Source organism: Rutidosis leptorrhynchoides, chromosome 4 (assembly GCF_046630445.1).
Source record: "Rutidosis leptorrhynchoides isolate AG116_Rl617_1_P2 chromosome 4, CSIRO_AGI_Rlap_v1, whole genome shotgun sequence".
NCBI lineage: Eukaryota > Viridiplantae > Streptophyta > Magnoliopsida > Asterales > Asteraceae > Rutidosis > Rutidosis leptorrhynchoides.
The window spans coordinates 344670847-344742935 of record NC_092336.1 but is presented as its reverse complement, the minus strand read 5'-3'; positions in this window follow the sequence as shown (position 1 = coordinate 344742935).

The following is a 72089-nucleotide window of genomic DNA, read 5'->3' as shown; positions in this document are numbered from 1 at the left end:
GATATTCAGATTCCTCATGAAAAACTATTGATTTTAGGCTTTGGATTCGCTTGATTTCGTTTCTGGATGATCAAATTATGTCCATTTAAAATTAACGTTGTGTTTTTGTGATTGATCAAAAATCTGAGTTTGATAGACCACAAATTGGATTATGAATGTAATACCATTGGATAGATAATATATAATTTAAAAATACTCAATTTTCACTAGGATATCATGTCGTTTGCTTGAGTATAACTTGTGATATACTTGATTTAGTGAAAAAGTGGATTTATACAGCACTTGCATGAAAACAGCCTTGTATGCTAAAATGTATTAACATATGGGTTTAAAGCTTTGCATATTTGAAATGTACACAAAAATTACTTCACTTTTCATATAGATATCATGGTCTAATTGTATCTATATCTTCGGATAATCGCGTGCGAATGTGACTAGTTAAACTAGGATCGAAACAGCAACTTGTTCTGTGTTTTATACTCTGTGGATTGTGTTTATTGAATTAGCATGTAAGCTTCTGGAAAAGGAATTTTAACATGATATGTCACATATGGCTAGTTAATTGTAATCTCTGAAACTCTATGCATTGGGCAAATAGGGCCATAGATTCTGTAAATTCTGAATTGAGCTGAAAACTGATCATCCAACTTGCACGAATAAACTGTACAAATTAGCTAAACAAAAATTTCTCATATTTTGATATGTGTTAGTTTGACTTGTCCTTGAACCATGGCCACTGACCTTGTATCAATTGCATGTCCCTAGCTTCGGTTATAGCCAAAACGAAATCAGTGCACGGTCAGAAACTGATTTGGCAAACCATAGATGTACCCCTTCTGATTCCTGACTTTTAGTCATCGTATGAGACCCTGGCCGGACTTTTTGGAATCGATTTTGAGTATACTTATGATCTGGCGTTTGCCATGTTTGCATGAATTATGATCTATTGTGACGACCCGAAAAATTTCGACTAACTTTAAATCAAACTCTCGATACGATTTAATATTTTTGACAGGATAAGTAAAGTCCATTAAGTTGAATCTCAAAAATTTTGAACCATTTGCATATGCTCATCTTACCTTCGACCATTCCCGACGATTCACGAACAATTGTTGTAAATAAATATGCGTATATATATATATATATATATATATATATATATATATATATATATATATATATATATATATATATATAATTATAAATTTATATAATAAATGGATATAATAAAATACAATTAACTTATCTGAATAAAAAATGTAAAATAAGTTATCATGTAATGTATATTATATGATTATATTATATAATCAATAATATGTAATACTAATATATATTATATTTAATTATAAACATAGCTATTATAATAATATTGTTTTTTTCTTTCAATATTAATATCCATACTAGTGTTATTAATATTATTTTAAATATATTATCTATAGACACGAATTTGATATATATAAATTGTTATAGTATTATTATTACTAATATTATTATTATCATTCATAATATTAGTATTATTATAATTAGGATTATTATTATTAATAATATTCTTGTCATAAATTTTATAGTTATTATTATCATATTCATTAATAATAATATTATTATGATTACTAGTATATTATTATAAATTATTATTATTATTATTATTAAAAGTATTATTATTAGAGTTATATTTATTAATTAATAAGATTAATCATAATATGTAAATATATATATATATATATATATATATATATATATATACATACAGATATATACATACAGATATATAAACAGATATGTAAAATCATATATATATATATATATATATATATATATACACACACTGATATATACAGTTACAATATATAAATCAATATTATTGTATTAATAATATAAATATTAACTTAGATTAATTAAATATGGAATAATACAATTACAGAATAGAAATCAGTTTCTTGTCATTCTCAAACTGTAATTAAAATTTGTTCTTGTCTATAATTTGTTACACATCTTTATCAATTCGTACCAATCTATTAATTGACTTTTAAAGTTTTGTTTCTTCCTGATCAAAGATATTCCATCGACACCATCCACCAATCTGTTTCCCATCACTTTCAATTCTTTTATTTTTCTGTATTCTTCTTCCTATAATTGAGAATTTGTTGTCAACACCCAATTTTTCCATATAACAATGAAATCAGTTGAATGTAGATATCAGATTTATGGATATTTTTCTTCTTGTTCTTGTCGGTGAGAATCAAAGGATGACACTTGCATCTCCTCTACATAACAATCAAACACAGTTAACCCTCGTAATCAAACTTTATATTATTCTATTTCATGTCCTTCCATCTCTGAATCAATATCCTTTGTCGACCACCATTACTAGATAATAAAGAAGTATACTGCTTTAACTGTGTAATTGAGACTTACAGTTATTGATAAACTATATTTTGATTCCTATCTAACGGATTATATATATACATATATATCCTAACATAATTGCATACAAGACACACATACATAAATGAAACACTTGCAAACTATCATCCACCTCTATCGCCACCATTTCCATTAACACCCATAACCATCATCACAGACACCATTGATCTACCATTATTTCACGATGAGAACCACCACCATAACCCATCTGACACCTTCACCACCGGTCACCAATCATCACCATTTAACCACCACCGCCACCCTACAACACAACCATCACGAACCATCCTAATTTTTATTGTTCAGATTATGATCATCAACTCTTAAACTACCACGTTACAATTATATTTCTGTCCCTCTAATTTGATGCACCAGGTCAGCTACTGTTGCTATGTAGTTCGTGAACCCTCTTGTTGCTTCTAATTTTCAATCAAACTTTCGCCTTCAGTCACCCTAACCAACCAACGGCTATTATTTATTTTTGCTTCTTTTCTTTCTCTTCACTGTTGACGCAACACCATCTGTTACAGCTTGATTATTGCTACAACTAATATTACTCAGTCTCCTTTAAACAAACGTGATATTTAAACTCAAATATTGCTGTGTGTAATGATTGAAGAGACAATGGATAGTGGTAGGTTATTAAAGCCATTCTTTTTCTTTTCTGTTGGCCGACACCCTTTTAATCAACCATCAACTAACCCACTTAATTATAAAAGAATTAGGGATGACTTGTACAAGAAAGTGTGGCCCCTGAATTTTTTTAGGCTGTTTTATAATGGGTTTTTGGTCGAGCAGTCTGGAATCCAAATAGCCACGAATTGGACTACATTATTTAGTTAGGCCGTGAACATTTACTTGTCGGGCCGTGAACCTTGAGTCTAAGAAAACATGCAGATGAGCTGTTATTAAACGTACATATTATTGTTAATGATGGTATATTATCGGTTCCTGCAGCTGAATTCGCTACTACAGCAATTGTTGGTTCACGTTTGTACCTGTGTTGCTGCAATCAACAAAAAAACTGAAATGCTACTTATTTTAGGTTACAATCGAGCCACAAATCCATCACCAACAAAACCCTATCTCACGATTACCAAAACCCCACCGAAACCGCTGCATGTTTTCGATATTTCTACAGCTACTGCATGATCATTATTTTTTTCTTTCTTTCATGTTGCTGTACAAAACCCAACCGACAAAACCCTACGGTTAATATACAATTTATGATTTATTTTTCTGGATCAATGAACTAGTTAAGTGGATCACCTAACAAAGTTGAGAGGTCAGGGGTTCGAGTCCAGGCATAGGCATTTATTTTTGGAACTTTTCTTGAGAGGTATTTATTATTATTACTCTTATTATTATTATTATTATTAAATTATTATTATTATTATTATTATTATTATTATTATTATTATTATTATTATTATTATTATTATTATTATTATTATTATTATTATTATTATCATAAGTATTAGTATTATTATTATGATTATTAGCAAAATCATTATTTTTATAGTTATTATTAGTAGTAGTATCATTATTTTTACTATTATAAAGCATTATCATTTTTATTATTATTATTTTTATATTATCATAACAAATAAACATTTCTATGAATGTATATATTATAAGATAAAAATATAATCATATATGAAAACATTAACACCTTGTAGTATATAATATATAAAAATAAACATATTCAAATTAATAATTAATATAACTTAAAATTTAATTGTTCGCTTTACAAGTATATGTGTTAATATATATACTTGATATAGGTTCGTGAATCCGAGGCCAACCCTGCATTGTTCGGTGTAGTGACCCGGAAAATTTTGACTAATTTTAAATCAAACTCTAGATACGATATTGTATTTTCAACACGATAAGCAAAGTCTGTTAGGTTGGATCTCAAAAATTTTAAACTGTTTCATATATTCATTTGACCTTCGACCATTCCCGACGATTCACGAATAACTATTTGTAAATAGTTACAAATATATTTATATATATATATATATATATATATATATATATATATATATATATATATATATATATATATAAATATATATAAATATTACTTGTAAATATATAATATTATATTTAGTTGTTTAAAATAATATAGTTAATATATTTATTTACTTAAACTTGTTAATTAAGATTTGATATATATATATATATATATATATATATATATATATATATATATATATATATATATATATATATATATATATATATATATAATGTGTATATTGAAAATGAATGATTTCGAGCCTAATTAGTAAACGTCAGTAACACTCGGTTGACGTTTCGTTAGTTTTAATATAGATATATTACATGTTCATGAGGGACTAATGTAGTGACCCGAACTTTTCCATGTTTATATATATATTAAATGAAATTGTTATTTACATGATTAAGTGTTTCCAACATGTTAAGAAATCAAACTTGTTAAGACTTGATTAATTGAAATAGGTTTCATATAGACAATTGACCACCCAAGTTGACCGGTGATTCACGAACGTTAAAACTTGTAAAAACTATATGATGACATATATTGAAATGTCCCGTTCTTATTGATTAAAAACATTCCATATTAATTGATTTCGTTGCGAGGTTTTGACCTCTATATGAGACGTTTTTCAAAGACTGCATTCATTTTAAAACAAACCATAACCTTTATTTCATCAATAAAGGTTTAAAAAGCTTTACGTAGATTATCAAATAATGATAATCTAAAATATCCTGTTTACACACGACCATTACATAATGGTTTACAATACAAATATGTTACAACAAAATAAGTTTCTTGAATGCAGTTTTTACACAATATCATACAAGCATGGACTCCAAATCTCGTCCTTATTTAAGTATGCGACAGTGGAAGCTCTTAATAATCACCTGAGAATAAACATGCTTAAAACGTCAATAAAAATGTTGGTGAGTTATAGGTTTAACCTATATATATCAAATCATAATAATAGACCACAAGATTTCATATTTCAATAGACATCCCATACATAGAGATAAAAATCATTCATATGGTGAACACCTGGTAACCGACATTAACAAGATGCATATATAAGAATATCCCCATCATTCCGGGACACCCTTCGGATATGATATAAATTTCGAAGTACTAAAGCATCCGGTACTTTGGATGGGGTTTGTTAGGCCCAATAGATCTATCTTTAGGATTCGCGTCAATTAGGGTGTCTGTTCCCTAATTCTTAGATTACCAGACTTAATAAAAAGGGGCATATTCGATTTCGATAATTCAACCATAGAATGTAGTTTCACGTACTTGTGTCTATTTTGTAAATCATTTATAAAACCTGCATATATTCTCATCCCAAAAATATTAGATTTTAAAAGTGGGACTATAACTCACTTTCACAGATTTTTACTTCGTCGGGAAGTAAGACTTGGCCACTGGTTGATTCACGAACCTATAACAATATATACATATATATCAAAGTATGTTCAAAATATATTTACAACACTTTTAATATATTTTGATGTTTTAAGTTTATTAAGTCAGCTGTCCTCGTTAGTAACCTACAACTAGTTGTCCACAGTTAGATGTACAGAAATAAATCGATAAATATTATCTTGAATCAATCCACGACCCAGTGTATACGTATCTCAGTATTGATCACAACTCAAACTATATATATTTTGGAATCAACCTCAACCCTGTATAGCTAACTCCAACATTCACATATAGAGTGTCTATGGTTGTTCCGAAATATATATAGATGTGTCGACATGATAGGTCGAAACATTGTATACGTGTCTATGGTATCTCAAGATTACATAATATACAATACAAGTTGATTAAGTTATGGTTGGAATAGATTTGTTACCAATTTTCACGTAGCTAAAATGAGAAAAATTATCCAATCTTGTTTTACCCATAACTTCTTCATTTTAAATCCGTTTTGAGTGAATCAAATTGCTATGGTTTCATATTTAACTCTATTTTATGAATCTAAATAGAAAAAGTATAGGTTTATAGTCGGAAAAATAAGTTACAAGTCATTTTTGTAAAGGTAGTCATTTCAGTCGAAAGAACGGCGTCTAGATGACCATTTTAGAAAACATACTTCCACTTTGAGTTTAACCATAATTTTTGGATATAGTTTCATGTTCATAATAAAAATCATTTTCTCAGAATAACAACTTTTAAATCAAAGTTTATCATAGTTTTCAATTAACTAACCCAAAACAGCCCGCGGTGTTACTACGACGGCGTAAATCCGGTTTTACGGTGTTTTTCGTGTTTCCAGGTTTTAAATCATTAAGTTATCATATCATATATATATATAGAACATGTGTTTAGTTGATTTTAAAAGTCAAGTTAGAAGGATTAACTTTTTTTTGCGAACAAGTTTAGAATTAACTAAACTATGTTCTAGTGATTACAAGTTTAAACCTTCGAATAAGATAGCTTTATATGTATGAATCGAATGATATTATGAACATAATTACTACCTTAATTTCCTTGGATAAACCTATTGGAAAAGAGAAAAATGGATCTAGCTTCAACGGATCCTTGGATGGCTCGAAGTTCTTGAAGCAGAATCATGACACGAAAATAAGTTCAAGTGAGATCATCACTTGAAATAAGATTGTTATAGTTATAGAAATTGAACCAAAGTTTGAATATGATTATTACCTTGTATTAGAATGATAACCTACTGTAAGAAAAAAAGATTTCTTGAGGTTGGATGATCACCTTACAAGATTGGAAGTGAGCTAGCAAACTTGAAAGTATTCTTGATTTTATGTAACTAGAACTTGTAGAATATATGAAGAACACTTAGAACTTGAAGATAGAACTTGAGAGAGATCAATTAGATGAAGCAAATTGAAGAATGAAAGTGTTTGTAGGTGTTTTTGGTCGTTGGTGTATGGATTAGATATAAAGGACATGTAATTTTATTTTCATGTAAATAAGTCATGAATGATTACTCATATTTTTGTAATTTTATGAGACATTTTATGCTAGTTGCCAAATGATGGTTCCCACATGTGTTAGGTGACTCACATGGGCTGCTAAGAGCTGATCATTGGAGTGTATATACCAATAGTACATACATCTAAAAGCTGTGTATTGTATGAGTACGAATACGGGTGCATACGAGTAGAATTGTTGATGAAACTGAACGAGGATGTAATTGTAAGAATTTTTTTTAAGTAGAAGTACTTTGATAAGTGTATTGAAGTCTTTAAAAAGTCTATAAATACATATTAAAATACTACATGTATATACATTTTAACTGAGTCGTTAAGTCATCGTTAGTCGTTACATGTAAGTGTTGTTTTGAAACCTTTAGGTTAACGATCTTGTTAAATGTTGTTAACCCAATGTTTATAATATCAAATAAGATTTTAAATTATTATATTATCATGATATTATCATGTATGAATATCTCTTAATATGATATATATACATTAAACGTCTTTACAACGATAATCGTTACATATATGTCTCGTTTAAAAATCATTAAGTTAGTACTCTTGTTTTTATATATGTAGTTCATTGTTAATATACTTAATGATATGTTTACTTATCATAGTATCATGTTAACTATATATATATATATATCCATATATATGTCATCATATAGTTTTTATAAGTTTTAACGTTCGTAAATTACCGGTCAACTTGGGTGGTCAATTGTCTATATGAAACATATTTCAATTAATCAAGTCTTAACAAGTTTGATTGCTTAACATGTTGAAAACATTTAATCATGTAAATATAAATCTCAATTGATATATATAAACATGGAAAAGTTCGGGTCACTACAGTACCTACCCGTTAAATAAATTTCATCCCGAAATTTTAAGCTGTTGAAGGTGTTGACGAATCTTCTGGAAATAGATGCGGGTATTTCTTCTTCATCTGATCTTCACGCTCCCAGGTGAACTCGGGTCCTCTACGAGCATTCCATCGAACCTTAACAATTGGTATCTTGTTTTACTTAAGTCTTTTAACCTCACGATCCATTATTTTGACGGGTTCTTCGATGAATTGAAGTTTTTCGTTGATTTGGATTTCATCTAACAGAATAGTGAGATCTTCTTTAGCAAAACATTTCTTCAAATTCGAGACGTGGAAAGTGTTATGTACAATCGCAAGTTGTTGAGGTAACTCAAGTCGGTAAGCTACTGGTCCGACACGATCAATAATCTTGAATGGTCCAATATACCTTGGATTTAATTTCCCTCGTTTACCAAATCGAACAACGCCTTTCCAAGGTGCAACTTTAAGCATGACCATCTCTCCAATTTCAAATTCTATATCTTTTCTTTTAATGTCAGCGTAGCTCTTTTGTCTACTTTGGGCGGTTTTCAACCGTTGTTGAATATGGATGATCTTCTCGGTAGTTTCTTGTATAATCTCCAGACCCGTAATCTGTCTATCCCCCACTTCACTCCAACAAATCGGAGACCTGCACTTTCTACCATAAAGTGCTTCAAACGGCGCCATCTCAATGCTTGAATGGTAGCTGTTGTTGTAGGAAAATTCTGCTAACGGTAGATGTTGATCCCAACTGTTTCCGAAATCAATAACACATGCTCGTAGCATGTCTTCAAGTGTTTGTATCGTCCTTTCGCTCTGTCCATTAGTTTGTGGATGATAGGCAGTACTCATGTCTAGACGAGTTCCTAATGCTTGCTGTAATGTCTGCCAGAATCTTGAAATAAATCTGCCATCCCTATCAGAGATAATAGAGATTGGTATTCCATGTCTGGAGACGACTTCCTTCAAATACAGTCGTGCTAACTTCTCCATCTTGTCATCTTCTCTTATTGGCAGGAAGTGTGCTGATTTGGTGAGACGACCAACTATTACCTAAATAGTATCAAAACCACTTGCAGTCCTTGGCAATTTAGTGATGAAATCCATGGTAATGTTTTCCCATTTCCATTCCGGGATTTCGGGTTGTTGAAGTAGACCTGATGGTTTCTGATGCTCAGCTTGTAGTGACTCGAACTTTTCCATGTTTATATATATATTAAATGAAATTGTTATTTACATGATTAAATGTTTTCAACATGTTAAGCAATCAAACTTGTTAAGACTTGGTTAATTGAAACGGAAATTTTGTAAACGTCTGATTACCCAGTTTGACCAATGATTCACGAACGCTATAAGTTGTATATGACATGATGATACATAAATGAATAAATATATATGTTTAACATGATATAATGATCATCAAATATCTCATTAAAAATAGTAACAATAAGTTATATACTTAAAAAGGAGACTATTGACGTATGAAACTCGAAACGATACATATAACGATTATCGTTATAACCACGTCTTACTAAATATATATGAAGCATATTAATACATTGTTATATTATATATAACATGATAATATGATAATTAAATATATCATTAAGTGTATTAACAATGAACTACATAAGTAAAAACAAGACTACTAACTTAAGGATTTCGAAACGAGACATATATGTAACGATTATCGTTGTAACGACATTTAAATGTATATACCATATTAAGATATATTAATATATCATAATATCATGATAATATAATAATTTAAAACCTCATCTAATATTATAAACTTTGGGTTAACAACATTTAACAAGATCGTTAACCTAAAGGTCTCAAAACAACACTTACATGTAACGACTAACGATGACTTAACGACTCAGTAAAATGTATATACATGTAGTGTTTTAATATGTATTCATACACTTTTGAAAGACTTCAAGACACTTATCAAAATACTTCTGCTTAACAAAAATACTTACAATTACATCCTCGTTCAGTTTCATCAACAATTCTACTCGTATGCACCCGTATTCGTACTCGTACAATACACAGCTTTTAGATGTATGTACTATTGGTATATACACTCCAATGATCAGCTCTTAGCAGCCCATGTGAGTCACCTAACACATGTGGGAACCATCATTTGGCAACTAGCATGAAATATCTCATAAAATTACAAAAATATGAGTAATCATTCATGACTTATTTACATGAAAACAAAATTACATATCCTTTATATCTAATCCATACACCAATGACCAAAAACACCTACAAACACTTTAATTCTTCAATTTTCTTCATCTAATTGATCTCTTTCAAGTTCTAACTTCAAGTTCTAAGTGTTCTTCATAAATTCTACAAGTTCTAGTTACATAAAATCAAGAATACTTTCAAGTTTGCTAGCTCACTTCCAATCTTGTAAGGTGATCATCCAACCTCAAGAAATCTTTGTTTCTTACAGTAGGTTATCATTCTAATACAAGGTAATAATCATATTCAAACTTTGGTTCAATTTCTATAACTATAACAATCTTATTTCAAGTGATGATCTTACTTGAACTTGTTTTCGTGTCATGATTTTGCTTCAAGAACTTCGAGCCATCCAAGGATCCGTTGAAGCTAGATCCATTTTTCTCTTTTCCAGTAGGTTTATCCAAGGAACTTAATGTAGTAATGATGTTCATAACATCATTCGATTCATACATAAAAAGCTATCATATTCGAAGTGGTAAACTAGTAATCACTAGAACGTAGTTTAGTTAATTCTAAACTTGTTCGCAAATAAAGTTAATCCTTCTAACTAAACTTTTAAAATCAACTATACACATGATCTATATCTATATGATATGCTAACTTAATGATTTAAAACCCGGAAACACGATAAACACCATAAAACCGGATTTACGCCGTCGTAGTTACAACCGGGGGCTGTTTTGGTTTGGATAATTAAAAACTATGAAAAACTTTGATTTAAAAGCAATACTTGTGGGAAAATGATTTTTCTTATGAACATGAAACCATATCCAAAAATCATGGTTAAACTCAAAGTGAAAGTATGTTTTTCAAAACAGTCATCAAGATGTCGTTCTTTCGACGGAAATGACTACCTCTTTCAAAAATGACTTGTAACTTGTATTTCTGACTATAAACCTATACCTTTTCTGTTTTGTTTCATAAATTCAAGTTCAATACGAAACCGTGGCCACTTAAATCACTCAAAACGGATTAGAAACGAAGAAATGGCGAGCAAAACAAAATTGGTAAAAACTACTCATTTTAGCTACGTGAAAATTGGTAACAAATCTATTCCAATCATAACTTAATCAACTTGTATTGTATATCATGTAATCTTGAGATAACATAGACACGTATACAATGTTTCGACCTATCATGTCGACACATCTATATATATTTCGGAACAACCATAGACACTCTATATGTGAATGTTGGAGTTAGCTATATAGGGTTGAGGTTGATTCCAAAATATATATAGTTTGAGTTGTGATCAATACTGAGATATGTATACACTAGGTCGTGGATTGATTCAAGATAATATATGTCGATTTATTTCTGTACATCTAACTGTGGACAACTAGTTGTAGGTTACTAACGAGGACAGCTGACTTAATAAACTTAAAACATCAAAATGTATTAAAAGTGTTGTAAATATATTTTGAACATACTTTGATATATATGTACATATTTGTTATAGGTTCGTGAATCGACCAGTGACCAGGTCTTACTTCCCGACGAAGTAAAAAAAAAAATCTGTGAAAGTGAGTTTCATTTGTCTTTTTACCCTTTTATATTTTTGGGACTGAAAATACATTCTATGGTTGGATTATCTAATCGAATATGCCCTTTTTATTAAGTCTGGTAATCTAAGAATTAGGGAACAGACACCCTAATTGACGCGAACTCTAAAGATAGATCTATTGGGCCTAACAAACCCCATCCAAAGTACCGGATGCTTTAGTACTTCGAAATTTATATCATATCCGAAGGGTGTCCCGGAATGATGGGGATATTCTTAAATATGCATCTTGTTAATGTCGGTTACCAGGTGTTCACCATATGAATGATTTTTATCTCTATGTATGGGATGTGTATTGAAATATGAAATCTTGTGGTCTATTATTATGATTTGATAATATATAGGTTAAACCTATAACTCACCAACATTTTTTTGTTGACGTTTTAAGCATGTTTATTCTCAGGTGATTATTAAGAGCTTTCGCTGTCGCATACTTAAATAAGGACGAGATTTGGAGTCCATGCTTGTATGATATTGTGTAAAAACTGCATTCAAGAAACTTATTTCGTTGTAACATATTTGTATTGTAAACCATTATGTAATGGTCGCGTGTAAACAGGATATTTTAGATTATCATTATTTGATAATCTACGTAAAGCTTTTTAAACCTTTATTGATGAAATAAAGGTTATGGTTTGTTTTAAAATGAATGCAATCTTTGAAAAATGTCTCATATAGAGGTCAAAACCTCGCAACGAAATCAATTAATATGGAACGTTTTTAATCAATAAGAACGGGACATTTCAGTTCGTATCAGAGCGTTGGTCTTAGAGAACCAGAATTTTGCATTAGTGTGTCTTATCGAGTTTGTTAGGATACATTAGTGAGTCTGGACTTCGACCGTGTTTACTTGAAAAAAGATTGCTTAACAAATTTTGTTGGAAACTATATATTTTTAACATGTGAATATTATGTGATATATTAATCTCTTAACGTGTTTGATATTATGTGATAGATGTCTACCTCTAGAACAAGTCCCATTGACCCACCTAATAATAATGAAGAGTCAAATGTAAATTGGAATAATTCGTGGACTGATTCACAAGTTCCCGAAGAGGAACCGGAAGAAGAGTCAGAACCGGAAGAAGAGTCAGAACCGGAAGAAGAGTCGGAACCGGAAGAAGAATTGGAACCAGTGGGGGAAATAATAAAACAGTTAAGTAGAAGAAAATCTTCAACCAACTGACCAAAGTTAATTATGGTCAATGGTGTTTCCGCCAAGGAAGCAAAGTATTGGGAGGATTACCAATTCTCTGATGAATCGGATCCCGACAAGGAATCCGATGATGTTATAGAAATTACCCCAACACAATTTAATAAGGCAAAAGAGAACAATAAGGGAAAGGGCATAAAAATAGAGAAATTTGATTCCAAACCCGATGAACTTTATATGTATCGTCAACACCCGTTTTTCTTAAGTTATGACAATAACCCGGGAACCTCTAAACCACCAGGTTTTTCTAAACCAATGTGGAAAACTTGTCAAAACGAACCAAAACCGAAGAAGAAGAAAAACCGAAGAAGAAGAAACTTGTCATATATCCCTAGAAACTTGTCAAAACGAACCAAAACCGAAGAAGAAGAAACGAGCGAGTCGGAATAAGATAGTTGTATTCGTGTGGTGTAATATATGTAATATAGTGTGCTTATGCTTTATGATATATGTAAAAATTGCTTGTATTAATAAGTATTTTTTTTATGAATCTAACTCTTGTCTATTTTACAGTATAAAAACACAAATTGGATAGACAACCCAATATTTTAAGAGACCTACCCGGAGACATGATTGATGAAATCTTGTCTAGAGTCGGTCAGAATTCCTCGGCACAACTATTTAAGGCGAGATCAGTTTGTAAGACATTCGAAGAACGTTCCAAGAATGCCTTGGTTTATAAAAGGCTTTCGTTCGAAAGATGGGGGATATCACATTGGGAAATCCATAAGTTACGATGTGTTTACTTTGACGCATATATTGCGGGGAACCCAAATGCTATTTTACGCAACGGGTTAAGAAATTATTTTGACTCAATATATCCGAATATAGGACTTCGTGATTTAGAAAAAGCGGCTAACATGCAACATAAAGAAGCATGTTATGCTTACGGGTTAGTAATGTTCGCTTCTCACTAAAGTGAGAACAAGAACATCGGGCTACAACTATTAAACAAAACATTCCCACAAGTGACGGAGTCGGAAATTGGGGTAAGAAATGAGGTTTTTAGATGGTTACGGGACTGTTGGACATTACGTAACCCTCGTCCCTTTGACAACGTTACAACACGCTGTCTTATCAACGGCCATAACGGTTATGTTCCACAAGACCAAGGATGGGAAGTAGTCCTAGTAAAACCAGAATGCATGACTTGTTTCTGGACGTATGAATTACGTGTCTTTATTGCCTTTGCTGAACGACTTGTGTACTAGCTAGAATTATCTTCACAACCATCTTGTATCAAATTTATTGTGTGCTATATTTCATGCTATATGTAAAATAATCGGTATTGTAAGTTTGTAAAATATTGTGTAAAAGTTTGAACGCGAAATATTATTATAATCAGTTTTTCATATAGAATTGTAGTAGTTGAATTGTATATTCACTACTAAGTATGAACTTAACGGGTAGGTACTACCCGAATTTAAACTTATAAAATGCTAATATGAAGAAAAATCTTTTATAAATGAGTTCATATTATGCTACGAAATACTATTAACTACTATTAATATTCTGTATGATTAACTTGTTCCATTTGACTATTTTGAAGGAAATGGCACCGACTACTCGACACACCGTGAATATGAATGAAGAGGAATTCCGTACTCTTCTAGCTTCAAACATAGCCGCAGTACAGGCTGCGCTACATACCAACAATAACCTTGGATCTAGCAGTACAGGAAATCGTGTAGGATGCACCTACAAAGAATTCACTGCCTGCAAACCTTTGGAATTTGATGGAACCGAAGGACCGATCGGATTGAAACGGTGGACCGAGAAGGTCGAATCGGTGTTTGCCATAAGTAAGTGTACTGAAGAGGACAAAGTGAAGTACGCTACGCATACCTTCACAGGTTCTGCGTTAACATGGTGGAATACCTATCTAGAGCAAGTGGGACAAGATGATGCGTACGCACTACCGTGGTCAGCATTCAAACACTTGATGAACGAGAAGTACCGTCCAAGAACCGAGGTCAATAAGCTCAAGACAGAACTTAGAGGGTTATGAACCCAAGGATTTGATATTACCACGTACGAAAGACGATTCACAGAATTGTGCCTATTGTGTCCGGGAGCGTTCGAAGATGAGGAAGAGAAGATCGACGCGTTTGTTAAAGGATTACAAGAAAGAATCCAAGAAGATATAAGTTCACACGAGCCCACCTCCATACAACAGGCATGTAGAATGGCTCACAAACTAGTAAACCAGATTGAAGAAAGAATTAAAGAACAGACTGCTGAAGAGGCCAATGTGAAGCAAGTCAAAAGAAAGTGGGAGGAAAACGGTGATAAGAATCACCAATACAACAACAACAGCAATTACAACAATAATCGCAACAACTATCCCAACAATCGCAACATCAATCGCAACTACAACAAACGGCCCAACAACAACAACAACAACAACAACAACAACAACAACAACAACAGCAATCATCCCAACAACAATAATAACCGCAACAACAACAACAACAATCAGAAGCAGCTATGCCAAAGGTGTGAAAAGTATCACTCGGGGTTCTGCACCAAATTTTGCAACAAGTGTAAAAGAAATGGTCATAGCGCAGTGAAGTGTGAGGTCTATGGACCAGGGGTTAACAGAACGAAAGGAACAAATGGTGTCGGAATGAGTAATGGCGGAGCAAGTAGTGTCGGAGCAAGTTATGCCAATGTAGTTTATTATAAATGTGGAAAACCGGGCCACATTATTAGAAATTGCCCGAACCAGGAGAACACGAATGGACAAGGCCGTGGAAGAGTTTTCAATATTAATGCGGCAGAGGCACAGGAAGACCCGGAGCTTGTTACGGGTACGTTTCTTATTGACAATAAATCTGCTTACGTTTTATTTGATTCGGGTGCAGATAGAAGCTATATGAGTAGAGATTTTTGTGCTAAATTAAGTTGTCCATTGACGCCTTTGGATAGTAAATTTTTACTCGAATTAGCAAATGGTAAATTAATTTCAGCTGATAATATATGTCAGAATCGAGAAATTAAACTGGTTAGCGAAACATTTAAGATTGACTTGATACCAGTAGAGTTAGGGAGTTTTGATGTGATAATCGGTTTGGACTGGTTGAAAGAAGTGAAAGCAGAGATCGTTTGTTACAAAAATGCAAATCGCATTATACGAGAAAAAGGAAAACCCTTAATGGTGTACGGAGAAAAGGGCAACACGAAGCTACATCTTATTAGTAATTTGAAGGCACAAAAACTAATAAGAAAAAGGTTGCTATGCTGTTCTGGCACACATCGAGAAAGTACAAACTGAAGAAAATGAAATGTCCCGTTCTTATTGATTAAAAACGTTCCATATTAATTGATTTCGTTGCGAGGTTTTGACCTCTATATGAGACGTTTTTCAAAGACTGCATTCATTTTTAAAACAAACCATAACCTTTATTTCATCAATAAAGGTTTAAAAATCTTTACATAGATTATCAAATAATGATAATCTAAAATATCCTGTTTACACACGACCATTACATAATGGTTTACATTACAAATATGTTACAACAAAATAAGTTTCTTGAATGCAGTTTTTACACAATATCATACAAGCATGGACTCCAAATCTCGTCCTTATTTAAGTATGCGACAGCGGAAGCTCTTAATAATCACCTGAGAATAAACATGCTTAAAACGTCAACAAAAATGTTGGTGAGTTATAGGTTTAACCTATATATCAAATCATAATAATAGACCACAAGATTTCATATTTCAATACACATCTCATACATAGAGATAAAAATCATTCATATGGTGAACACCTGGTAACCGACATTAACAAGATGCATATATAAGAATATCCCCATCATTCCGGGACACCCTTCGGATATGATATAAATTTCGAAGTACTAAAGCATCCGGTACTTTGGATGGGGTTTGTTAGGCCCAATAGATCTATCTTTAGAATTCGCATCAATTAGGGTGTCTGTTCCCTAATTCTTAGATTACCAGACTTAATAAAAAGGGGCATATTCGATTTCGATAATTCAACCATAGAATGTAGTTTCACGTACTTGTGTCTATTTTGTAAATCATTTATAAAACCTGCATGTATTCTCATCCCAAAAATATTAAATTTTAAAAGTGGGACTATAACTCACTTTCACAGATTTTTACTTCGTCGAGAAGTAAGACTTGGCCACTGGTTGATTCATGAACCTATAACAATATATACATATATATTAAAGTATGTTCAAAATATATTTACAACACTTTTAATATATTTTGATGTTTTAAGTTTATTAAGTCAGCTGTCCTCGTTAGTAACCTACAACTAGTTGTCCACAGTTAGATGTACAGAAATAAATCGATAAATATTATCTTGAATCAATCCACGACCCAGTGTATACGTATCTCAGTATTGATCACAACTCAAACTATATATATTTTGGAATCAACCTCAACCCTGTATAGCTAACTCCAACATTCACATATAGAGTGTCTATGGTTATTCCGAAATATATATAGATGTGTCGACATGATAGGTCGAAACATTGTATACGTGTATATGGTATCTCAAGATTACATAATATACAATACAAGTTGATTAAGTTATGGTTGGAATAGATTTGTTACCAATTTTCACGTAGCTAAAATGAGAAAAATTATCCAATCTTGTTTTACCATAACTTCTTCATTTTAAATCCGTTTTGAGTGAATCAAATTGCTATGGTTTCATATTGAACTCTATTTTATGAATCTAAACAGAAAAATTATAGGTTTATAGTCGGAAAAATAAGTTACAAGTCGTTTTTGTAAAGGTAGTCATTTCAGTCGAAAGAACGACGTCTAGATGACCATTTTAGAAAACATACTTCCACTTTGAGTTTAACCATAATTTTTGGATATATTTTCATGTTCATAATAAAAATCATTTTCTCAGAATAACAACTTTTAAATCAAAGTTTATCATAGTTTTTAATTAACTAACCCAAAACAGCCCGCGGTGTTACTACGACGGCGTAAATCCGGTTTTACGGTATTTTTCGTGTTTCCAGGTTTTAAATCATTAAGTTAGCATATCATATAGATATAGAACATGTGTTTAGTTGATTTTAAAAGTCAAGTTAGAAGGATTAACTTTTGTTTGCGAACAAGTTTAGAATTAACTAAACTATGTTCTAGTGATTACAAGTTTAAACCTTCGATTAAGATAGCTTTATATATATGAATCGAATGATGTTATGAACATCATTACTACCTTAAGTTCCTTGGATAAACCTACTGGAAAAGAGAAAAATGGATCTAGCTTCAACGGATCCTTGGATGGCTCGAAGTTCTTGAAGCAGAATCATGACACGAAAACAAGTTCAAGTAAGATCATCACTTGAAATAAGATTGTTATAGTTATAGAAATTTAACCAAAGTTTGAATATCATTATTACCTTGTATTAGAATGATAACCTACTGTAAGAAACAAAGATTTCTTGAGGTTGGATGATCACCTTACAAGATTGGAAGTGAGCTAGCAAACTTGAAAGTATTCTTGATTTTATGTAACTAGAACTTGTAGAATTTATGAAGAACACTTAGAACTTGAAGATAGAACTTGAGAGAGATCAATTAGATGAAGAAAATTGAAGAATGAAAGTGTTTGTAGGTATTTTTGGTCGTTGGTGTATGGATTAGATATAAAGGATATGTAATTTTGTTTTCATGTAAGTAAGTCATGAATGATTACTCATATTTTTGTAATTTTATGAGATATTTCATGCTAGTTGCCAAATGATGGTTCCCACATGTGTTAGGTGACTCACATGGGCTGCTAAGAGCTGATCATTGGAGTGTATATACCAATAGTACATACATCTAAAAGCTGTGTATTGTACGAGTACGAATACGGGTGCATACGAGTAGAATTGTTGATGAAACTGAACGAGGATGTAATTGTAAGCATTTTTGTTAAGTAGAAGTATTTTGATAAGTGTATTGAAGTCTTTCAAAAGTGTATAAATACATATTAAAACACTACATGTATATACATTTTAACTGAGTCGTTAAGTCATCGTTAGTCGTTACATGTAACTGTTGTTTTGAAACCTTTAGGTTAACGATCTTGTTAAATGTTGTTAACCCAATGTTTATAATATCAAATGAGATGTTAAATTATTATATTATCATGATATTATGACATATTAATATATCTTAATATGATATATATACATTTAAATGTCGTTACAACGATAATCGTTACATATATGTCTCGTTTCGAAATCCTTAAGTTAGTAGTCTTGTTTATATGTATATAACTCATTGTTAATATACTTATGGAGATACTTACTTATCATAATCTCATGTTAACCATATGTATATCCATATATATATCTTCATGTCGTTTTTACAAGTTTTAACGTTCGTGAATCGCCGGTCAACTTGGGTGGTCAATTGTCTATATGAAACATATTTCAATTAATCAAGTCTTGACAAGTTTGATTGCTTAACATGTTGGAAACATTTAATCATGTAAATATCAATCTCAATTAATATATATAAACATGGAAAAGTTCGGGTCACTACAGAAAAGAGCATCAATGATGTTCCCATCGCAAAAGAATTTCCCGATGTATTTCCGAAAGAATTACTGGGATTACCCCCACATCGATCCATTAAATTTCAAATAGATCTTGTACCAGGAGCTGCACCAATAGCTCGTGCTCCTTACAGACTCACACCCAGCGAGATGAAAGAACTGCAAAGCCAATTACAAGAACTTTTAGAGCGTGGTTTCATTCGACCAAGCACATCACCGTGGGGAGCTCCTGTTTTGTTTGTCAAGAAGAAAGATGGTACATTTAGGTTGTGTATTTACTACAGAGAGTTGAACAAACTTACCATTAAAACCGTTATCCACTGCCAAGAATTGACGACTTATTTGATCAACTACAAGGCTCGTCTGTTTATTCAAAGATTGACTTACATTCCGGGTATCATCAAATGCGGGTGAAAGAAGATGATATTCCAAAGATTGCTTTCAGAACACGTTACGGTCATTACGAGTTTATGGTCATGCCGTTTTGTTTAACTAATGCACCAGCTGTGTTCATGGACCTTATGAACCGAGTGTGTGGACCATAACTTGACAAGTTTGTCATTGTTTTCATTGATGACATACTTATTTACTCAAAGAATGACCAAGAACACGGTGAACATTTGAGAAAGGTGTTAGAAGTATTGAGGAAGGAAGAATTGTACGCTATGTTTTCAAAGTGTGCATTTTGGTTGGAAGAAGTTCAATTCCTCGGTCACATAGTGAACAAAGAAGGTATTAAGGTGGATTCGGCAAAGATAGAAACTGTTGAAAAGTGGGAAACCCCGAAAACTCCGAAACACATACGCCAGTTTTTAGGACTAGCTGGTTACTACAGAAGGTTCATCCAAGACTCTTCCAAAATAGCAAAACCCTTGACTGCATTAACGCATAAAGGGAAGAAATTTGAATGGAAGGATGAACAAGAGAAAGCGTTCCAGTTATTGAAGAAAAAGCTAACTACGGCACCTATATTGTCATTACCTGAAGGGAATGATGATTTTGTGATTTATTGTGACGCATCAAAGCAAGGTCTCAGTTGTGTATTAATGCAACGAACGAAGGTGATTGCTTATGCGTCTAGACAATTGAAGATTCACGAACAAAATTATACGACACATGATTTGGAATTAGGCGCGGTTGTTTTTGAATTAAAGACTTGGAGGCACTACTTATATGGGGTCAAAAGTATTATATATACCGACCACAAAAGTCTTCAACACATATTTAATCAGAAACAACTGAATATGAGGCAGCGTAGGTGGATTGAATTGTTGAATGATTACGATTTTGAGATTCGTTACCACCCGGGGAAGGAAAATGTGGTAGCCGACGCCTTGAGCAGGAATGACAGAGAACCCATTCGAGTAAAATCTATGAATATAATGATTCACAATAACCTTACTACTCAAATAAAGGAGGCGCAACAAGGAGTTTTAAAAGAGGGAAATTTAAAGGATGAAATACCCAAAGGATCGGAGAAGCATCTTAATATTCGGGAAGACGGAACCCGGTATAGGGCTGAAAGGATTTGGGTACCAAAATTTGGAGATATGAGAGAAATGGTACTTAGAGAAGCTTATAAAACCAGATACTCAATACATCCTGGAACGGGGAAGATGTACAAGGATATCAAGAAACATTTTTGGTGGCCGGGTATGAAAACCGATGTTGCTAAATACGTAGGAGATTGTTTGACGTGTTCTAAGGTCAAAGCTGAGCATCAGAAACCATCAGGTCTACTTCAACAACCCGAAATCCCGGAATGGAAATGGGAAAACATTACCATGGATTTCATCACTAAATTGCCAAGGACTGCAAGTGGTTTTGATACTATTTGGGTAATAGTTGATCGTCTCACCAAATCAGCACACTTCCTGCCAATAAGAGAAGATGACAAGATGGAGAAGTTAGCACGACTGTATTTGAAGGAAGTCGTCTCCAGACATGGAATACCAATCGCTATTATCTCTGATAGGGATATCAGATTTATTTCAAGATTCTGACAGATATTACAGCAAGCATTAGGAACTCGTCTAGACATGAGTACTGCCTATCATCCACAAACTAATGGGCAGAGTGAAAGGACGATACAAATGCTTGAAGACATGCTACGAGCATGTGTTATTGATTTCGGAAACAGTTGGGATCGACATCTACCGTTAGCAGAATTTTCCTACAACAATAGCTACCATTCAAGCATTGAGATGGCTCCGTTTGAAGCACTTTATGGTAGAAAGTGCAGGTCTCTGATTTGTTGGAGTGAAGTGGGGATAGACAGATTACGGGTCCGAAGATAATACAAGAAACTACTGAGAAGATCATCCAAATTCAACAACGGTTGAAAACCGCCCAAAGTCGACAAAAGAGCTACGCCGACATTAAAAGAAAAGATATCGAATTTGAAATTGGAGAGATGGTCATGGTTAAGGTTGCACCTTGGAAAGGTGTTGTTCGATTTGGTAAACGAGGGAAATTAAATCCAAGGTATATTGGACCATTCAAGATTATTGATCGTGTCGGACCAGTAGCTTACCGACTTGAGTTACCTCAACAACTCGCGGCTGTACATAACACTTTCCACATCTCGAATTTGAAGAAATGTTTTGCTAAAGAAGATCTCACTGTTCTGTTGGACGAAATCCAAATCAATGAAAAACTTCAATTCATTGAAGAACCCGTTGAAATAATGGATCGTGAGGTTAAGAGACTTAAACAAAACAAGATACCAATTGTTAAGGTTCGATGGAATGCTCGTAGAGGACCCGAGTTCACCTGGGAACGAGAAGATCAGATGAAGAAGAAATACCCTCATTTATTTCCAGAAGATACGTCAACACCTCCAACTGCTTAAAATTTCGGGACGAAATTTATTTAACGGGTAGGTACTGTAGTGACTCGAACTTTTCCATGTTTATATATATTAAATGAAATTTTTATTTACATGATTAAATGTTTCCAACATGTTAAGCAATCAAACTTGTTAAGACTTGGTTAATTGAAACGGAAATTTTGTAAACGTCTGATTACCCAGTTTGACCAATGATTCACGAACGCTATAAGTTGTATATGACATGATGATACATAAATGAATAAATATATTTGTTTAACAAGATATAATGATCATCAAATATCTCATTAAAAATAGTAACAATAAGTTATATACTTAAAAAGGAGACTATTGACGTATGAAACTCGAAACGATACATATAACGATTATCGTTATAACCACATCTTACTAAATATATATGATGCATATTAATACATTGTTATATTATATATAACATGATAATATGATAATTAAATATATCATTAAGTGTATTAACAATGAACTACATAAGTAAAAACAAGACTACTAACTTAAGGATTTCGAAACGAGACATATATGTAACGATTATTGTTGTAACGACATTTAAATGTATATATCATATTAAGATATATTAATATATCATAATATCATGATAATATAATAATTTAAAACCTCATCTGATATTATAAACTTTGGGTTAACAAAATTTAACAAGATCGTTAACCTAAAGGTCTCAAAACAACACTTACATGTAACGACTAACGATGACTTAACGACTCAGTTAAAATGTATATACATGTAGTGTTTTAATATGTATTCATACACTTTTGAAAGACTTCAAGACACTTATCAAAATACTTCTGCTTAACAAAAATGCTTACAATTACATCCTCGTTCAGTTTCATCAACAATTCTACTCGTATGCACCCGTATTCGTACTCGTACAATACACAGCTTTTAGATGTATGTACTATTGGTATATACACTCCAATGATCAGCTCTTAGTAGCTCATGTGAGTCACCTAACACATGTAGGAACCATCATTTGGCAACTAGCATGAAATATCTCATAAAATTACAAAAATATGAGTAATCATTCATGACTTATTTACATGAAAACAAAATTACATATCCTTTATATCTAATCCATACACCAATGACCAAAAACACCTACAAACACTTTCATTCTTCAATTTTCTTCATCTAATTGATCTCTCTCAAGTTCTAACTTCAAGTTCTAAGTGTTCTTCATAAATTCTACAAGTTCTAGTTACATAAAATCAAGAATACTTTCAAGTTTGCTAGCTCACTTCCAATCTTGTAAGGTGATCATCCAACCTCAAGAAATCTTTTTTTCTTACAGTAGGTTATCATTCTAATACAAGGTAATAATCATATTCAAACTTTGGTTCAATTTCTATAACTATAACAATCTTATTTCAAGTGATGATCTTACTTGAACTTGTTTTCGTGTCATGATTCTGCTTCAAGAACTTCGAGCCATCCAAGGATCCGTTGAAGCTAGATCCATTTTTCTCTTTTCTAGAAGGTTTATCCAAGGAACTTAAGGTAGTAATGATGTTCATAACATCATTCGATTCATACATAAAAAGCTATCATATTCGAAGTGGTAAACTAGTAATCACTAGAACATAGTTTAGTTAATTCTAAACTTGTTCGCAAATAAAGTTAATCCTTCTAACTACACTTTTAAAATCAACTATACACATGATATATATCTATATGATATGCTAACTTAATGATTTAAAACCCGAAAACACGATAAACACCATAAAACCGGATTTACGCCGTCGTAGTTACAACCGGGGGCTGTTTTGGTTTGGATAATTAAAAACTATGAAAAACTTTGATTTAAAAGCTATACTTCTGGGAAAATAATTTTTCTTATGAACATGAAACCATATTCAAAAATCATGGTTAAACTCAAAGTGAAAGTATGTTTTTCAAAACAGTCATCAAGATGTCGTTCTTTCGACGGAAATGACTACCTCTTTCAAAAATGACTTGTAACTTGTATTTCCGACTATAAACCTATACCTTTTCTGTTTAGTTTCATAAATTCAAGTTCAATACGAAACCGTGGCCGCTTAAATCACTCAAAACGGATTAGAAACGAAGAAATGGCGAGCAAAACAAAATTGGTAAAAACTACTCATTTTAGCTACGTGAAAATTGGTAACAAATCTATTCCAACCATAACTTAATCAACTTGTATTGTATATCATGTAATCTTGAGATACCATAGACACGTATTCAATGTTTCGACCTATCATGTCGACACATCTATATATATTTCGGAACAACCATAGACACTCTATATGTGAATGTTGGAGTTAGCTATACAGGGTTGAGGTTGATTCCAAAATATATATAGTTTGAGTTGTGATCAATACTGAGATATGTATACACTGGGTCGTGGATTGATTCAAGATAATATATGTCAATTTATTTATGTACATCTAACTGTGGACAACTAGTTGTAGGTTACTAACGAGGACAGCTGACTTAATAAACTTAAAATATCAAAATGTATTAAAAGTGTTGTAAATATATTTTGAACATACTTTGATATATATGTACATATTTGTTATAGGTTCGTGAATCGACCAGTGGCCAAGTCTTACTTCCCGACGAAGTAAAAAAAAAAAAATCTGTGAAAGTGAGTTTCATTTGCCTTTTTACCCTTTTATATTGCGCTGCTTTTATAAATGCTTTACGAAATAGACACAAGTAATCGAAACTACATTCTATGGTTGGATTATCTAATCGAATATGCCCTTTTTATTAAGTCTGGTAATCTAAGAATTAGGGAACAGACACCCTAATTGACGTGAACTCTAAAGATAGATCTATTCGGCCGAACAAACCCCATCCAAAGTACCAGATGCTTTAGTACTTCGAAATTTATATCATATCCGAAGGGTATCCCGGAATGATGGGAATATTCTTAAATATGCATCACGTTAATGTCAGTTACCAGGTGTTCACCATATGAATGATTTTTATCTCTATGTATGAGATGTGTATTGAAATATGAAATCTTGTGGTCTATTATTATGATTTGATAATATATAGATTAAACCTATAACTCACCAACATTTTTTGTTGACGTTTTAAGCATGTTTATTCTCAGGTGATTATTAAGAGCTTCCGCTGTCACATACTTAAATAAGGACGAGATTTGGAGTCCATGCTTGTATGATATTGTGTAAAAACTGCATTCAAGAAACTTATTTCGTTGTAACATATTTTAGATTTTCATTATTTGATAATCTACATAAAGCTTTTTAAACCTTTATTGATGAAATAAAGGTTATGGTTTGTTTTAAAATGAATGCAATCTTTGAAAAACGTCTCATATAGAGGTCAAAACCTCGCAACGAAATCAATTAATATGGAACGTTTTTAATCAATAAGAACGGGATATTTCACAGCTTTGACCTTAGAACACGTCAAACATTCTCCTACGTATTTAGCAACATCAGCTTTCATACCCGGCCACCAAAAATTATTCTTGAGATCTTTGTACATCTTCCCCGTTCCAGGATGTATTGAGTATCTTGTTTTATGAGCTTCTCTAAGTACCTTTTCTCTCATATCTCCAAATTTTGGTACCCAAATCCTTTCAGCCCTATACCGGATTCCGTCTTCCCGAATATTAAGATGCTTCTCCGATCCTTTGGGTATTTCATCCTTTAAATTTCCCTCTTTTAAAACTCCTTGTTGCGCCTCCTTTATTTGAGTAGTAAGGTTATTATGAATCATTATATTCATAGATTTTACTCGAATGGGTTCTCTGTCCTTCCTGCTCAAGGCATCGGCTACCACATTTGCCTTCCCTGGGTGGTAACGAATCTCAAAGTCGTAATCATTCAATAATTCAATCCACCTACGCTGCCTCATATTCAGTTGTTTCTGATTAAATATATGTTGAAGACTTTTGTGGTCGGTATATATAATACTTTTGACCCCATATAAGTAGTGCCTCCAAGTCTTTAATGCAAAAACAACCGCGCCTAATTCCAAATCATGCGTCGTATAATTTTGTTCGTGAATCTTCAATTGTCTAGACGCATAAGCAATCACCTTCGTTCATTGCATTAATACACAACCGAGACCTTGCTTTGATGCGTCACAATAAATCACAAAATCATCATTCCCTTCAGGCAATGACAATATAGGTGCCGTAGTTAGCTTTTTCTTCAATAACTGAAACGCTTTCTCTTGTTCATCATTCCATTCAAATTTCTTCCCTTTATGCGTTAATGCAGTCAAGGGTTTTGCTATTCTGGAAAAGTCTTGGATGAACCTTCTGTAGTTACCAGCTAGTCCTAAAAACTGGCGTATGTGTTTCGGAGTTTTCGGGGTTTCCCACTTTTCAACAGTTTCTATCTTTGCCGGATCCACCTTAATACCTTCTTTGTTCACTATGTGACCGAGGAATTGAACTTCTTCCAACCAAAATGCACACTTTGAAAACTTAGCGTACAATTCTTCCTTCCTCAATACTTCTAACACCTTTCTCAAATGTTCACCGTGTTCTTGGTCATTCTTTGAGTAAATAAGTATGTCATCAATGAAAACAATGACAAACTTGTCAAGGTATGGTCCACACACTCGGTTCATAAGGTCCATGAACACAGCTGGTGCATTAGTTAAACCAAACGGCATGACCATAAACTCGTAATGACCGTAACGTGTTCTGAAAGCAGTCTTTGGAATATCATCTTCTTTCTCCCGCATTTGATGATACCCGGAACGTAAGTCAATCTTTGAATAAACAGACGAGCCTTGTAGTTGATCAAATAAGTCGTCGATTCTCGGTAGTGGGTAGCGGTTCTTGATGGTAAGTTTGTTCAAGTCTCGGTAGTCGATACACAACCTTAATGTACCATCTTTCTTCTTGACAAACAAAACAGGAGCTCCCCACGGTGATGTGCTTGGTCGAATGAATCCACGCTCTAAAAGTTCTTGTAATTAGCTTTGCAGTTCTTTCATCTCACTGGGTGCGAGTTTGTAAGGAGCACGAGCTATTGGTGCAGCTCCTGGTACAAGATCTATTTGAAATTCAACGGATCGATGTGGGGGTAATCCCGGTAATTCTTTCGGAAATACATCGGGAAATTCTTTTGCAATGGGAACATCATTGATGCTCTTTTCTTCAATTTGTACTTTCTCGACGTGTGCTAGAACAGCATAGCAACCTTTTCTTATTAGTTTTTGTGCCTTCAAATTACTAATAAGATGTAGCTTCGTGTTGCCCTTTTCTCCGTACACCATTAAGGGTTTTCCTTTTTCTCGTATAATGCGAATTGCATTTTTGTAACAAACGATCTGTGCTTTCACTTCTTTCAACCAGTCCATACCGATTATCAAATCAAAACTCCCTAACTCTACTGGTATCAAATCAATCTTAAATGTTTCGCTAACCAGTTTAATTTCTCGATTCCGACATATATTATCTGCTGAAATTAATTTACCATTTGCTAATTCGAGTAAAAATTTACTATCCAAAGGCGTCAATGGACAACTTAATTTAGCACAAAAATCTCTACTCATATAGCTTCTATCCGCACCCGAATCAAATAAAACGTAAGCAGATTTATTGTCAATAAGAAACGTACCCGTAACAAGCTCTGGGTCTTCCTGTGCCTCTACCGCATTAATATTGAAAACTCTTCCGCGGCCTTGTCCATTCGTGTTCTCCTGGTTCGGGCAATTTCTAATAATGTGGCCCGGTTTTCCACATTTATAACAAACTACATTGGCATAACTTGCTCCGACACTACTTGCTCCGCCATTACTCGTTCCGACACCATTTGTTCCTTTCATTCTATTAACCCCTGGTCCGTAGACCTCACACTTCGCCGCGCTATGACCATTTCTTTTACACTTGTTGCAAAATTTGGTGCAGAACCCCGAGTGATGCTTTTCACACCTTTGGCATAGTTGCTTCTGATTGTTGTTGTTGTTGCGGTTATTATTGTTGTTGGGATGATTGTTATAGTTGCTGTTGTTGTTGTTGTTGTTGTTATTGTTGTTGTTGTTGGGCCGTTTGTTGTAGTTGCGATTGATGTTGCGATTGTTGGGATAATTGTTGCGATTATTGTTGTAATTGTTGTTGTTGTTGTATTGGTGATTCTTATCACCGTTTTCCTCCCACTTTCTTTTGACTTGCTTCACATTGGCCTCTTCAGCAGTCTGTTCATTAATTCTTTCTTCAATCTAGTTCACTAGTTTGTGAGTCATTCTACATGCCTGTTGTATGGAGGCGGGCTCGTGTGAACTTATATCTTCTTGGATTCTTTCTGGTAATCCTTTCACAAACGCGTCGATCTTCTCTTCCTCATCTTTGAATGCTCCCGGACACAATAGTCACAATTCTATGAATCGTCTTTCGTACGTGGTAATATCAAATCCTTGGTTTCGTAACCCTCTAAGTCTGTCTTGAGCTTATTGACCTCGGTTCTGGGACGGTACTTCTCGTTCATCAAGTGCTTGAATGCTGACCACGGTAGTGCGTACGCATCATCTTGTCCCACTTGCTCTAGATAGGTATTCCACCATGTTAACGCAGAACCTGTGAAGGTATGCGTAGCGTACTTCACTTTGTCCTCTTCAGTACACTTACTTATGGCAAACACCGATTCGACCTTCTCGGTCCACCGTTTCAATCCGATCGGTCCTTCGGTTCCATCAAATTCTAAAGGTTTGCAGGCAGTGAATTCTTTGTAGGTGCATCCTACACGATTTCCTGTACTGCTAGATCCAAGGTTATTGTTGGTATGTAGCGCAGCCTGTACTGCGGCTATGTTTGAAGCTAGAAAAGTACGGAATTCCTCTTCATTCATATTCACGGTGTGTCGAGTAGTCGGTGCCATTTCCTTCAAAATAGTCAAATGGAACAAGTTAATCATACAGAATATTAAGAGTAGTTAATAGTATTTCGTAGCATAATATGAACTCATTTATAAAAGCTTTTTCTTCATATTAGCGTTTTATAAGTTTAAATTCGGGTAGTACCTACCCGTTAAGTTCATACTTAGTAGCTAATATACAATTAAACTACTACAATTCTATATGAAAAACTGATTATAATAATATTTCGCGTTCAAACTTTTACACAATATTTTACAAACTTACAATACCGCTTATTTTACATATAGCATGAAATATAGCACACAATAAATTTGATACAAGATGGTTGTGAAGATAATTCTAGCTAGTACACAAGTCGTTCAGCAAAGGCAATAAAGACACGTAATTCATACGTCCAGAAACAAGTCTTGCATTCTGGTTTTACTAGGATTACTTCCCATCCTTGGTCTTGTGGAACATAACCGTTATGGCCGTTGATAAGACAGCGTGTTGTAACGTCTTCAAAGGGACGAGGGTTACGTAATGTCCAACAGTCCCGTAACAATCTAAAAACCTCATTTCTTATCCCAATTACCGACTCCGTCACTTGTGAGAACGTTTTGTTTAATAGTTGTAGCCCGATGTTCTTGTTCTCACTTTGGTGAGAAGCGAACATTACTAATCCGTAAGCATAACATGCTTCTTTATGTTGCATGTTAGCCGCTTTTTCTAAATCACGAAGTCCAATATTCGGATATATTGAGTCAAAATACTTTCTTAACCCATTGCGTAAAATAGCATTTGGGTTCCCCGCAATATATGCGTCAAAGTAAACACATCGTAACTTATGGATTTCCCAATGTGATATCCCCCATCTTTCGAACGAAAGCCTTTTATAAACCAAGGCATTCTTGGAATGTTCTTCGAATGTCTTACAAACTGATCTCGCCTTAAATAGTTGTGCCGAAGAATTCTAACCGACTCTAGACAAGATTTCATCAATCATGTCTCCGGGTAGGTCTCTTAAAATATTGGGTTGTCTATCCATTTTGTGTTTTTATACTGTAAAATAGACAAGAGTTAGATTCATAAAAAAAATACTTATTAATACAAGCAATTTTTACATATATCATAAAGCATAAGCACACTATATTACATATATTACTCCACACGAATACAACTATCTTATTCCGACTCGCTTGTTTCTTCTTCTTCGGTTTTGGTTCGTTTTGCCAAGTTTCTAGGGATATATGATGTTCCCCTAATACGAGCCGTTGTTTTCCACATTGGTTTAGAAAAACCTGGTGGTTTAGAGGTTCCCGGGTCATTGTTACAACTTAAGGACTTCGGGGGTTGACGATACATATAAAGTTCATCGGGGTTGGAATTAGATTTCTCTATTTTTATGCCCTTTTACTTATTATTTTCTTTTGCCTTTTTAAATTCAGTTGGGGTAATTTCTATAACATCATCGGAATTCTCATCGGAATCTGATTCATTGGAGAATTGGTAATCCTCCCAATATTTTGCTTCCTTGGCGGAAACACCATTGACCATAATTAACCTTGGTCGGTTGGTTGAGGATTTTTTTTTACTTAACCGTTTTATTATTTCCCCCACCGGTTCTATTTCTTCATCCGGTTCCGATTCTTCTTCCGGTTCCGATTCTTCTTCCGGTTCCGATTCTTCTTCCGGTTCCGACTCTTCTTCCGGTTCCTCTTCGGGAACTTGTGAATCAGTCCACGAATCATTCCAATTTACATTTGACTCTTCATTATTATTAGGTGAGTCAATGGGACTTGTTGTAGAGGTAGACATCTATCATATAATATCAAACGCGTTAAGAGATTAATATATCACATAATATTCACATGTTAAAAATATATAGTTTCCAACAAAATTTGTTAAGCAATCATTTTTCAAGTAAACACGGTCGAAGTCCAGACTCACTAATGCATCCTAACAAACTCGATAAGACACACTAATGCAAAATTCTGGTTCTCTAAGACCAACGCTCGGATACCAACTGAAATGTCCCGTTCTTATTGATTAAAAACGTTCCATATTAATTGATTTCGTTGCGAGGTTTTGACCTCTATATGAGACGTTTTTCAAAGACTGCATTCATTTTAAAACAAACCATAACCTTTATTTCATCAATAAAGGTTTAAAAAGCTTTACGTAGATTCTCAAATAATGATAATCTAAAATATCCTGTTTACACACGACCATTACATAATGGTTTACAATACAAATATGTTACAACAAAATAAGTTTCTTGAATGCAGTTTTTACACAATATCATACAAGCATGGACTCCAAATCTCGTCCTTATTTAAGTATGCGACAGCGGAAGCTCTTAATAATCACCTGAGAATAAACATGCTTAAAACGTCAACAAAAATGTTGGTGAGTTATAGGTTTAACCTATATATATCAAATCATAATAATAGACCACGAGATTTCATATTTCAATACACATCCCATACATAGAGATAAAAACCATTCATATGGTGAACACCTGGTAACCGACATTAACAAGATGCATATATAAGAATATCCCCATCATTCCGGGACACCCTTCGGATATGATATAAATTTCGAAGTACTAAAGCATCCGGTACTTTGGATGGGGCTTGTTGGGCCCGATAGATCTATCTTTAGGATTCGCGTCAATTAGGGTGTCTGTTCCCTAATTCTTAGATTACCAGACTTAATAAAAAGGGGCATATTCGATTTCGATAATTCAACCATAGAATGTAGTTTCACGTACTTGTGTCTATTTTGTAAATCATTTATAAAACCTGCATGTATTCTCATCCCAAAAATATTAGATTTTAAAAGTGGGACTATAACTCACTTTCACAGATTTTTTTACTTCGTCGGGAAGTAAGACTTGGCCACTGGTTGATTCACGAAACTATAACAATATATACATATATATCAAAGTATGTTCAAAATATATTTACAACACTTTTAATATATTTTGATGTTTTAAGTTTATTAAGTCAGCTGTCCTCGTTAGTAACCTACAACTAGTTGTCCACAGTTAGATGTACAGAAATAAATCGATAAATATTATCTTGAATCAATCCACGACCCAGTGTATACGTATCTCAGTATTGATCACAACTCAAACTATATATATTTTGGAATCAACCTCAACCCTGTATAGCTAACTCCAACATTCACATATAGAGTGTCTATGGTTATTCCGAAATATATATAGATGTGTCGACATGATAGGTCGAAATATTGTATACGTGTCTATGGTATCTTAAGATTACATAATATACAATACAAGTTGATTAAGTTATCGTTGGAATAGATTTGTTACCAATTTTCACGTAGCTAAAATGAGAAAAATTATCCAATCTTGTTTTACCCATAACTTCTTCATTTTAAATCCGTTTTGAGTGAATAAAATTGCTATGGTTTCATATTGAACTCTATTTTATGAATATAAACAGAAAAAGTATAGGTTTATAGTCGGAAAAATAAGTTACAAGTCGTTTTTGTAAAGGTAGTCATTTCAGTCGAAAGAACGACGTCTAGATGACCATTTTAGAAAACATACTTCCACTTTGAGTTTAACCATAATTTTTGGATATAGTTTCATGTTCATAATAAAAATCATTTTCTCAGAATAACAACTTTTAAATCAAAGTTTATCATAGTTTTTAATTAACTAACCCAAAACAGCCCGCGGTGTTACTACGACGGCGTAAATCCGGTTTTACGGTGTTTTTCGTGTTTCCAGGTTTTAAATCATTAAGTTAGCATATCATATAGATATAGTACATGTGTTTAGTTGATTTTAAAAGTCAATTTAGAAGGATTAACTTTTGTTTGCGAACAAGTTTAGAATTAACTAAACTATGTTCTAGTGATTACAAGTTTAAACCTTCGAATAAGATAGCTTTATATGTATGAATCGAATGATGTTATGAACATCATTACTACCTTAAGTTCCTTGGATAAACCTACTGGAAAAGAGAAAAATGGATCTAGCTTTAATGGATCCTTGGATGGCTCGAAGTTCTTGAAGCAGAATCATGACACGAAAACAAGTTCAAGTAAGATCATCACTTGAAATAAGATTGTTATAGTTATAGAAATTGAACCAAAGTTTGAATATGATTATTACCTTGTATTAGAATGATAACCTACTGTAAGAAACAAAGATTTCTTGAGGTTGGATGATCACCTTACAAGATTGGAAGTGAGCTAGCAAACTTGAAAGTATTCTTGATTTTATGTAACTAGAACTTGTAGAATATATGAAGAACACTTATAACTTGAAGATAGAACTTGAGAGAGATCAATTAGATGAAGCAAACTGAAGAATGAAAGTGTTTGTAGGTGTTTTTGGTCGTTGGTGTATGGATTAGATATAAAGGATATGTAATTTTGTTTTCATGTAAATAAGTCATGAATGATTACTCATATTTTTGTAATTTTATGAGATATTTCATGCTAGTTGCCAAATAATGGTTCCCACATGTGTTAGGTGACTCACATGGGCTGCTAAGAGCTTATCATTGGAGTGTATATACCAATAGTACATACATCTAAAAGCTGTGTATTGTACGAGTACGAATACGGGTGCATACGAGTAGAATTGTTGATGAAACTGAACGAGGATGTAATTGTAAGCATTTTTGTTAAGTAGAAGTATTTTGATAAGTGTCTTGAAGTCTTTCTAAAGTGTATGAATACATATTAAAACACTACATGTATATACATTTTAACTGAGTCGTTAAGTCATCGTTAGTCGTTACATGTAAATGTTGTTTTGAAACCTTTAGGTTAACGATGTTGTTAAATGTTGTTAACCCAATGTTTATAATATCAAAAGAGATTTTAAATTATTATATTATCATGATATTATGATGTACGAATATCTCTTAATATGATATATATATATTAAATGTCTTTACAACGATAATCGTTACATATATGTCTCTTTTCAAAATCATTAAGTTAGTAGTTTTGTTTTTACATATGTAGTTCATTGTTAATATACTTAATGATATGTTTACTTATCATAGTATCATGTTAACTATATATATATCCATATATATGTCATCATATAGTTTTTATAAGTTTTAACGTTCGTAAATCACCGGTCAACTTGGGTGGTCAATTGTCTATATGAAACATATTTCAATTAATCAAGTCTTAACAAGTTTGATTGCTTAACATGTTGAAAACATTTAATCATGTAAATATCAATCTCAATTAATATATATAAACATGGTTAAATTACTTTCAATCAATCTCAGTTAGTAGTCCATGTTTCCATGTTTATATATTTTAATTGAGATTGATATTTACATGATTAAATGTTTCCAACATGTTAAGCAATCAAACTTGTTAAGACTTGATTAATTGAAATAGGTTTCATATAGACAATTGACCACCCAAGTTGACCGGTGATTCACGAACGTTAAAACTTGTAAAAACTATATGATGACATATATATGGTTATATATATAGTTAACATGATATTATGATAAGTAAACATATCATTAAGTATATTAACAATGAACTACATATGTAAAAACAAAACTACTAACTTAATGATTTTGAAACGAGACATATATGTAACGATTATCGTTGTAACGACATTTAATGTATATATATCATATTAAGAGATATTCGTACATCATAATATCATGATAATATAATAATTTAAAATCTCTTTTGATATTATAAACATTGGGTTAACAACATTTAACAACATCGTTAACCTAAAGGTTTCAAAACAACATTTACATGTAACGACTAACGATGACTTAACGACTCAGTTAAAATGTATATACATGTAGTGTTTTAATATGTATTCATACACTTTTGAAAGACTTCAAGACACTTATCAAAATACTTCTACTTAACAAAAATGCTTACAATTACATCCTCGTTCAGTTTCATCAACAATTCTACTCGTATGCACCCGTATTCGTACTCGTACAATACACAGCTTTTAGATGTATGTACTATTGGTATATACACTCCAATGATAAGCTCTTAGCAGCCCATGTGAGTCACCTAACATATGTGGGAACCATTATTTGGCAACTAGCATGAAATATCTCATAAAATTACAAAAATATGAGTAATCATTCATGACTTATTTACATGAAAACAAAATAACATATCCTTTATATCTAATCCATACACCAACGACCAAAAACACCTACAAACACTTTCATTCTTCAATTTTCTTCATCTAATTGATCTCTCTCAAGTTCTATCTTCAAGTTCTAAGTGTTCTTCATAAATTCCAAAAGTTCTAGTTTCATAAAATCAAGAATACTTTCAAGATTGCTAGCTCACTTCCAATCTTGTAAGGTGATCATCCAACCTCAAGAAATCTTTGTTTATTACAGTATGTTATCATTATAATACAAGGTAATAATCATATTCAAACTTTGGTTCAATTTCTATAACTATAACAATCTTATTTCAAGTGATGATCTTACTTGAACTTGTTTTCGTGTCATGATTCTGCTTCAAGAACTTCGAGCCATCCAAGGATCCATTAAAGCTAGATCCATTTTTCTCTTTTCCAGTAGGTTTATCCAAGGAACTTAAGGTAGTAATGATGTTCATAACATCATTCGATTCATACATATAAAGCTATCTTATTCGAAGGTTTAAACTTGTAATCACTAGAACATAGTTTAGTTAATTCTAAACTTGTTCGCAAACAAAAGTTAATCCTTCTAACTTTACTTTTAAAATAAACTAAACACATGTTCTATATCTATATGATATGCTAACTTAATGATTTAAAACCTGGAAACACGAAAAACACCGTAAAACCGGATTTACGCCGTCGTAGTAACACCGCGGGCTGTTTTGGGTTAGTTAATTAAAAACTATGATAAACTTTGATTTAAAAGTTGTTATTCTGAGAAAATGATTTTTATTATGAACATGAAACTATATCCAAAAATTATGGTTAAACTCAAAGTGGAAGTATGTTTTCTAAAATGGTCATCTAGACGTCGTTCTTTCGACTAAAATGACTACCTTTACAAAAACGACTTGTAACTTATTTTTCTGACTATAAACCTATACTTTTTCTGTTTATATTCATAAAATAGAGTTCAATATGAAACCATAGCAATTTGATTCACTCAAAACGGATTTAAAATGAAGAAGTTATGGGTAAAACAAGATTGGATAATTTTTCTCATTTTAGCTACGTGAAAATTGGTAACAAATCTATTCCAACCATAACTTAATCAACTTGTATTGTATATTATGTAATCTTAAGATACCATAGACACGTATACAATGTTTTGACCTATCATGTCGACACATCTATATATATTTCGGAATAACCATAGACACTCTATATGTGAATGTTGGAGTTAGCTATACAGGGTTGAGGTTGATTCCAAAATATATATAGTTTGAGTTGTGATCAATACTGAGATACGTATACACTGGGTCGTGGATTGATTCAAGATAATATTTATCGATTTATTTCTGTACATCTAACTGTGGACAACTAGTTGTAGGTTACTAACGAGGACAGCTGACTTAATAAACTTAAAACATCAAAATATATTAAAAGTGTTGTAAATATATTTTGAACATACTTTGATATATATGTATATATTGTTATAGTTTCGTGAATCAACCAGTGGCCAAGTCTTACTTCCCGACGAAGTAAAAAAATCTGTGAAAGTGAGTTATAGTCCCACTTTTAAAATCTAATATTTTTGGGATGAGAATACATGCAGGTTTTATAAATGATTTACAAAATAGACACAAGTACGTGAAACTACATTCTATGGTTGAATTATCGAAATCGAATATGCCCCTTTTTATTAAGTCTGGTAATCTAAGAATTAGGGAACAGACACCCTAATTGACGCGAATCCTAAACATAGATCTATCGGGCCCAACAAGCCCCATCCAAAGTACCGGATGCTTTAGTACTTCGAAATTTATATCATATCCGAAGGGTGTCCCGGAATGATGGGGATATTCTTATATATGCATCTTGTTAATGTCGGTTACCAGGTGTTCACCATATGAATAGTTTTTATCTCTATGTATGGGATGTGTATTGAAATATGAAATCTTGTGGTCTATTATTATGATTTGATATATATAGGTTAAACCTATAACTCACCAACATTTTTGTTGACGTTTTAAGCATGTTTATTCTCAGGTGATTATTAAGAGCTTCCGCTGTCGCATACTTAAATAAGGACGAGATTTGGAGTCCATGCTTGTATGATATTGTGTAAAAACTGCATTCAAGAAACTTATTTTGTTGTAAAATATTTGTATTGTAAACCATTATGTAATGGTCGTGTGTAAACAGGATATTTTAGATTATCATTATTTGATAATCTACGTAAAGCTTTTTAAACCTTTATTGATGAAATAAAGGTTATGGTTTGTTTTAAAATGAATGCAGTCTTTGAAAAACGTCTCATATAGAGGTCAAAACCTCGCAACGAAATCAATTAATATGGAACGTTTTTAATCAATAAGAACGGGACATTTCAGTTGGTATCCGAGCGTTGGTCTTAGAGAACCAGAATTTTGCATTAGTGTGTCTTATCGAGTTTGTTAGGATGCATTAGTGAGTCTGGACTTCGACCGTGTTTACTTGAAAAATGATTGCTTAACAAATTTTGTTGGAAACTATATATTTTTAACATGTGAATATTATGTGATATATTAATCTCTTAACGCGTTTGATATTATATGATAGATGTCTACCTCTACAACAAGTCCCATTGACTCACCTAATAATAATGAAGAGTCAAATGTAAATTGGAATGATTCGTGGACTGATTCACAAGTTCCCGAAGAGGAACCGGAAGAAGAGTCGGAACCGGAAGAAGAATCGGAACCGGAAGAAAATCCTCAACCAACCGACCAAGGTTAATTATGGTCAATGGTGTTTCCGCCAAGGAAGCAAAATATTGGGAGGATTACCAATTCTCCGATGAATCGGATTCCGACGAGAATTCCGATGATGTTATAGAAATTACCCCAACTGAATTTAAAAAGGCAAAAGAAAATAATAAGGGAAAGGGCATAAAAATAGAGAAATCTAATTCCAACCCCGATGAACTTTATATGTATCGTCAACCTCCGAAGTCCTTAAGTTGTAACAATGACCCGAGAACCTCTAAACCACCAGGTTTTTCTAAACCAATGTGGAAAACGACGGCTCGTATTAGGGGAACATCATATATCCCTAGAAACTTGGCAAAACGAACCAAAACCGAAGAAGAAGAAACAAGCGAGTCGGAATAAGATAGTTGTATTCGTGTGGTGTAATATATGTAATATAGTGTGCTTACGCTTTATGATATATGTAAAAATTGCTTGTATTAATAAGTATTTTTTTTATGAATCTAACTCTTGTCTATTTTACAGTATAAAAACACAAAATGGATAGACAACCCAATATTTTAAGAGACCTGCCCGGAGACATGATTGATGAAATCTTGTCTAGAGTCGGTCAGAATTCTTCGGCACAACTATATAAGGCGAGATCAGTTTGTAAGACATTCGAAGAACGTTCCAAGAATGCCTTGGTTTATAAAAGGCTTTCGTTCGAAAGATGGCGGATATCACATTGGGAAATCCATAAGTTACGATGTGTTTACTTTGACGCATATATTGCGGGGAACCCAAATGCTATTTTACGCAATGGGTTAAGAAATTATTTTGACTCAATATATCCGAATATTGGACTTCGTGATTTAGAAAAAGCGGCTAACATGCAACATAAAGAAGCATGTTATGCTTATGGATTAGTAATGTTCGCTTCTCACCAAAGTGAGAACAAGAACATCGGGCTACAACTATTAAACAAAACGTTCCCACAAGTGACGGAGTCGGTAATTGGGGTAAGAAATGAGGTTTTTAGATTGTTACGGGACTGTTGGACATTACATAACCCTCGCCCCTTTGACGACGTTACAACACGCTGTCTTATCAACGGCCATAACGGTTATGTTCCACAAGACCAAGGATGGGAAGTAATCCTAGTAAAACCAGAATGCATGACTTGTTTCTGGACGTATGAATTACGTGTCTTTATTGCCTTTGCTGAACGACTTGTGTACTAGCTAGAATTATCTTCACAACCATCTTGTATCAAATTTATTGTGTGCTATATTTCATGCTATATGTAAAATAAGCGGTATTGTAAGTTTGTAAAATATTGTGTAAAAGTTTGAACGCGAAATATTATTATAATCAGTTTTTCATATAGAATTGCAGTAGTTGAATTGTTTATTAGCTACTAAGTATGAACTTAACGGGTAGGTACTACCCGAATTTAAACTTATAAAACACTAATATGAAGAAAAAGCTTTTATAAATGAGTTCATATTATGCTACGAAATACTATTAACTACTCTTAATATTCTGTATGATTAACTTGTTCCATTTGACTATTTTGAAGGAAATGGCACCGACTACTCGACACACCGTGAATATGAATGAAGAGGAATTCCGTACTTTTCTAGCTTCAAACATAGCCGCAGTACAGGCTGCGCTACATACCAACAATAACCTTGGATCTAGCAGTACAGGAAATCGTGTAGGATGCACCTACAAAGAATTTACTGCCTGCAAACCTTTGGAATTTGATGGAACCGAAGGACCGATCGGATTGAAACGGTGGACCGAGAAGGTCGAATCGGTGTTTGCCATAAGTAAGTGTACTGAAGAGGACAAAGTGAAGTACGCTACGCATACCTTCACAGGTTCTGCATTAACATGGTGGAATACCTATCTAGAGCAAGTGGGACAAGACGATGTGTACGCCCTACCGTGGTCAGCATTCAAGCACTTGATGAACGAGAAGTACCGTCCCAGAACCGAGGTCAATAAGCTCAAGACAGAACTTAGAGGGTTACGAACCCAAGGATTTGATATTACCACGTACGAAAGACGATTCACAGAATTGTGCCTATTGTGTCCGGGAGCATTCGAAGATGAGGAAGAGAAGATCGACGTGTTTGTGAAAGGATTACCGGAAAGAATCCAAGAAGATATAAGTTCACACTAGCCCGCCTCCATACAACAGGCATGTAGAATGGCTCACAAACTAGTGAACTAGATTGAAGAAAGAATTAAAGAACAGACTGCTGAAGAGGCCAATGTTAAGCAAGTCAAAAGAAAGTGGGAGGAAAACGGTGATAAGAATCACCAATACAACAACAACAGCAATTACAACAATAATCGCAACAATTATCCCAACAATCGCAACATCAATCGCAACTACAACAAACGGCCCAACAACAACAACAACAACAACAACAACAACAGCAACTACAACAATCATCCCAACAACAATAATAACCGCAACAACAACAACAATCAGAAGCAGCTATGCCAAAGGTGTGAAAAGTATCACTCGGGGTTCTGCACCAAATTTTGCAACAAGTGTAAAAGAAATGGTCATAGCGCGGCGAAGTGTGAGGTCTACGGACCAGGGGTTAATAGAACGAAAGGAACAAATGGTGTCGGAACGAGTAATGGCGGAGCAAGTAGTGTCGGAGCAAGTTATGCCAATGTAGTTTGTTATAAATGTGGAAAACCGGGCCACATTATTAGAAATTGCCCGAACCAGGAGAACACGAATGGACAAGGCCGCGGAAGAGTTTTCAATATTAATGCGGCAGAGGCACAAGAAGACCCGGAGCTTGTTACAGGTACGTTTCTTATTGACAATAAATCTGCTTACGTTTTATTTGATTCGGGTGCGGATAGAAGCTATATGAGTAGAGATTTTTGTGCTAAATTAAGTTGTCCATTGACGCCTTTGGATAGTAAATTTTTACTCGAATTAGCAAATGGTAAATTAATTTCAGTAGATAATATATGTCGGAATCGAGAAATTAAACTGGTTAGCGAAACATTTAAGATTGATTTGATACCAGTAGAGTTAGGGAGTTTTGATGTGATAATCGGTATGGACTGGAAGAAAGAAGTGAAAGCAGAGATCGTTTGTTACAAAAATGCAATTCGCATTATACGAGAAAAAGGAAAACCCTTAATGGTGTACGGAGAAAAGGGCAACACGAAGCTACATCTTATTAGTAATTTGAAGGCACAAAAACTAATAAGAAAAGGTTGCTATGCTGTTCTAGCACACGTCGAGAAAGTACAAACTGAAGAAAAGAGCATCAATGATGTTCCCATTGCAAAAGAATTTCCCGATGTATTTCCGAAAGAATTACCGGGATTACCCCCACATCGATCCGTTGAATTTTAAATAGATCTTGTACCAGGAGCTGCACCAATAGCTCGTGCTCCTTACAGACTCGCACCCAGCGAGATGAAAGAACTGCAAAGCCAATTACAAGAACTTTTAGAGCGTGGTTTCATTCGACCAAGCACATCACCGTGGGGAGCTCCTGTTTTGTTTGTCAAGAAGAAAGATGGTACATTCAGGTTGTGTATCGACTACCGAGAGTTGAACAAACTTACCATCAAGAACCGCTACTCACTACCGAGAATCGACGACTTATTTGATCAACTACATGGCTCGTCTGTTTATTCAAAGATTGACTTACGTTCCGGGTATCATCAAATGCGGGTGAAAGAAGATGATATTCCAAAGACTGCTTTCAGAACACGTTACGGTGATTACGAGTTTATGGTCATGCCATTTGGTTTAACTAATGCACCAGCTGTGTTCATGGACCTTATGAACCGAGTGTGTGGACCATACCTTGACAAGTTTGTCATTGTTTTCATTGATGACATACTTATTTACTCAAAGAATGAGCAAGAACACGGTGAACATTTGAGAAAGGTGTTAGAAGTATTGAGGAAGGAAGAATTGTACGCTAAGTTTTCAAAGTGTGCATTTTGGTTGGAAGAAGTTCAATTCCTCGGTCACATAGTGAACAAAGAAGGTATTAAGGTGGATCCGGCAAAGATAGAAACTGTTGAAAAGTGGGAAACCCCGAAAACTCCGAAACACATACGCCAGTTTTTAGGACTAGCTGGTTACTACAGAAGGTTCATCCAAGACTTTTCCAGAATAGCAAAACCCTTGAATGCATTAGCGCATAAAGGGAAGAAATTTGAATGGAATGATGAACAAGAGAAAGCGTTTCAGTTATTGAAGAAAAAGCTAACTACGGCACCTATATTGTCATTGCCTGAAGGGAATGATGATTTTGTGATTTATTGTGATGCATCAAAGCAAGGCCTCGGTTGTGTATTAATGCAACGAACGAAGGTGATTGCTTATGCGTCTAGACAATTGAAGATTCACGAACAAAATTATACGACGCATGATATGGAATTAGGCGCAGTTGTTTTTGTATTAAAGACTTGGAGGCACTACTTATATGGGGTTAAAAGTATTATATATACCGACCACAAAAGTCTTCAACACATATTTAATCAGAAACAACTGAATATGAGGCAGCGTAGGTGGATTGAATTATTGAATGATTACGACTTTGAGATTCGTTACCACCCGGGGAAGGCAAATGTGGTAGCTGATGCCTTGAGCAGGAAGGACAGAGAACCCATTCGAGTAAAATCTATGAATATAATGATTCATAATAACCTTACTACTCAAATAAAGGAGGCGCAACAAGGAGTTTTAAAAGAGGGAAATTTAAAGGATGAAATACCCAAAGGATCGGAGAAGCATCTTAATATTCGGGAAGACGGAACCCGGTATAGGGCTGAAAGGATTTGGGTACCAAAATTTGGAGATATGAGAGAAATGGTACTTAGAGAAGCTCATAAAACCAGATACTCAATACATCCTGGAACGGGGAAGATGTACAAGGATCTCAAGAAACATTTTTGGTGGCCGGGTATGAAAGCCGATGTTGCTAAATACGTAGGAGAATGTTTGACGTGTTCTAAGGTCAAAGCTGAGCATCAGAAACCATCAGGTCTACTTCAACAACCCGAAATCCCGGAATGGAAATGGGAAAACATTACCATGGATTTCATCACTAAATTGCCAAGGACTGCAAGTGGTTTTGATACTATTTGTGTAATAGTTGGTCGTCTCACCAAATCAGCACACTTCCTGCCAATAAGAGAAGATGACAAGATGGAGAAGTTAGCACGACTGTATTTGAAGGAAGTCGTCTCCAGACATGGAATACCAATCTCTATTATCTCTGATAGGGATGGCAGATTTATTTCAAGATTCTGGCAGACATTACAGCAAGCATTAGGAACTCGTCTAGACATGAGTACTGCCTATCATCCACAAACTAATGGACAGAGCGAAAGGACGATACAAACACTTGAAGACATGCTACGAGCATGTGTTATTGATTTCGGAAACAGTTGGGATCGACATCTACCGTTAGCAGAATTTTCCTACAACAACAGCTACCATTCAAGCATTGAGATGGCGCCGTTTGAAGCACTTTATGGTAGAAAGTGCAGGTCTTCGATTTGTTGGAGTGAAGTGGGGGATAGACAGATTACGGGTCCGGAGATTATACAAGAAACTACCGAGAAGATCATCCAAATTCAACAACGGTTGAAAACCGCCCAAAGTCGACAAAAGAGCTACGCTGACATTAAAAGAAAAGATATAGAATTTGAAATTGGAGAGATGGTCATGCTTAAAGTTGCACCTTGGAAAGGCGTTGTTCGATTTGGTAAACAAGGGAAATTAAATCCAAGGTATATTGGACCATTCAAGATTATTGATCGTGTCGGACCAGTAGCTTACCGACTTGAGTTACCTCAACAACTCGCGGCTGTACATAACACTTTCCACGTCTCGAATTTGAAGAAATGTTTTGCTAAAGAAGATCTCACTATTCCGTTAGATGAAATCCAAATCAACGAAAAACTTCAATTCATCGAAGAACCCGTCGAAATAATGGATCGTGAGGTTAAAAGACTTAAGCAAAACAAGATACCAATTGTTAAGGTTCGATGGAATGCTCGTAGAGGACCCGAGTTCACCTGGGAGCATGAAGATCAGATGAAGAAGAAATACCCGCATCTATTTCCAGAATATTTGTCAACACCTTCAACAGCTTAAAATTTCGGGACGAAATTTATTTAACGGGTAGGTACTGTAGTGACCCGAACTTTTCCATGTTTATATATATTAATTGAGATTGATATTTACATCATTAAATGTTTCCAACATGTTAAGCAATCAAACTTGTTAAGACTTGATTAATTGAAATAGGTTTCATATAGACAATTGACCACCCAATTTGACCGGTGATTCACGAACGTTAAAACTTGTAAAAACTATATGATGACATATATATGGTTATATATATAGTTAACATGATATTATGATAAGTAAACATATCATTAAGTATATTAACAATGAACTACATATGTAAAAACAAAACTACTAACTTAATGATTTTGAAACGAGACATATATGTAACGATTATCGTTGTAACGACATTTAATGTATATATATCATATTAAGAGATATTCGTACATCATAATATCATGATAATATAATAATTTAAAATCTCTTTTGATATTATAAACATTGGGTTAACAACATTTAACAAGATCGTTAACCTAAAGGTTTCAAAACAACATTTACATGTAACGACTAACGATGACTTAACGACTCAGTTAAAATGTATATACATGTAGTGTTTTAATATGTATTCATACACTTTTGAAAGACTTCAAGACACTTATCAAAATACTTCTACTTAACAAAAATGCTTACAATTACATCCTCATTCAGTTTCATCAACAATTCTACTCGTATGCACCCGTATTCGTACTCGTACAATACACAGCTTTTAGATGTATGTACTATTGGTATATACACTCCAATGATCAGCTCTTAGCAGCCCATGTGAGTCACCTAACATATGTGGGAACCATCATTTGGCAACTAGCATGAAATATCTCATAAAATTACAAAAATATGAGTAATCATTCATGACTTATTTACATGAAAACAAAATAACATATCCTTTATATCTAATCCATACACCAACGACCAAAAACACCTACAAACACTTTCATTCTTCAATTTTCTTCATCTAATTGATCTCTCTCAAGTTCTATCTTCAAGTTCTAAGTGTTCTTCATAAATTCCAAAAGTTCTAGTTTCATAAAATCAAGAATACTTTCAAGATTGCTAGCTCACTTCCAATCTTGTAAGGTGATCATCCAACCTCAAGAAATCTTTGTTTCTTACAGTACGTTATCATTCTAATACAAGGTAATAATCATATTCAAACTTTGGTTCAATTTCTATAACTTTAACAATCTTATTTCAAGTGATGATCTTACTTGAACTTGTTTTCGTGTCATGATTCTGCTTCAAGAACTTCGAGCCATCCAAGGATCCATTGAAGCTAGATCCATTTTTCACTTTTCCAGTAGGTTTATCCAAGGAACTTAAGATAGTAATGATGTTCATAACATCATTCGATTCATACATATAAAGCTATCTTATTCGAAGGTTTAAACTTGTAATCACTAGAACATAGTTTAGTTAATTCTAAACTTGTTCGCAAACAAAAGTTAATCCTTCTAACTTGACTTATAAAATAAACTAAAAACATGTTCTATATCTATATGATATGCTAACTTAATGATTTAAAACCTGGAAACACGAAAAACACCGTAAAACCGGATTTACGCCGTCGTAGTAACACCGCGGGCTGTTTTGGGTTAGTTAATTAAAAACTATGATAAACTTTGATTTAAAAGTTGTTATTCTGAGAAAATGATTTTTATTATGAACATGAAACTATATCCAAAAATTATGGTTAAACTCAAAGTGGAAGCATGTTTTCTAAAATGGTCATCTAGACGTCGTTCTTTCGACTAAAATGACTACCTTTACAAAAACGACTTGTAACTTATTTTTCTGACTATAAACCTATACTTTTTCTGTTTAGATTCATAAAATATAGTTCAATATGAAACCATAGCAATTTGATTCACTCAAAACGGATTTAAAATGAAGAAGTTATGGGTAAAACAAGATTGGATAATTTTTCTCATTTTAGCTACGTGAAAATTGGTAACAAATCTATTCCAACCATAACTTAATCAACTTGTATTGTATATTATGTAATCTTGAGATACCATAGACACGTATACAATGTTTCGACCTATCATGTCGACACATCTATATATATTTCAGAACAACCATAGACACTCTATATGTGAATGTTGGAGTTAGCTATACAGGGTTGAGGTTGATTCCAAAATATATATAGTTTGAGTTGTGATCAATACTGAGATACGTATACACTGGGTCGTGGATTGATTCAAGATAATATTTATCGATTTATTTCTGTACATCTAACTGTGGACAACTAGTTATAGGTTACTAACGAGGACAGCTGACTTAATAAACTTAAAACATCAAAATATATTAAAAGTGTTGTAAATATATTTTGAACATACTTTGATATATATGTATATATTGTTATAGGTTCGTGAATCAACCAGTGGCCAAGTCTTACTTCCCGACGAAGTAAAAAAATCTGTGAAAGTGAGTTATAGTCCCACTTTTAAAATCTAATATTTTTGGAATGAGAATACATGCAGGTTTTATAAATGATTTACAAAATAGACACAAGTACGTGAAACTACATTCTATGGTTGAATTATCGAAATCGAATATGCCCCTTTTTATTAAGTCTGGTAATCTAAGAATTAGGGAACAGACACCCTAATTGACGCGAATCCTAAAGATAGATCTATCGGGCCCAACAAGCCCCATCCAAAGTACCGGATGCTTTAGTACTTCGAAATTTATATCATATCCGAAGGGTGTCCCGGAATGATGGGGATATTCTTATATATGCATCTTGTTAATGTCGGTTACCAGGTGTTCACCATATGAATGGTTTTTATCTCTATGTATGGGATGTGTATTGAAATATGAAATCTTGTGGTCTATTATTATGATTTGATATATATAGGTTAAACCTATAACTCACCAACATTTTTGTTGACGTTTTAAGCATGTTTATTCTCAGGTGATTATTAAGAGCTTCCGCTGTCGCATACTTAAATAAGGACGAGATTTGGAGTCCATGCTTGTATGATATTGTGTAAAAACTGCATTCAAGAAACTTATTTTGTTGTAACATATTTGTATTGTAAACCATTATGTAATGGTCGTGTGTAAACAGGATATTTTAGATTATCATTATTTGATAATCTACGTAAAGCTTTTTAAACCTTTATTGATGAAATAAAGGTTATGGTTTGTTTTAAAATGAATGCAGTCTTTGAAAAACGTCTCATATAGAGGCTAAAACCTCGCAACGAAATCAATTAATATGGAACGTTTTTAATAAATAAGAACGCGACATTTCATAATACAAGGTAATAATCATATTCAAACTTTAATTCAATTTCTATAACTATAACAATCTTATTTCGAGTGGAAATCTTACTTGAACTGTTTTCGTGTCATGATTCTGCTTCAAGAACTTTCAAGCCATCCAAGTATCCTTTGAAGCTAGATCCATTTTTCTAATTTTCAGTAGCTTTATCCAAAAAACTTGAGGTAGTAATGATGTTCATAACATCATTCGATTCATACATATAAAGCTATCTTATTCGAAGGTTTAAACTTGTAATCACTAGAACATAGTTTAGTTAATTCTAAACTTGTTCGCAAACAAAAGTTAATCCTTCTAACTTGACTTTTAAAATCAACTAAACACATGTTCTATATCTATATGATATGCTAACTTAATGATTTAAAACCTGGAAACACGAAAAACTCCGTAAAACTGGATTTACGCCGTCGTAGTAACACCGCGGGCTGTTTTGGGTTAGTTAATTAAAAACTATGATAAACTTTGATTTAAAAGTTGTTCTTCTGGGAAAATGATTTTTCTTATGAACATGAAACTATATCCAAAAATCATGGTTAAACTCAAAGTGGAAGTATGTTTTTCAAAATGGTCATCAAGACGTCGTTCTTTCGACTGATATGACTACCTCTTACAAAAATGACTTGTAACTTATATTTCTGACTATAAACCTATACGTTTTCTGTTTAGATTCATAAAATAGTGTTCAATATGAAACCATAGCAATTTGATTCACTCAAAACGGATTTAAAACGAAGAAGTTATGGGTAAAACAAGATTGGATAATTTTTCTTGTTGTAGCTACGTGAAAATTGGTAACAAATCTATATTAATCATATCCTAGCTAACTTATATTGTATTATACATGTATTCTAATATATTATATAATCTTGGGATACCATAGACACGTATGCAAATATTTTGACATATCATATCGACCCATGTGTATATATTATTTGGAACAACCATAGACACTCTATATGCAGTAATGTGGGAGTTAGCTATACAGGGTTGAGGTTGATTCCAAAAATATATATACTTTGAGTTGTGATCTAGCCTGAGACGTGTATACAATGGGTCGTGGATTGATTCAAGATAATATATATCAATTTTTTTCTGTACATCTAACTTTGGACAACTAGTTGTAGGTTACTAACGAGGACAGCTGACTTAATAAACTTAAAACATCAAAATGTATTAAAAGTGTTGTAAATATATTTTGAATATACTTTGATATATATGTACATATTTGTTATAGGTTCGTGAATCGACCAGTGGCCAAGTCTTACTTGCCGATGAAGTAAAAATCTGTGAAAGTGAGTTATAGTCCCACTTTTAAAATCTAATATTTTTGGGATGAGAATACATGCAGGTTTTATAAATGATTTACAAAATAGACACAAGTATGTGAAACTACATTCTATGGTTGAATTATCGAAATCGAATATGCCCCTTTTTATTAATTCTGGTAATCTAAGAATTAGGGAACAGACACCCTAATTGACGCGAATCATAAAGATAGATCTATTGGGCCCAACAAGCCCCATCCAAAGTACCGGATGCTTTAGTAGTTCGAAATTTATATCATATCCGAAGGGTGTCCCGGAATGATGGGGATATTCTTATATATGCATCTTGTTAATGTTGGTTACCAGGTGTTCATCATATGAATGATTTTTATCTCTATATATAAGATGTGTATTGAAATATGAAATCTTGTGGTCTATTGTTACGATTTGATATATATAGGTTAAACCTATAACTCACCAACATTTTTGTTGATGTTTAAAGCATGTTTATTCTCAGGTGAATACTAAGAGCTTCCGCTTGTAGTGACCCGAACTTTTCCGAACCTTTCTATGATTATATGTTTAATGAAAACTATATTTACATGATTAAATGTTTCCAACATGTTAAGCAATCAAACTTGTTAAGACTTGGTTAATTGAAACGGAAATTTTGTAAACTTCTGATTACCTAGTTTGACCAATGATTCACGAACGCTATAAGTTGTATATGACATGATGATACATAAATGAATAAATATATATGTTTAACATGATATAATGATCATCAAGTATCTCATTAAAAGTAGTAACAATAAGTTATATACTTAAAAAGGAGACTATTGACGTATGAAACTCGAAACGGTACATATAACGATTATCGTTATAACCACGTCTTACTAAATATATATGAAGCACATTAATACATTGTTATATTATATATAACATTATAATATGATAATTAAATATATCATTAAGTGTATTAACAATGAACTACATAAATAAAAACAAGATTACTAACTTAAAGATTTCGAAACGAGACATATATGTAACGATTATCGTTGTAACGACATGTAAATGTATATATCATATTAAGATATATTAATATATCATAATATCATGATAATATAATAATTTAAAATCTCATTTGATATTATAAACATTGGGTTAACAACATTTAACAAGATCGTTAACCTAAAGGTTTCAAAACAACACTTACATGTAACGACTAACGATGACTTAACGACTCAGTTAAAATGTATATACATGTAGTGTTTTAATATGTATTCATACACTTTTTAAAGAATTCAAGACACTTATCAAAAAACTTCTACTTAACAAAAATTCTTACAATTACATCCTCGTTCAGTTTCATCAACAATTCTACTCGTATGTACCCGTATTCGTACCCGTACAATACACAGCTTTTAGATGTATGTACTATTGGTATATACACTCCAATGATCAGCTCTTAGCAGCCCATGTGAGTCACCTAACACATGTTGGAACCATAATTTGGCAACTAGCATGAAATATCTCATAAAATTACAAAAATATGAGTAATCATTCATGACTTATTTACATGAAAACAAAATTACATATCCTTTATATCTAATCCATACACCAACGACCAAAAACACCTACAAACACTTTCATTCTTCAATTTTCTTCATCTAATTGATCTCTCTCAAGTTCTATCTTCAAGTTCTAAGTGTTCTTCATAAATTCCAAAAGTTCTAGTTTCATAAAATCACGAATACTTCCAAGATTGCAAGTTTACTTCCAAGTTTTCTAAATCCATTCCAAGTAATCATCCAAGATCAAGAAACCTTTGTTACTTACAGTAGGTTATCTTTCTAATACAAGGTAATAATCATATTCAAACTTTAATTCAATTTCTATAACTATAACAATCTTATTTCGAGGGGAAATCTTACTTGAAATTGTTTTCGTGTCATGATTGTGCTTCAAGAACTTTCAAGCCATCCAAGGATCCTTTGAAGCTAGATCTATTTTTCTCATTTCCAGTAGGTTTATCCAAGTAACATGAGGTAGTAATGATGTTCATAACATCATTCAATTCATACATATAAAGCTATCTTATTTGAAGGTTTAAACTTGTAATCACTAGAACATAGTTTAGTTAATTTAAACTTGTTCGCAAATAAAAGTTAATCCTTCTAAATTGACTTTTAAAATCAAATAAACACATGTTATATATCTATATGATATGCTAACTTAATGATTTAAAACCTGGAAACACGAAAAACACAGTAAAATCGGATTTACGCCATCGTAGTAACACCGCGGGCTGTTTTGGGTTAGTTAATTAAAAACTATGATAAACTTTGATTTAAAAGTTGTTATTCTGAGAAAATGATTTTTATTATGAACATGAAACTATATCCAAAAATTATGGTTAAACTCAAAGTGGAAGTATGTTTTCTAAAATGGTCATCTAGACGTCATTCTTTCTACTGAAATGACTACCTTTACAAAAATGACTTGTAACTTATTTTTCCGACTACTGAAACCTATACTTTTTCTATTTAGATTCATAAAATAGAGTTCAATATGAAACCATAGCAATTTGATTCACTCAAAACGGATTTAAAATGAGGAAGTTATGGGTAAAACAAGATTGGATAATTTTTCTCATTTTAGCTACATGAAAATTGGTAACAAATCTATTCCAACCATAACTTAATCAACTTGTATTGTATATTATGTAATCTTGAGATACCATAGACAAGTATACAATGTTTCGACCTATCATGTCGACACATCTATATATATTTCGGAACAACCATAGACACTCTATATGTGAATGTTGGAGTTAGCTATACAGGGTTGAGGTTGATTCCAAAATATATATAGTTTGAGTTGTGATCAATACTGAGATACGTATACACTGGGTCGTGGATTGATTCAAGATAATATTTATCAATTTTTTTCTGTACATCTAACGTTGGACAACTAGTTGTAGGTTACAAACGAGGACAGCTGACTTAATAACTTAAAACATCAAAATGTATTAAAAGTGTTGTAGATATATTTTGAATATACTTTGATATATATGTACATATTTGTTATAGGTTCGTGAATCGACCAGTGGCCAAGTCTTACTTCCCGACGAAGTAAAAAATCTGTGAAAGTGAGTTATAGTCCCACTTTTAAAATCTAATATTTTTGGGATGAGAATACATGCAGGTTTTATAAATTATTTACAAAATAGACACAAGTACGTGAAACTACATTCTATGGTTGAATTATCGAAATCGAATATGCCCCTTTTTATTAAGTCTGGTAATCTAAGAATTAGGGAACAGACACCCTAATTGACTCGAATCCTAAAGATAGATCTATTGGGCCTAACAAACCCCATCCAAAGTACTGGATGCTTTAGTACTTCGAAATTTATATCATATCCGAAGGGTGTCCCAGAATGATGGGGATATTCTTATATATGCATCTTGTTAATGTCGGTTACCAGGTGTTCACCATATGAATGAATTTTATCTCTATGTATGGGATGTATATTGAAATATGAAATCTTGTGGTCTATTATTATGATTTGATAATATATAGGTTAAACCTATAATTCACCAACATTTTTGTTGACGTTTAAAGCATGTTTATTCTCAGGTGAATACTAAGAGCTTCTGCTGTTGCATACTAAAATAAGGACAAGATTTGGAGTCCATGTTTGTATGATATTGTGTAAAAACTGCATTCAAGAAACTGATTTCGATGTAACATATTTGTATTGTAAACCATTATGTAATGGTCGTGTGTAAACAGGATATTTTAGATTATCATTATTTGATAATCTACATAAGCTTTTTAAACCTTTATTTATGAAATAAAGGTTATGGTTTGTTTTAAAAATGAATGCAGTCTTTGAAAAACGTCTCATATAGAGGTCAAAACCTCGCAACGAAATCAATTAATATGGAACGTTTTTAATCAATAAGAACGGGACATTTCAGTTGGTATCCGAGCGTTGGTCTTAGAGAAGCAGAAAATTTGCATTAGTGTGTCTTATCGAGTTTGTTAGGATGCATTAGTGAGTCTGGACTTCGACCGTGTTTTCTTTAAAAATAATTGCTTAACATTTTTGTTGGAAACTATATATTATTAACATGTATATATTATGTGATATATTAATCTCTTAACATGTTTGATATTGTGTGATAGATGTCTACCTCTAGCACAAATCCCATTGACTCACCTAATAATAACGAAGAGTCAAATATATATTGGACTGATTCACAAGTTCCCGGAGAAGAACCGGAAGAAGAATCAGAACCGGAAGAAGAATCAGAACCGGAAGAGGAGGAACCGGAGGAGGAAATAGAACCGGTGGTGGAAATAATAAAACGGTTAAGTAAAAGAAAATCCTTAACCAACCGACCAAGGTTAATTATGGTCAATGGTGTTTCTGCCAAGGAAGCAAAATATTGGGAGGATTACCAATTCTCCAATGAATCGGATTCAGACGAGAATTCCGATGATGTTATAGAAATTACCCCAACTGAATTTAAAAAGGCAAAAGAAAATAATAAGGGAAAGGGCATAAAAATAGAGAAATCTAATTCCAACCCCGATGAACTTTATATGTATCGTCAACCCCCGAAGCCCTTAAGTTGTAACAATGACCCGGGAACCTCTAAACCACCAGGTTTTTCTAAACCATTGTGGAAAACGACAGCTCGTATTAGGGGAACATCATATATCCCTAGAAAGTTGGCAAAACGAACCAAAACCAAAGAAGAAGAAACGAGCGAGTCAGAATAAGATAGCTGTATTCGTGTGGTGTAATATATGTAATATAGTGTGCTTATGCTTTATGATATATGTAAAAATTGCTTGTATTAATAAGTATTTTTTTTTATGAATCTAACTCTTGTCTATTTTACAGTATAAAAACACAAAATGGATAGACAACAGAATATTTTAAGAGACCTACCCGGAGACATGATTGATGAAATCTTGTCTAGAGTCGGTCAGAATTCTTCGGCACAACTATTTATGGCGAAATCAGTTTGTAAGACATTCGAAGAACGTTCCAAGAATGTCTTGGTTTATAAGAGACTTTCGTTTGAAAAATGGGGGATATCACATTGGGAAACCATAAGTTACGATGTGTTTACTTTGACGCATATATTGCGGGGAACCCAAATGCTATTTTACGCAACGGGTTAAGAAATTATTTTAACTCAATGTATTCGAATATAGGACTTCATGATTTAGAAAAAGCGGCTAACATGCAACATAAAGAAGCATGCTATGCTTACGGGTTAGTAATGTTCGCTTCTCACCAAAGTGAGAAAAAGAACATCGGGCTACAACTATTAAACAAAACATTCCCACAAGTGACGGAGTTGGTAATTGGGGTAAGAAATGAGGTTTTTAGGTTATTACGAGACTGTTGGTCATTACGTAACCCTCGTCCCTTTGACGACGTTACAACACGCTGTCTTATCAACGGCCATAACGGTTATGTTCCACAAGACCAAGGATGGGAAGTAGTCCTAGTAAAACCAGAATGCATGACTTATTTCTGGACGTATGAATTACGTGTCTTTATTGCCTTTGCTGAACGACTTGTGTACTAGCTAGAATTATCTTCACAACTATCTTGTATCAAAGTTATTATGTGCTATATTTCATGCTTTATGTAAAATAAGCGGTATTTTAAGTTTGTAAAATATTGTATAAAAGTTTGAACGCGAAATATTATTATAATCAGTTTTTCATATAAAATTGTAGTAGTTGAATTGTATATTAGCTACTAAGTATGAACTTAACGGGTAGGTACTACCCAAATTTAAACTTATAAAACACTAATATGAAGAAAAAGCTTTTATAAATGAGTTCATATTATGCTATGAAATACTATTAACTACTCTTAATATTCTGTATGATTAACTTGTTCCATTTGACTATTTTGAAGGAATTGTCACCGACTACTCGACACACCGTGAATATGAATGAAGAGGAATTCCGTACTTTTCTAGCTTCAAACATAGCCGTAGTACAGGCTGCGCTACATACCAACAATAACCTTGGATCTAGCAGTACAGGAAATCGTGTAGGATGCACCTGCAAAGAATTCACTGCCTGCAAACCTTTGGAATTTAATGGAACCGAAGGACCGATCGGATTGAAACGGTGGACTGAGAAGGTCGAATTGGTGTTTGCCATAAGTTAGTGTACTGAAGAGGACAAAGTGAAGTACGCTACGCATACCTTCACAGGTTCTGCGTTAACATGGTGGAATACCTATCTAGAGCAAGTGGGACAAGATGATGTGTACGCACTACCGTGGTCAGCATTCAAGCACTTGATGAACGAGAAGTACCGTCCCATAACCGAGGTCTATAAGCTTAAGACAGAACTTAGAGGGTTACGAACTCAAGGATTTGATATTACCACGTACGAAAGACGATTCACAGAATTGTGCCTATTGTGTCCAGGAGCGTTTGAAGATGAGGAAGAGAAGATCGACGCGTTTGTGAAAGGATTACCGGAAAGAATCCAAGAAGATATAAGTTCACACGAGCCCGCCTCCATACAACAGGCATGTAGAATGGCTCACAAACTAGTGAACCAGATTGAGGAAAGAATTAAAGAACGACGGCTGAAGAGGCCAATGTGAAGCAAGTCAAAAGAAAGTGGGAGGAAAACGGTGATAAGAATCACCAATACAACAACAACAGCAATTACAATAATAATCGCAACAATTATCCCAACAATCGCAACATCAATCGCAACTACAACAAACGGCCCAACAACAACAACAACAACAACAACAACAGCAACTACAACAATCATCCCAACAACAATAACAACCGCAACAACAACAACAATCAGAAGCAGCTATGCCAAAGGTGTGAAAAGTATCACTTGGGGTTCTGCACCAAATTTTGCAACAAGTGTAAAAGAAATGGTCATAGCGCGGCGAAGTGTGAGGTCTACGGACCAGGGGTTAACAGAACGAAAGGAACAAATGGTGTCGGAACGAGTGGCGGCGCAAGTAGTGTCGGAGCAAGTTATGCCAATGTAGTTTGTTATAAATGTGGAAAACCGGGCCACATTATTAGAAATTGCCCGAACCAAGAGAACACAAATGGACAAGGCCGCGGAAGAGTTTTCAATATTAATTCGGCAGAGGCACAGGAAGACCCGGAGCTTGTTACGGGTACGTTTCTTATTGACAATAAATCTGCTTACATTTTATTTGATTCGGGTGCGGATAGAAGCTATATGAGTAGAGATTTTTGTGCTAAATTAAGTTTTCCATTGCGCCGTTGGATAGTAAATTTTTACTCGAATTAGCAAACGGTAAATTAATTTCAGCAGATAATATATGCCGGAATCGAGAAATTAAACTGGGTAGTGAAATATTTAAGATTGATTTGATACCAGTAGAGTTAGGGAGTTTTGATGTAATAGTTGGCATGGCCTGGCTGAAGAAGGTGAAAGCAGAGATCGTATGTTATAAAAATGCAATTCGCATTGTACGAGAATAAGGAGAACCCTTAATGGTGTACGGAGAAAAGGGCAACATGAAGCTACATCTTATTAGTAATTTGAAGGCACAAAAACTAATAAGAAAAGGTTGCTATGCTGTTCTAGCACATGTCGAGAAAGTACAAACTGAAGAAAAGAGCATCAATGATGTTCTCGTCGCAAAAGAATTTCCCAATGTATTTCCGAAAGAATTACCGGGACTACCTCCACATCGATCTGTTGAATTTCAAATAGATCTTGTACCAGGAGCGGCACCAATAGCTCGTGCTCCTTATAGACTCGCACCCAGCGAGATGAAAGAACTGCAAAGCCAACTGCAAGAACTATTAGAATGTGGTTTCATTCGACCAAGCACATCACCATGGGGAGCTCCTGTTTTGTTTGTCAAGAAGAAGGATGGTACATTTAGGTTGTGTATTGACTACAGAGAGTTGAACAAACTTACCATCAAAAACCGTTATCCACTGCCGAGAATTGACGACTTATTTGATCAACTACAAGGCTCGTCGGTTTATTCGAAGATCGATTTACGTTCTGGATATCATCAAATGCGAGTAAAGGAGGATGATATTCCAAAAACTGCTTTTAGGACGCGTTATGGTCATTACGAGTTTATGGTTATGCCGTTTGGATTGACTAACGCACCAGCTTGTTCTTGGACCTTATGAACCGAGTGTGTGGGCCATATCTTGACAAGTTTGTCATTGTTTTCATCGATGACATACTTATTTACTCACAGAATGATCAAGAGCACGAAGAACATTTGAGAAAAGTGCTAGAAGTATTGAGGAAAGAAAAACTGTACGCTAAGTTTTCAAAGTGTGCATTTTGGTTGGAAGAAGTTCAATTCCTCGGTCACATAGTGAACAAAGAAGGTATCCAGGTGGACCCGGCAAAGATCGAAATCGTTGAAAAGTGGGAAACCCCAAAAACTCCGAAGCATATACGTCAATTTTTAGGATTGGCTGGTTACTACAGAAGATTCATCCAAGATTTCTCCAAAATAGCAAAACCCTTGACTGCATTAACGCATAAAGGGAAGAAATTTGAATGGAAGGATGAACAAGAGAAGGCGTTTCAATTATTAAAGAAAAAGCTAACTACGGCACCTATATTGTCATTGCCTGAAGAGAATGATGATTTTGTGATTTATTGTGATGCATCAAAGCAAGGTCTCGGTTATGTATTAATGCAACGGACGAAGGTGATTGCTTATGCGTCTAGACAATTGAAATTCACGAGCAAAATTATACGACGCATGATTTGGAATTAGGCGCGGTTGTTTTTGCATTAAAGACTTGGAGGCACTACTTATATGGGGTCAAAAGTATTATATATACCGACCACAAAAGTCTTCAACACATATTTAATCAGAAACAACTGAATATGAGGCAGCGTAGGTGGATTGAATTGTTGAATGATTACGACTTTGAGATTCGTTACCACCCGGGGAAGGCAAATGTGGTAGCTGACGCCTTGAGCAGAAAGGACAGAGAACCCATTCGAGTAAAATCTATGAATATAATGATTCACACTAACCTTACTACTCAAATAAAGGAGGCGCAACAAGGAGTTTTAAAAGAGGGAAATTTAAAGGATGAAATACCCAAAGGATCGGAGAAGCATCTTAATATTCAGAAAGACGGAACCCGGTATAGGGCTGAAAGAATTTGGGTACCAAAATTTGGAGATATGAGAGAAATGGTACTTAGAGAAGCTCATAAAACCAGATACTCAAAATATCCTGGAACGGGGAAGATGTACAAGGATCTTAAGAAACATTTTTGGTGGCTAGGTATGAAAGCCGATATTGCTAAATATGTAGGAGAATGTTTGACGTATTCTAAGGTCAAAGCTGAACATCAGAAACCATCAGGTCTACTACAACAACCTGAAATCCCGGAATGGAAATGGGAAAACATTGCCATGGATTTCATTACTAAATTGCCAAGGACTACAAGTGGTTATGATACTATTTGGGTAATAGTTGATCGTCTCACCAAGTCAGCACACTTCCTGCCAATAAGAGAAGATGACAAGATGGAGAAGTTAGCACGACTGTATTTGAAGGAAGTCGTCTCCAGACATGGAATACCAATCTCTATTATCTCTGATAGGGATGGCAGATTTATTTCAAGATTCTGGCAGACATTACAGCAAGCATTGGGAACTCTTCTAGACATGAGTACTGCCTAGCATCCACAAACTGATGGTCAGAGCGAAAGGACGATACAAACGCTTGAAGACATGCTACGAGCTTGTGTTATTAATTTCGGAAACAGTTGGGATCGACATATACCATTAGCAGAATTTTCCTACAACAACAGCTATCATTCAAACATTGAGATGGCGCCGTTTGAAGCACTTTATGGTAGAAAGTGCAGGTCTCCGATTTGTTGGAGTGAAGTGAGGGATAGACAGATTACGGGTCCAGAGATAATACAAGAAACTACCGAGAAAATCATCCAAATTCAACAAAGATTGAAAACCGCCCAGAGTCGACAAAAGAGCTACGCGGACAGTAAAAGAAAAGATATAGAGTTTGAAATTGGAGAAATGGTCATGCTTAAGGTTTTACCTTGGAAAGGCATTGTTCGATTTGGTAAACGGGGGAAACTAAATCCAAGGTACATTGGACCATTCAAGATTATAGATCGTGTCGGACCAGTAGCTTACCAACTGGAGCTACCTCAACAACTCGCGGCTGTACATAACACTTTCCACGTCTCAAATTTGAAGAAATGTTTTGCTAAAGAAGATCTCACTATTCCGTTGGACGAAATCCAAATCAATGAAAAACTTCAATTCATTGAAGAATCCGTCGAAATAATGGATCGTGAGGTTAAGAGACTTAAACAAAACAAGATACCAATTGTTAAGGTTCGATGGAATGCTCGTAGAGGACCCGAGTTCACCTGGGAGTGTGAAGATCAGATGGAGAAGAAATACCCGCATTTATTTCCAGAAGATACGTCAACACCTCCAACTGCTTAAAATTTCGGGACGAAATTTTTTTAACGGGTAGGTACTGTAGTGCCCCGAACTTTTCCGAACCTTTCTATGATTATATGTTTAATGAAAACTATATTTACATGATTAAATGTTTCCAACATGTTAAGCAATCAAACTTGGTAAGACTTGGTTAATTGAAACGAAAATTTTGTAAACGTCTGATTACCTAGTTTGACCAATGATTCACGAACGTTATAAGTTGTATATGACATGATGATACATAAATGAATAAATATATATGTTTAACATGATATAATGATCATCAAGTATCTCATTAAAAATAGTAACAATAAGTTATATACTTAAAAAGGAGACTATTGACGTATGAAACTCGAAACGATACATATAACGATTATCGTTATAACCACGTCTTACTAAATATATATGAAGCATATTAATACATTGTTATATTATATATAACATTATAATATGATAAATAAATATATCATTAAGTGTATTAACAATGAACTACATAAGTAAAAACAAGACTACTAACTTAAGGATTTCGAAACGAGACATATATGTAACGATTATCGTTGTAACCACATTTAAATGTATATACCATATTAAGATATATTAATATATCATAATATCATGATAATATAATAATTTAAAATCTCATTTGATATTATAAACATTGGGTTAACAACATTTAACAAGATCGTTAACCTAAAGGTTTCAAAACAACACTTACATGTCACGACTAACGATGACTTAACGACTCAGTTAAAATGTATATACATGTAGTGTTTTAATATGTATTCATACACTTTTGAAAGACTTCAAGACACTTATCAAAATACTTATACTTAAAAAAAATGCTTACAATTACATCCTCGTTCAGTTTTATCAACAATTCTACTCGTATGCACCCGTATTCGTACTCGTACAATACACAACTTTTAGATGTATGTACTATTGGTATATACACTCCAATGATCAGCTCTTAGCAGCCCATGTAAGTTACCTAACACATGTGGGAACCATCATTTGGCAACTAGCATGAAATATCTCATAAAATTACAAAAATATGAGTAATCATTCATGACTTATTTACATGAAAACAAAATTACATATCCTTTATATCTAATCCATACACCAACGACCAAAAACACCTACAAACACTTTCATTCTTCAATTTTCTTCATCTAATTGATCTCTCTCAAGTTCTATCTTCAAGTTCTAACTGTTCTTCGTAAATTCCAAAAGTTATAGTTTCATAAAATCACGAATACTTCCAAGATTGCAAGTTTACTTCCAAGTTTTCTAAATCCATTCCAAGTAATCATCCAAGATCAAGAAACCTTTGTTACTTACAGTAGGTTATATTTCTAATACAAGGTAATAATCATATTCAAACTTTAATTCAATTTCTATAACTATAACAATATTATTTCGAGTGGAAATCTTACTTGAAATTGTTTTCGTGTCATGATTCTGCTTCAAGAACTTTCAAGCCATCCAAGGATCCTTTGAAGCTAGATCTATTTTTCTCATTTCCAGTAGGTTTATCCAAGGAACTTGAGGTAGTAATGATGTTCATAACATCATTCGATTCATACATATAAAGCTATCTTATTCGAAGGTTTAAACTTGTAATCACTAGAACATAGTTTAGTTAATTCTAAACTTGTTCGCAAATAAAAGTTAATCCTTCTAACTTGACTTTTAAAATCACTAAACACATGTTCTATATCTATATGATATGCTAACTTAATGATTTAAAACCTGGAAACACGAAAAACACCGTAAAATCGGATTTACGCCATCGTAGTAACACCGCGGGCTGTTTTGGGTTAGTTAATTAAAAACTATGATAAACTTTGATTTAAAAGTTGTTATTCTGGGAAAATGATTTTTATTATGAACATGAAACTATATCCAAAAATTATGGTTAAACTCAAAGTGGAAGTATGTTTTCTAAAATGGTCATCTAGACGTCGTTCTTTCGACTGAAATGACTACCTTTACAAAAATGACTTGTAACTTATTTTTCCGACCACAAACCTACACTTTTTCTGTAAGATTCATAAAATAGAGTTCAATATGAAACCATAGCAATTTGATTCACTTAAAACGGATTTAAAATGAAGAAGTTATGGGTAAAACAAGATTGGATAATTTTTCTCATTTTAGCTACGTGAAAATTGGTAACAAATCTTTTCCAGCCATAACTTAATCAACTTGTATTGTATATTATGTAATCTTGAGATACCATGGACACGTATAAAATGTTTCGACCTATCATGTCGACACATCTATATATATTTCGGAACAACCATAGACACTCTATATGTGAATGTTGGAGTTAGCTATACAGGGTTGAGGTTGATTCCAAAATATATATAGTTTGAGTTGTGATCAATACAGAGATACGTATACACTGGGTCGTGGATTGATTCAAGATAATATTTATCAATTTTTTTCTGTACATCTAACGTTGGACAACTAGTTGTAGGTTACTAACGAGGACAGCTGACTTAATAAATTTAAAACATCAAAATGTATTAAAAGTGTTGTAAATATATTTTGAATATACTTTGATATATATGTACATATTTGTTATAGGTTCGTGAATCGACCAGTGGCCAAGTCTTACTTCCCGACGAAGTAAAAAATCTGTGAAAGTGAGTTATAGTCCCACTTTTAAAATCTAATATTTTTGGGATGAGAATACATGCAGGTTTTATAAATGATTTACAAAATAGACACAAGTACGTGAAACTACATTCTATGGTTGAATTATAGAAATCGAATATGCCCCTTTTTATTAAGTCTGGTAATCTAAGAATTAGGGAACAGACACCCTAATTGAGGTGAATCCTAAAGATAGATCTATTGGGCCTAACAAACCCCATCCAAAGTACCGGATGCTTTAGTACTTCGAAATTTATATCATATCCGAAGGGTATCCCGGAATGATGGGGATATTCTTATATATGCATCTTGTTAAAGTCGGTTACCAGGTGTTCACCATATGAAGGAATTTTATCTCTATGTATGGGATGTATATTGAAATATGAAATCTTGTGGTCTATTATTATGATTTGATAATATATTGGTTAAACCTATAACTCACCAACATTTTTGTTGACGTTTAAAGCATGTTTATTCTCAGGTGAATACTAAGAGCTTCCGCTGTTGCATACTAAAATAAGGACAAGATTTGGAGTCCATGTTTGTATGATATTGTGTAAAAACTGCATTCAAGAAACTGATTTCGATGTAACATATTTGTATTGTAAACCATTATGTAATGGTCGTGTGTAAACAGGATATTTTAGATTATCATTATTTGATAATCTACGTAAACCTTTTTAAACCTTTATTTATGAAATAAAGGTTATGGTTTGTTTTAAAAATGAATGCAGTCTTTGAAAAACGTCTCATATAGAGGTCAAAACCTCGCAACGAAATCAATTAATATGGAACGTTTTTAATCAATAAGAACGGGACATTTCACCGCTGTTGCATACTAAAATAAGGACAAGATTTGGAGTCCATGATTGTATGATATTGTGTAAAAACTGCATTCAAGAAACTGATTTCGATATAACATATTTGTATTGTAAACCATTATGTAATGGTCGTGTGTAAACAGAATATTTTAGATTATCATTATTTGATAATCTACATAAAGCTTTTTAAACCTTTATTTATGAAATAAAGGTTATGGTTTGTTTTAAAAATGAATGCAGTCTTTGAAAAACGTCTCATATAGAGGTCAAAACCTCGCAACGAAATCAATTAATATGGAACGTTTTTAATCAATAAGAACGGGACATTTCAGTTGGTATCCGAGCGTTGGTCTTAGAGAACCAGAATTTTGCATTAGTGTGTCTTATCGAGTTTGTTAGGATGCATTAGTGAGTCTGGACTTCGACCGTGTTTACTTGAAAAAAAAAATATTGCTTAACAAATTTTGTTGGAAACTATATATTTTTAACATGTGAATATTATGTGATATATTAATCTCTTAACGTGTTTGATGTTATGTGATAGATGTCTACCTCTAGAACAAGTCCCATTGACTCACCTAATAATAATAAAGAGTCGAATGTAAATTAGAATGATTCGTGGACTGATTCACAAGTTCCCGAAGAGGAACCTGAAGAAGAGTCGAAACCGGAAGAAGAATCAGAACCGGAAGAAGAATCGGAACCGGAAGAAGAACCAGTGGGGGAAATAATAAAATGGTTAAGTAGAAGAAAATCCTCAACCAACCGACCAAAGTTAATTATGGTCAATGGTGTTTCCGCCAAGGAAGCAAAATATTGGGAGGATTACCAATTCTCCGATGAATCGGATCCCGATGAGGATTCCGATGATGTTATAGAAATTACCCCAACTGAATTTAAAAAGGCAAAAGAGAACAATAAGAGAAAGGGCATAAAAATAGAGAAATCTGATTCCAACCCCGATGAACTTTATATGTATCGTCAACACCCGTATTTCTTAAGTTGTAACAATAACCCGGGAACCTCTAAACCACCAGGTTTTTCTAGACCAATGTGGAAAACGACGGCTCGTATTAGGGGAACATCATATATCCCTAAAAACTTAGCAAAAAGAATCAAGTTCGAAAAAGAAGAAACGAGTGAGTCGGAATAAGATAGTTGTATTTGTGCGGTGTAATATATGTAATATAGTGTGCTTATGCTTTACGATATATGTAAAAATTGCTTGTATTAATAATTATCTTTTATGAATATCACTCTTGTCTATTTTACAGTATAAAAACACAAAATGGATAGGCAACCCAATATTTTAGAAGACTTACCCGGAGACATGATCGATGAAATCTTGTCTAGAGTCGGTCAGAATTCCTCGGCACAACTATTTGTGGCAAAATCAGTTTGTAAGACATTCGAAGAACGTTCCAAGAATGACTTGGTTTATAAAAAGCTTTCGTTTGAAAGATGGGGGATATCACATTGGGAAACCCATAAGTTACGATGTGTTTACTTTGACGCATATATTGCGGGGAACCCAAATGCTATTTTACGCAACGGGTTAAGAAATTATTTTGACTCAATGTATCCGAATATAAGACTTCATGATTTAGAAAAAGCGGGTAACATGCAACATAAAGAAGCATGTTATGCTTACGGGTTAGTAATGTTCGCTTCTCACCAAAGTGAGAAAAAGAACATCGGGCTACAACTATTAAACAAAATGTTCCCACAAGTGACGGAGTCGGTAATTGGGGTAAGAAATGAGGTTTTTAGGTTATTACGAGACTGTTGGTCATTACGTAACCTTTGCCCTTTTGACAACGTTACAACACGATACTATCGGTCACAACGGTTACGTTCCACAAGACCAAGGATGGGAAGTGGTATTAGTAAAACCAGAATGCATGACTTGTTTCTGGACGTATGAATTACGTGTCTTTGTTGCCTTTGCTGAACGCCTTATTTATTAACTAGAATTATCTTCACAACTACTTTGTATCAAAGTTTATGTGCTATATTTCATGCTATATGTAAAATAGCGGTATTGTAAGTTTGCAAGTTATTGTATAAAGGTTTGAATATGATATATTTTTTTTATGATTAGTTTTTCATATAGAATTGTAGTAGTTGAAATGGTATGTTAGCTACTAAGTATGAACTTAACGAGTAGGTACTACCCGAATTAAAGAGTATAAAACGCTAATATGAAGAAAGAGCTTTTATAAATAAGTTCATATTACGCTACGAAATACTATTGACTACTCTTGATATTCTATATGATTAACTCGTTTCATTTGACTATTTTGAAGGAAATGGAACCGACTACTCGACACACCTTGAATATGAGTGAAGAGGAATTTCGTGCCTTTCTTGCTTCAAACATAGCCGCAGTATAGGCTGCGCTACATACCAACAATAACCTTGGATCTATCAGTACAGGAAATCGTGTAGGATGCACCTACAAAGAATTCACTGCCTGCAAACCTTTGAAATTTGATGGAACCGAAGGACCGATCGGATTGAAACGGTGGACCGAGAAGGTCGAATCGGTGCTTTCCATAAGTAAGTGTACTGAATAGGACAAAGTGAAGTACGCTATGCATACCTTCATAGGTTCCGCGTTAACATGACGGAATACCTATCTAGAGCAAATGGGACAAGATGATGCTTACGCACTACCGTGGTCAGCATTCAAGCACTTGATGAACGAAAAGTACCGTCCCAGAACCGAGGTCAATAAGCTCAAGACAGAACTTAGAGGGTTACGAACCCAAGGATTTGATATTACCACGTACGAAAGACGATTCACAGAATTGTGCCTAATGTGTCCGGGAGCGTTCGAAGATGAGGAAGAGAAGATCGACGCGTTTGTGAAAGGATTACCGGAAAGAATCCAAGAAGATATAAGTTCACACGAGCCCGCCTCCATACAACAGGCATGTAGAATGGCTCACAAACTAGTGAACCAGATTGAGGAAAGAATTAAAGAATAGTCTGCTGAAGAGGCCAATGTGAAGCAAGTCAAAAGAAAGTGGGAGGAAAACGGTGATAAGAATCACCAATACAACAACAACAGCAATTACAACAATAATCGCAACAACTATCCCAACAATCGCAACCTCAACAAACGGCCCAACAACAACAACAACAACAACAACAACTACAACAATCATCCCAATAACAATAACAACTACAACAACAACAACAACAATCAGAATCAGCTATGCCAAAGGTGTGAAAAGTATCACTCGGGGTTCTACACCAAATTTTGCAACAAGTGTAAAAGAAATGGTCATAGCGCAGCGAAGTGTGAGGTCTACGGACCAGGGGTTAACAGAACGAAAGGAACAAATGGTGTCGGAACGAGTAATGGCAGAGCAAGTAGTGTCGGAGCAAGTTATGCCAATGTAGTTTGTTATAAATTTGGAAAACCGGGCCACATTATTAGAAATTGCCTGAACCAGGAGAACACGAATGGACAAGTCCGCGGAAGAGTTTTCAATATTAATGCGGCAGAAGCACAGGAAGACCCGGAGCTTGTTACGGGTACGTTTCTTATTCACAATAAATCTGCTTACGTTTTATTTGATTCGGGTGCGGATAGAAGCTATATGAGTAGAGATTTTTGTGCTAAATTAAGTTGCCCATTGACGCCTTTGGATAGTAAATTTTTACTCAAATTAGCAAATGGTAAATTAATTTCAGCAGATAATTGAAGGTATTTAGTATGCCCGAGAGACGTATTAAATTAATGTGGCTAATATATTATGATCCAAGTCGGGTCATACCCAATAACAAGCTTACCGACACCTTAAACGTATTTAATCTTAACAATTAGTTTGTTAAATAAATACGCGACACTTAAATTTCAGAAAATCGGTTTTCTGAAACACTATCACTTGAGATAAATTATTTGGACAATTTATATATATATAATTATTTATAGGTTTAAATGATTATATTGTGTTATATTTTATAAAAGGTTTATAAAATATAAAAGTAACAAAACAATTACATGTTTTATATATATATATATAACATGTTTATATATTTATTAAGACATTGTTTTATAAAATAAGTGAGCAGATTTTGGGTCTCCTAGACACTCACATGCTTGTCTTATTTTGTTGCTTTTAAGACTTCACAAGTCCTTAGGTGCATGTGCAACTCAAGGACCAAAGTTTGAATAAATTCTCTCAAGTAAACACATACATACATGCTTGTAAAAACTGCACAAAATCAGTAAAAAATACTGATTCTGGCCGTGAGCTTTGAGCACCATAGAGGGGTCCTTAATTTCATTTTACAAGCTTGTTTCAAGTGTTAAATAAATCCTAACCAAAAGCAAGAGTGTTGGGGTTCAAAGCTTGGGGTATACTACACTTGAGGCTTCAAGTTAGAAGCTCATTTCATCATCATCTTTGAGGGTTGTTGCTGTCCAAATTTTCCAGCAACTTATGAGAGGTTTTCAAGCTTGTTCAAAGGTGATTAAGGTTCCAAAGTATAGCTAAGATTAAGGGTGGTGTTGGAGCATAAGAGCTTGGGGTTCTACACACTTGAAGTTTCAAGTTAGGAGCTCTTTCCACCTTCATCTTCATCAAAGTTTCTGCACTTCTTGAGCAGCCCTCAAACTTGTTTTGAGGAGGTATAACTTCTTTCCTTTCTTGACAATTAGTAAGCATATGTTCACAACTTGATCCATGGGATTTAGCTTTAAATTGGTTAAAGTTTAACAAGTAAAACTTGATAATTACACGCTTTCGATTATAATGATTCTTAAATGGTTTTAGAAATAATGGAACTTGTTAAATCACAACAATGGTATCTAGAGCCGAAGTTGTTGAAATATGCTTCGAATTGTTGTTTAAAACCCACTACATTTGCAATCTACTAACATACATGAATGTAGATTGCAAAAACAAATGGGTTTGGGTGGGTTTGTAAGCTTGGCCGAATTTGAAAGAGGTTCCAAGAGGGTTTGGAACTTGCATTTTGGTCAATTTTGGTTGCATGTTAAAGTTCACAATCCTAGCCTTGACCTTGTGTTGATTGCATGTTATATTTGGTTGATTTGTTATATTCATTTGGTATGTATTATTATTCATTCAATTGGCATGTAATAATTATTATTTTGGCTATGTAATTTGTTTTACATTTGGTATGTAAAATAGAATAGGTTGTATTTCATTTTCTAGATAAAAATGTATTAGGATACATATTTTGTAAAAATGAAGAACAAGATCATGAAGACTTCAAGAACACAAGGAGCATATGGATGCAAGGTTAAGTGGGAGATTGAAATCTCCTACTTTGTATGATTAACCCTTACCCGGTGACATTTGTTTTCGGCTAAACAAATGTCCACCAAAATGACTAGATTGTGAACATACTTATTTTGCATGTGTGGTTGTTTGTATGATTATTGTTTTGTATGTTTGGTTGATACAATTAATCACAAGATAACAACTAACAAAACGACATTTTAATTGGTTAAATTAGACGTGCTAAGTACATGCAAAACGGCAATTTAAATGGTTAAATTTAAAAGGCAACCGAGAACCTTAATAAATGGTTATTAAGAACATGATAAGGATCATACATATAAAATGGTTTATATCAAGTAATTGGCTTAATTACAAAGCATGAAAATGGATTTTCAAATAAACCATACACTAAATGCATGTTGGTGTATGGTGCAAAAGTTTTCCTAAACTAGAAATAACGAAAACTCAAAATCCCTTTAACCAACGAGCTTAACAAGTTTAACGCCATCCTTTTGTGAAAACACTTAGACATATTAAGAAACTCTTGACGGGATAAAGGTCACCTAACCGTCATGAGCGGACTAATATCAATAAGGTAAATTTCGCACACTTGTGGGATAAAGGTCACCTAACCACTTGTATGTTGAATTTACATGTTTACACAAGTGGGACGACTTGATTTGGGAATCATGAACTTAGGGTCACCGAAGCATGAGGAACAAATAGGCGTTGATGGGATAAATATGCCATGCAAAAGGATTGCATGATCCCATACTCTAGAAGTTGCAAATGGATTGCAATTGTCATTTATTGACTACCTAGCTAAATCAAATTGCGGGATAAAGGTCACCTAACCGAAATTTGGTTTACCGTTGGATTCTAGAATTTAATAATTCAATTTGATTTAAAGGGTATTGAATGTTAAATTAAAATCGATACTTAAACGAACTTTGTTAATTTTGTAGATGGCCGCCAATAACAACAACAACATTCCTAACGCACCACTTAACCTAAACCACCTATCATTAAGGTCTCTCTTAGAGAAAGACAAACTCAACCATACAAACTTTATGGATTGGTTTCGCAATCTTCGGATTGTCCTCAAACAAGAGGATAAAATGTATGTGCTTGAGGACCCCATTCCCGATCAACCGGATGAGAATGATGTGGAGGCAATGGCCTCTTACGATAAGTATTGCCACGACTCCCTTCAAGTCTCATGCTTAATGCTTGGGACTATGATACCCGAACTCCAAAAGGATTTCGAGCATCATAGTGCATACGACATGATAACGCAATTGAAGGAGATGTTCCTCCAACAAGCGCGTGTCGAACGCTTCGAAACGGTTCGGGCGCTACATGCTTGTCGTATGGACGATACCCAATCGGTTTCATCTTATGTACTTAAGATGAAAAGCCTTATCGATCGTGCTAACCGTCTTAACCTAAACATATCTAATGAGTTAGCCACCGATCTTATCCTTAACTCCCTATCAAAAAGGTTTGATCAATTTGTAATTAATTACAATATGAATGGGATGGATAAGAGCATAGGTGAGCTTCACGGTATGCTTAGAACGGCGGAAACTAGCATGGGTAAAAGGGCTTTACCCGTGTTAGCAATCGATCAAGGTGGATCCAAAGGTAACACCTCTAAGCCAAAGGTGGCTAAGAGGAAAGGACCCGCCCATCAAGGCAAAGGGAAGGGGAAGATGGTTACCCCAACCAAGAACAAGGCTAAGAAGCAAAAGGTAGCCGAGAAGGCAAACCCCAAGGAAGACCCATGTTTCGGTTGCGGTGAAATGGGTCATTGGAAACGAAACTGTCCGGTCTATCTTAAGGAGTTGAAGGACAAGAGGGATGCAGGGCAAACCTCAGGTAATATATATATGGTATATATAGAGCTTAGTATTACTTCTTCTAATACATGGGTATTAGACACTGGATGTGGAACTCACATTTGCAATTCATTGCAGGGGTTCAAAAGAAGTAGCAAGCAAACGGGAACATCAAGTCTCTACATGGGTAATGGAGCCAAAGTGCAAGTGAAGGCTCAAGGAGACTTTGTGTTGAAGCTTCCAAGTGGTTTGGAACTTATTTTGAAAGATGTTTTGTATGCACCCGATTTATGTCGAAACATTATTTCCATTTCCCGTTTGAAACAATGTGGTTTTTATCTTAATTTTGTTAATGATGATATCCATATTTATTTAGATAATGTATTCTATTTCAAGGCTTCACCTTCAAATGGAATTTATGAATTGGTTCATGATGACACACATCTAGTAGCTCAATGTACCATACAAGCACCAAGAAACTCAAAAGGGATTTGAGTGATTCCTATTTATGGCATTGTCGCCTTGGTCACATAAACAAGAACCGAATGCATACACTTCAAAGGAATGGACTTTTGAAATCAAATGAAATGGATTCATTTGATGTATGCGAATCTTGTTTACAAGGCAAGATGACTAAAGCACCTTTCAAAGGGACTTATGAAAGGGCTAAAGATTTATTGGGATTAATACATTCGGATGTATGTGGACCCTTTAAACCCATAACTAGGAATGGTGAAAGATACTTTGTTACTTTCATTGATGACTTTAGTCGTTTCGGATATGTCTATTTATTAAGACACAAGGACGAAACGTTTGAAGCATTCAAAGAATATCAAAACGAAGTACAAAATCAACTCAATAGGACAATTAAGGTACTACGTACCGATAGAGGAGGTGAATACCTAAGCGATACCTTCCAAGATCATCTTAGGAGTTGTGGGATTATCTCACAACTTACTCCACCCGGAACACCCCAACTTAATGGAGTTTCCGAAAGGAGGAACCGAACCCTAATGGATATGGTTCGATCTATGATGGCAAGAAGCTCGTTGCCTCTATCATTTTGGGGTTATTGTCTAAGCTCCGCGGCTCGTATTTTAAATATGGCCCCAACCAAGAAAGTGGAACGAACTCCTCACGAGATGTGGTTTGGTAAACCTCCATCTCTATCGTACTTAAAGGTATGGGGATGTGAAGCTTATCCTAAGCGTTACGTCCCTAATAAGTTGAATGCTCGATCCACGAAGTGTATCTTCATAGGATATCCCAAGGATGATATGGGATACTATTTCTATGATCCATCCGAGCAAAATGTATTTATTGCTCGGAAGGCGGAATTCCTTGAAACTAAGTTCCTAATGGAAGGAAATAGTGAAAGGAAGATAGATCTTGAAGAGGTTCAAGATCAAGTAGATGATACACAATTGGTTGACAGTAGCACTCAACATGAAAATGTTGATAGTGATCAAATGGATGATCAAAATACACAAGGCATTCGTAGATCTGGTAGGATTAGCAATCCTCCTGAGAGATATGGGTTTCTCATAGATGGTTGCTATACGGTTGATTTGGATGAACCAACAAACTACCAAGATGCTTTATCAAGGATTGATAAAGATAAATGGCAGGAAGCCATGAACGCCGAGATGCAATCCATGTATGAAAACCAAGTGTGGGAACTTGTTGAGCAACCTCCTAGCTCTAAGCTAGTTGATTGCAAATGGCTTTTCAAAATGAAAACCGACATACATGGAAACTTGGATACATATAAAGCTAGACTTGTTGCAAAAGGTTTCACTCAAACTCAAGGGGTTGATTATGATGAAACTTTCTCGCCTGTGGCAATGCTAAAGTCTATTAGGATATTA